Source organism: Hemitrygon akajei, chromosome 14, assembly GCF_048418815.1.
Source record: "Hemitrygon akajei chromosome 14, sHemAka1.3, whole genome shotgun sequence".
NCBI lineage: Eukaryota > Metazoa > Chordata > Chondrichthyes > Myliobatiformes > Dasyatidae > Hemitrygon > Hemitrygon akajei.
In genome coordinates, this window is record NC_133137.1 from 55,780,365 (window position 1) to 55,852,453 (window position 72,089).

At 44.6% G+C, this 72,089-nt stretch overlaps 1 protein-coding gene across 1 annotated transcript; it reads left to right on the forward strand.

Moving 5' to 3' along the window:
* The first annotated feature begins 22,815 nt into the window (after positions 1–22,815).
* LOC140738599 (L-lactate dehydrogenase B chain) lies at positions 22,816–42,288 on the forward strand. Its single transcript, XM_073066121.1, has 8 exons — positions 22,816–22,964; positions 26,605–26,745; positions 27,568–27,685; positions 31,529–31,702; positions 32,667–32,840; positions 33,647–33,764; positions 35,893–36,016; positions 41,564–42,288. The coding sequence occupies exons 2-8, from the start codon at positions 26,617–26,619 to the stop codon at positions 41,735–41,737; spliced, it is 1,011 nt and encodes a 336-aa protein (XP_072922222.1). The 5' UTR covers positions 22,816–22,964; positions 26,605–26,616; the 3' UTR covers positions 41,738–42,288.
* Positions 42,289–72,089: the final 29,801 nt, after the last annotated feature.

Genomic DNA, 72,089 nt, shown 5'->3' on the forward strand with positions numbered 1-72,089 from the left:
GTGTGTTCTTTAACAAAGCCAAACTCCCGTGAGTAAAAACTACTGACTTACAGATTTACATAAAGACTTCAGCTCAACCACATTTTACTCTAGACACTCCAGCCTGCCAAGACCATGTGTGCTCCATTCAAGAAGCATCACTTCCATTTCCATATGAACCGCAGGCATTGCACACTGTGAACTGAAGTCCTTCATTACATACACACATAACAACACATCTTCCCCTTTTAAAGAAAACAAACACAATAGTATGTCCTCATAACACTGAAAGACACAATAATACTTTCCAACAAATATAATTACATCAATTGTAATAAGCAAATATGGCCCCATATTCACTCTATGACTCTCAATCAGTCTCGGTGGTGGCTTAATTATTCCTTTTGGACTGCTATTTATTTCCACAGAGATGTTGCTTTCACTTGCTGTGTTAATACCAGTGGCCTTTTGATAACTCTAATCTATGTGTTCATTTCTTTCACATTCTTCTGCCAAGATCCTATCTGTCCCTCTTTGTTCGTGTTCTTGCTGTGTGACCATAAAATAGCTCCATGTGACTCATAATGGAGCCCTGGACTACATCCATGTGAGCAGTGAGTCTTTGCACAAGTTCTGGCTGAGACTTTCTCAATTCACAGAGCTCCTTTTGTAGGCTGTATTTCATACATAGCAAATCCCCCTGTTGGTTTGTGTTGAACTGTCGCTGTTGTTCTAACCTTGGGCCATTGTGGTCTCCCTATCTTCCTTTTTATTTTCCTCTTCAACCTCAGAGAGAATTGTGGAGAAATTTTTGATTTCCAGTCTTTAACTGAAAGTCAGTGAGAGACAGATTTTGAACCCAAGCTGCATAACGTGGAAGCAACATTGGTGACTTCCTCATGATCACTCTGTTCAGCACTAGCGTCTAACTGTCGTGCGGGTACAGCTGATATGGATGCCTATGGAAGATGGAGTTCCTGTGCTTCTCTTGCATAACATCTCTGGATCTTACAAGAATGCTGTTATGAGTTTCTCGAGTTACATCAGGTAAGCATCTGAGCCCCTCATAGACATCCGTGTACTCTTTACTGAGCAGTGCCTGGCCACCTTTGGTCTCTGAAGCCACTATGTACACTCATTCCACCAGCTTGTGCCTGTCACATGCAGTCAGACCTAATATTGGCTGTATTTACTTTCAGCTATTAGTAGCTGTGCCTTTAGGTACTATCCCTTGTGCTTGAAGGTCACAATACAGCCTCCTTTTACTGGTATGTTCTCCTCAGTATAGCCTGTCACTTTTAATTTCACTGGGTAAAAGGTTCCTTCCTTTAAGAGTTTTGTAATCATCCATAGACAACAGATTCATCTGGGCTCCGGTGTCAAGCTTAAATGGAGTTGGTCATTTCAGTGGCCTAATCAGCAGCAGGGGCAGTGCACAGCGAGGAGGTTACCTGCAGGTGAGTGGCACTTTATAAAAGGAGTGCTTCACAGGCGTTTGGTTTCAAACCGGCGGCCCAATCGGCAGTGGGGGGCAATGCAGACAGGAGTAAATAAATGTACAGAAGGGACAAGCAGAGCGGCCATTTTTGGGAGAGGGCCAGTGGTGAGAGTGGCTTTTGCTCAAAGGAGGCTTCATCTCATAAGAAGTGTTGGCTCTGGGTTAAGTTGACCGTTAAATTTCTGTTAAGTTTCCCTTTTTCCTAACTGTGTCACGGGTACTTAGTGTAGTTTAAATGGCTGTTGTGTGTTCTTCATGCCGGATGTTTGAGTGAAGTACATCTGCGTGAAGTGCATCCAGTTGCAGCTCCTGCGTTAGGGTTATGGAGCAGCAGCTGGATGACCTTCAGCTTGTACGGGAGAGTGAGGAGATCATCAATTCGTTACAGGGAAATAGTTACCCCTAAGGTGCAGGAGGTGGGTAACTGGGTGACTATCAGAAGGAATGGAAATGTGAAAAGGCAGTTAGCGCAGAACAGCCCTGTGGCCATTCCCCTCAATTGTAAGAATACCATTTTATATAATGTTGTGGGGAATGACCTCCCAGGGGAAAGCCACAGAGACCAGGTTACTGGCACTGAGCATGGATCTGTGGTGCAGAAGGGAAAGAGGGAGAAGAGGGGAGCAGTGGTGATAGGGGACTCAGTAGTCAAAGAAACAGACAGGAGATCCTATAACATGAATGGGACACTCAGATGGAACGTTGCCTCCCAGGTGCCAGGGTCAGGGATGTCTCGGATCACGTCCACAGAATTTTGGAGGGGGAGGGAGAACAGGCAGATGTCTTGGTACATATGGGTATCAATGACATAGGAAGGAAAAGCAATGTGGTCCTGAAAAGAGAATTTAGAGAGCTAGGTAGAAAGCTGAGAAAGAAGCAGGACCTCCCAGTTAGTAATTTCTGGATTGCTGCCTGTGTCACACGCCAGTGAGGAAGAAACAGGATGATTTGGCAGGTAAATGTGTGGCTGAGAAGCTGTTGGAGGGGGAAGGGCTTCCGGTTCTTGGATCATTGGCACCTCTTCCAGGGGAGGTGTGACCTATACAAAAGGGCCAAATTGCACCTGAACCCAAGGAGGACCAACATTCGAGCGGGAAGGTTTGTTAGAGATGTTGGGGAGGGTTTAAACTAATTTGGTGGGGGGATGGGAACCAGAATGAAGGGACTCAAGATAGGATGGATGGTAAAAAAGCAAAGATAGCAAGCAGACTGTCAAGAAGGGCAGGGAGATGATACGAGAAAATTACAGCCAGCAGGGTGAGTATCGGTGCATTAGGGATGCAGAGTCAAAAAGGGTAGCAAATACAGCACTCAAAGTGTTATATCTCAAAGCATGGAGTATAAGATACAAGGAGGCTGATGTTGTTGCACTTTTACAGATTGCCGGGTATGATGTTGTGCCCATCACTGAATTGTGGCTGAAGGATGATTGTAGTTGGGAGCCGAATGTCCAAGGTTACACGTTGTATCAGAGGGACGGGAAGGTAGGCAGAGGGGGTGGTGTGGCTCTGCTGGTAAAGAATGGCATCAAATCATTAGAAAGATGTGACATAGAATCAGAAGATAACGAATCTTTGTGGGTTGAGTTAAGAAACTGCAAGGGTGAAAGGACCCTGATGGCAGTCATATACAGGCCTCCAAACAGTGGCTGGCATGTGGACCACAGATTACAATGGGAAATAGAAAAGGTGACTCAAAAGGGCAGTGTTATGATAGTCATTGGAGATTTTAACATGCAAAGCAATTCAGAAAATAGGATTGGTAATAGATCTCAAGGGAGTTAATTTGTAGTAGAATGCCTATGAGATGACTTTTTAAGAGCAGTTTGTCATTGACACTACTGGGGGATCAGCTATACTGGATTGGGTGTTATAAAATGAACCAGAGGCAATTAGGGTGCTTGAGGTAAAAGAACCCTTCGGAGACAGTGATCTCAATATTATTTGAGTTCAACTTGAAATGTTATAGGGAGAAAATAAAATCTGACATAGCAGTATTTCAGTGGAGTAAAGGAAATTACAGGGGTATGAGAGAGGAGTTTGCTAAAGTAAACTGGAAGGAGATGCTGACAGGGATGACAGCAGAGCAGAAGTGGCTCTCTGGGAAAAATGAAGGTGGTGCAGGATAGATGTATTCCAAAAACAAAGAAATACTCAAATAGCAAAGTAGTACAACAATGAAGTCAAAGCTAATGTAAAAGCAAAAGAGAGGGCATACAACAATGCAAAAATTAGTGGGAAGATAGATGATTGGGAAGTTTTTAAAAACCTACAGAAAGCAACTAAAAGAATCATGAGGGAAAAGATGAAAACTGAAAGCAAGCTAGCAAACAATATCAAAGTGGACAGAAAAAGCTTTCTCAGGTATATAACAATAAAAGAGATGAGAGTGGATATAGGACCACTAAAAAATGAGTCCTTTGAATTTCTAGCAGGGAACAAGGAGATGGCAGATGAACTCAATGAGTATTTTGCATCAGTCTTCACTGTGCAAGACACTGGCAATGTGCCGGATGTGAGGGAAAAGAAATGAGTGCAGTTACTATTACAAGGGAGAAGGTGCTCAAAAAGCTAGAAGATCTAAAGGTACATGAGTCACCAGATCAGATAAACTGCACCTTAGGGTTCTGAAAAAGGTAGCGGTAGAGACTGTGGAGGCATTAGTGATGATCTTTCAAGAATCATTGGACTCTGGCATGTTTCTGGAGAACTGGAAAATTGCAAATGTTACTCCACTCTTTAAGAAAGGAGACAGCAGAAAGGAAATTATAGACCAGTTAGCCTGACCTCAGTGGTTGAGAAGATGTTGGAGTCAATTGATAAGGATGAGGTTATGGAGTACTTGGTGACACAGGACAAGATAGGACAAAGTCAGCATGGTTTCGTTCAGGGAAAATCCTGCCTGATGAACCTGTTGGAATTCTTTGAGGGCATTACAAGTAGGATAGATAATGGGGATGCAGTGGATGTTATATATTCAGATCTTCAGAAGGCCTTTGACAAGGTGCCACATAAGAAGCTGCTTATCAAGTTATTACAGGAAAGTTACTGGTATGGTTAGAGCATTGGCTGATTGGTAGGAGGCAGTGAGTGGGAATAAAAGGATCCTTTTCTGGTTGGCTACCAGTGACTAGTGATGTTCCACAGGGGTCAGTGTGGGGACCACTTCTGTTTATGCTGTATATCAATGATTTAGATGATGGAATAGATGTCTTTGTTGCCAAGTCTGCAGATGATACAGAGATTGGCGAAAGGGCAAGTAGTGTAGAGGAAGCAGGAAGGCTGCAGAAGGACTTAGACAGATTAGGAAAATAGGAAGAAAGTGGCAAGTGAAATAATGTTGGAAAATGCATGGTCATTTATTTTGGTAGAAAAAATAAATGTGCAGACTATTTTCTAAATGGAGAGAAAATACAAAAAGGGGCAAAGGGGCTTTGGAGTCCTTGTGCAGAACACCCTCCTGGTTAACTTGCAGATTGAGCCAGTGGTGAGGAAGGCAAATGCCATGATAGCACTCATTTCAAGAGGTCTAGAATACAAGAGCAGGGATGTGATGCTGTGACTTTATAAGGCACTGATGAGGCCTCACCTTGAGTATTGTGAACAGTTTTGGGCTCTTCATATTAGAAAAGGTGTGTTAGCATTGGCGAGGGTCCAGAGGAGGTGCACAAGGATGATTCCAGGAATGAAAGGGTTATCATATAAGGAATGTTTGATGGCTCTGGGTTTGTACTCGCTGGAATTCAGGTTGAGTGGGGGGGGGGGGGATCTCATTGAAACCTTTCAAATACTGAAAGGCCTAGACAGAGTAGATGTGGAAAAGATGTTTCCCATGGTGGAAGAGTCTAGAACAAGAGGGCACAGCCTCAGGATAGAGGGGCATCCATCTAAAATAGATATGGAGAACAATCTTTAGCCAGAAAGTGGTGAATTTGTAGAATTTGTTACCACAGGCAGCTGTGGAGGCCAGATCACTGTGTGTATTTAAGGTGGAGATAGATACAGCATCAAAGATTACGGGGAGTGGGGCTGAGGGGAGAAAAGGATCAGGCATGAATGAATGGTGGAGTAGAATCAAAGGGCCTAATAGCTCCTATGTCTTATGGTCTTATAATCTCTTTCACAATCACTAGATGATCCACTGTTTTACCAGCACCAGCAGTCTGCAGAGAATCTACAAAGACTTCTTCCATTTTCTCATCAACTCTGTGCATGTTTCTCTTGGTAGCTCCTGCTTCGCAGCAGCTTGCTAAATGATTCTTCTTCCCATAATTATTATTGGACTTCTTATAAGCATGACACTTCTTTGGGATGTTTTGAGGCAATTTTTTGAGGAAATGACAAGCAGGGTAGACAGAGGGGATGCAGTAGATGTGGTGTACTTGGATTTTCAGAAGGCCTTTGACAAAGTGCTGCACATGTGGCTGCTTAGCAAAGTAAGACATAATAACACAATAAAGACAATTGAAAATTCAGTGCTACCCCAGGAAGTGTTCCAAGTTCAAGTACATTTGTTATCAAAGTACCTATTTGTCACCATTTACTACTCTGAGATTCAGTTTCTCACATGCACTCATGGTAGTTACAAAAAACAAATCAATGTACAAAAGACAAACTGTGCAAATACAAAAGTGCAAATAGTAAAAATAAATAAATAGATAGACAGATAATATTGAGAACAAGAGTTGTTGAGTGCTTGAAAGTCAGTCTATATCTTGTTGAAATAGTTAATTGCTGAGGTAAATGAAATTATCCACACAGGTTCAGGAGCCTGCTGGTTCCAGGGTAATAACTGATCCTGAACCTGCTGGTGTGGGACTTAAGGTTCCTGTATCTCCTTCCCAAAGGCAGTAGTCAGATTGTGCATTCAGGAAGATGGCATGTGTGAAGGAAAAATCATTTGATTATATGTTTTTTTTCTATTCACTCATTATCAGATGGTAGGTACAAAATATCTTAAAGTTTTAACCACAAAGTTTTTGATTTACTATCCTTTGTGCTAGTTTAAAACTCATTGAGTTAGAAACTGGCCTCATTTACAAAACTGAATAAGGGTTTAGAACAATTTAGTTACTGCTTTGAGTTTCCCAAAATAGCCTTCATAGAAGCTGCAACAAAACTGAACTGGGTCTTTCAGATTTAAAAACGTAGCAGCAACATTTTCAAAATAGATTATTTAAATTTGAAAGTAGACAGTCTTTATCCTGGGGAAAGGGAATCCAAAACCAGATAGCAGAATTTTAAAGTGAGAGGGGAAAGATTTAAAAGGGACCTTGGGAGCAACATCTTCACGCAGAGAGTGATGCGTACATTGAACAAGTTGCCAGAGAAAGTAGTTAAGGCAGGTATAATAATGGAACTTAAAAGACATTTAGAACATGGACAGGAATGGTTTTGAGCAGGGTTTCCCAACCATTTTTATGCCATAGACCAACACCATTAAGCAAGGGGTCTGTGGACCCCAGTTTTGGAACCTCTGCTTTACAGGAATATGGGCCTAATGCCGGCAAATATGACTAAATTAGGTGAGAATCTTGGCCAGCATTGATGAAGCATGTGTTTCCGTGCTATATTACTCTATGACTATTAATCTAAACATTCTAAGGAGGTGATAACAGTGGTCTAACATGACGTAGATTTTTCTTGCTTGTATACATTAAAGTCAACAGAGTCACAAGTGCTGTCTTGATAGTGTGATTTTAAATATCTGTTTGTTATCTATCTTCCACTGTATAGATCAAGCTGCACTAAATCATTAGCTTTAGTTATATCAAGGAATATCTTTGAAAACAATATTGTGTGGAATTGGGGCCGGAGGTGCAAATCAGAAATGCATTTGTAAATGGTTAAATATCTATGCATATAACAGATGATTGTTTCCAACCCTGTTAACCAATAGTCAGCTGTTTAATAGTCAATTGCATCATTGCCATTTGCATTGTATTAACTGGCTTGCCAACCTCATGCAGAAGCAACTGCTCTCAAGCTACAAACTCTCAGCTTACTAAGGTGCACCAAATGCAGACGTGAAGGGTAAATGTTAAGGTCAGAGTAAATTTATTATCGAAGTACATATGCATTGTTTTCTTTTGCACATTGGTTGCTTCTCAACCTTGGATTCTGTGTGGTTCATCTTTCATTGATTCTGTTGTATTTCTTTGTCCTACTGTGAATGCCTGCAAGAAAATGTATCTCAGTGTAGTATATTGTGACACATAAATACTTTGAGAAGAAAATACTTAAAAGAGTTTTGAACTATATACTACCTCAAGATTAATTTTCTTGCTGACATTTACAGGAAAATAAAGAAATAATATAAAATTTATATACATAAATAAAGATTGAGAACAACCAATGTGCTAAGGAAGACACATTGAGCATAAATAATTAAATAAATATTGAGAACACGAGTTGTAGGGTTCTTGGAAGTGTGTCTGTAGGTTGTGGAATCAGTTCAGAGTTGAGGTGAGTGAACCATGCCAGTTCAGAAGCCTGATGGTTGAAGGGTAATAACTGTTCCTGAACCTGGGATCACGTACCTCCTAACTGATGGTAGTAGTGAGAAGAGAGAGTGGTAAGGATGATGGGAGTTTTTGATGATGGATGCTGCATTCTTGTGGCAGCGCTCCTTGTGGATGTGCTCAATAGTGGGAGGCATTTGCCTGTGATAGACTAGGCTGTATCCACCACTTTCTGTAGGCTTTCCCATTTCTGGGCATTGGTGTCTTCATACTGGGCCATAATGCATTCAGTTAGGGTACTCTCTACTGTGCATCTACAGAAGTTAGTCCAACTTTTAGGTGACATGCCAAATCTATGCAAACTTCTAAGAAAGTAGTGGCACTATTGTGTCTTCTTTGTGGAGGCACTTCCTTGTTAGTCCCAGGACAGTTCCTCTGACCCAACAACACCAAGGAATTTAATGCTACACCTCAGATCCCCAAATGAGGACTCACTGATAGACCACTGGCTTCTTCAAAATAACCATCAAAAGCAGAACACTGAAATAAAATCAGAAGATGTTGGAAAAACTCAGGAGGTTAGGTCGCTTCCGCAGAGGGAGAAACAGAATAGTGTCAATGACTTCTCAATCAGACCTTAAAAAAATTAAAGTTAATATGACATTGGCATCACTGGTAAGATGGCTTTTATTTTGCATTCCTAGTTGTCTTTAGACTGAGTGATCTGTCAGGGATTTTGATGAAATGCTCTTGCATTCAGATAAGATAGGTAAGGAAGATTTTTTTCTTAAAGGGCATTTGCAAAACAAGATTGCAGTAGATTTAGAAAGAGTTCAAAACCTTCTCAAGGGCAGTTAGCGATGGACAATAAATGCTGGAACTACCATCAAAGGCTTCTAACCAAAGAATAAAATAAGAACTACGACAGCAGAAGAAGGAGGCAAAGGAATAGCAAACAATCTGCTAGAGGAACTCATCGGGTCAGGCAGCATCTGTGGGGATGTGGTAAAGGGTGTATACATTGATCCATAATGTTTCCCACATGGGATAATGCCCAGACACCGAGAGTCTGAATTGGATGGCCTATTTCTGAAGGGACGTGTGTGTTCTATAATGAAATGCAATGAAATGAAATGCAATAGACTTTAAGCCCATTCACATATTCAAAGTTCAAAGTAAATTTTAATTTCAAAGTACATATATGTCACCATATACAACAGCAAGATTCACTTTCTTGTGGGTGTACTCAATAAATCTATAGAATAATAACCAGAGCAGAATCAATAGCAGACCACCCAACTAGGGCCCTTAATCAGAGTGCAGAAGACAACATACAGATACAAAAATAAGCAGAAATAATAAAAATAAGTTAGCAATTAATATCGAGAACATGAGATGTAGAGTCCTTGAAAGTGAGTCCATAGATTGTAGGAACAGTTCAGCGATGGGACAAGTGAAGTCGAGTCCAGTTATCCCTACTGGTTCAAGAGTCTGATGGTTAAGGAGTAATAAATGTTCCTGAACCTGGTGGTGTGAGCCCTAAGGCTCTTGTACCTTCTTCCTGATGGCAGCAGCGAGAAGAGAGCAGGTCCTTAGTGGTGGGGATCCCCGATGATGGATGCTGCTTTCCTGCAAGAACGTTTCATGTAGATGTGTTCAATGGTTGGGAGGGCTTTACTTCTGATGGACTGGGCCATATTCACTACATTTTGTAGTACTGTCCGTTCAAGGGCATTGATGTTCCCGTACCATATTGTGATGCAGCCAGTCTATATACTCTCCACTGCATGTACGTTCATAATCGTGTTTTGCCACATAGTTTTTGTAATGACAATCTGGCAGTTAGATAGCCTTCATTACTGCTCTTAGCATTTTAACTCCAGGTTTATTCTGATACAAATTCATCAGCATCTGTGGTAAGGTTTAAACATACTTCACCAGGTCTAGGTTTCTGGATTGCCAACAGAGAAAATATTACCATAACCCTCTCATGTTCAGCATGGGGAAAAGGCAGTATTGTTTGTTACCAGGAAGGAATGAAAAGAAGGGCCTGTGATGTTGTGGGAGGCAAGACTGATGAAGGTAGAAAAGGCAGGTTGGCACAGGATGAAAGGACAGAATATTTGTAGAATTAATGATGAAGTGTAACCTGTTCTATCCTGCTGTTATAAGCCCATTTTACATTATTGTCTACCTGCACTGCACTTTTTTTTGTAACACTTTTATTCTGCATTCTACTACTGTTTCCTGCTGTACTACTCAATGCAATGATGTAATGAAGTGATTTCTATGGATGGTATGTAAAACAGATTTTTTCACCGTATCTGGGTACATGTGACAATAATAAACAAACTTACCAGTACAATGTTAAAATCTAGTTGTCTCTCATATACGTAAATGTTTAGAGCCCCTGTACATTTCCTGGGCTTACACCAGTAATTGCAAAATAAATGAAGCTAGCATGCAATCTCTAAACTATAACCTGCAACATTCTTGTTACACCATAGTTATGCTACATTTAATCATGTTCACCTTAAACAATGGTGACTGGAGTTAGAAATATTTGAAGTCTTTCCATTAGATTAAGAAGTGCCTTTCCTAATAAAATTAGGAAAAGCGGGGGCAGAGTAGGTAGAAAAGATCCAGTTTTTAGGTGGAGAAGTCTACAGACAGCATGTGACAGGAATTGTGGAAGAGCTGGTTTGAACAGAAGCAGCAACTGTTTTAGTTGGAGTTTAAACTATCAGAGATAGTGATCTAAAATGAATAATGTCAGCTTTTAAGAATGATGTTTAGGGAGAAGAAGATAAAAAGGGATTTGAGATACCTTGATTAGGAATATTGCTCATGGAGGATAGAGTCTAGTATTGATCACTTGGATTGGATGATTTATGTTATACATATGCAATGAAATATTTAGGAATGCTAATCACTTTAAGCACATGGGAATTGGTTTATTATAGTCAGATGTACTAAGAAAGAGTGATAATTTGTCTTGCACACTGTTCATAGGGATGAGATCATTATACAGTGCATTAAGGCAGAATGAGGCATAACAGTAACAAAGTGTAACAGCCTACTCCAATGCCTTTCACATGATTGCTGGGGGATTTCAATCAGGCTTGCTTGAAGAAATCTCTGCCCAGTTATCGTCATCATATCACCTGCAACAGCAGGGGTCCCAACGCAGTCAACTACTGTTACACTATGATCAGGAATGCCTACCGTTCCATCTCTAGATGGCAGTTCCGTAAATCTGGTCACCAGGCTGTCCTCCTATCAGCGTATAGGCATAGGCTAAAGAGTAAGGCGTCGGAGATAGGGACAGGAAACTAGTGAGGCAGAAGAGTGGCTATGAGATGAATTGGGTCTTGATCAAAGACTTATCAGAGGATTTGAATTAATACACCTCAGCTGTCATGGACTTTATAAAGATACTCATGGACGAGTGTGTTCCCACAAAATCATTTAAAGTCTACCCCAAACAGAAAACCTAGATGAGCCAAGAGTTCTGCTGTCTGCTGAGGGCTAGATTTGTGGCATTCAGGTCTGGCGACCAAACGAAGTACAAGAGGTCCAGGAGCAACCTTCAGAAACCATCTCACATGCAAAATGACAACTCTGGACCAAACTTAAACCACAAAGGATGCTCAATAGTTGTGGCAGGGTTTGAATGCCATCAGCTCCTTCAAAGTAAAACCAAACATTATATGTGACAAAAAGGTTTTGCTCCCAGATGAGCTCAACGCCTTTTATACTCTCACTGTCAGAATATAGTGACATCTTCAAGAATTCCCACAACCCCAATGACCCTGTAATTTCAGTCTCTCAAACATCTGGCCCAGACAGTTTACCTGGATGTAGCCCAGTCCATCACAGGCAAAGCCCTTCCCACCACTGAGCAAAACTATAAAGAGCACAGGAAAGCACCATCCATCATCAAGGATCCCCACCATCCAGGCAGTGCTCTCTTCTCACTGCTGCCATTGGGAAGGAGGTACAGGAGTCCCACACCATCAGGTTCAGAAACAGTTATTACTCCTCAGCCATTAAGTTCCTGAACTAGAGTGGATAACTTCACTCACCCCAACATTGAACTGATTCCACAGCTTATGGACTCACTTTCATGGATTCTACAACTCATGTTTTCAATATTATTTGTTATTTATTTATTATTATTTAGTTTTTCTTTGTGTATTTACACAATTTGCCGCCTTATGCACATTGGTTGTTTGTCTGTCCTTGCGTGTTTTTTTAAAAATTGTTCTATTGTGTTTCTTTGTGTCTACTGTGAATGTCTGCAAGAAGATGTATCTCAGGGTTGTATATGATGACATACATGTACTTTGAAAATACATTTACTTTGATGTTTTGATATTTTGTTAGTAGAAGTAAACAATAAGGTGCAAGGTCATAATGAGGTAGATTGTGAGGTGAAGAATCCTATGAGGGGCTTGATTATGAAAACCAGTCCATGTTCCCAGCCTTCCCTGGTAATGCTCCCACTCTTTCTGCACCACATTGGTGCTGCTTCATGCTGAGCTCATCAGTTTCATCAACTTTGCCTCTTACTTCCACTTTGCTCTTCTCTCCTCTTTCTCAATCTCTTTCTCCATCACTGGAGACAAACTGTCCACCAATATATTTTATAAACCCACCAGTTCCCATGCTCATCTTGACAGTACCCCTTCCCCACTCGGCCTCCTGTAAAAATGCCATTCACTTATCTCAGTTCCTTCATCTCTGCTGCATCTGTTCTCAGGATGAGACTTTCTTTTCCAGGACATTAGCGATCTCCACCTTCTTCAAAGAACTGGGATTCCCCTCCCTCCACCATTCATATTGCTCTCACCAGAATCTCCTCCATTTTCCAGACATCCACGCTCACCCCATCTTCCTGCCATCTTAACAGCGATAGAGTTCCTCTTGCCCTTCCCTACCACCCCATCAGCCTCCGCATCCAGCACAGCATTCTCTGTAACATCCACTGTCTTCAATGGGACCCTACCACGAATCAAATCTTTACCTTACCCCACTCTCCACTTACTGCAGGCATTGCTCCTTCCGTGATTCCCTTGTTCATTCATCCCTCTCCACTAACCTTTCGGTTGGCACTTATCCCCACAAGCAGCAAACGTGCTACACCTGCCCATTTACCTCCTCTCTCATTTGCATTCAGGGCCCCATTCCAGGTGAGGCACCACTTCAACTGTGAGTCTGTTGGGGTCGTCTACTGTATCCAGTGTTCCCAATACAGCCTCCTCTACATTGGTGAGACCCAGTGTATGATGGGGGAATGCTTTGTCAAGGGTCTCAGCTCCACTCACAAACAGCAGAATTTCCTTGTCACCAAACATTTTGATTCCTGTCCTCATTCTCGTTCTGACATGGTGGTCTATGGCCTCCTCTTCTTACCACAATGAGGCCACAATCAGGATAGAGAAATTGTACCTCATATTTTGTCTAAGTAGCCTCCAACCTGATGGTATGAACATTGATTTCTCCAACTTTTGGTAATTTTTTGTCTCCCCCTTCCCCCTTCTTCATTTCCCCAATCTGGACTCTTACCTCTTCTCCTCAATGGCCTATCACCTCCAGCTGGTGCCATTCCTCCTTCAAGTCCCCCAAGGTCCATTCTTCTCTCATTACAGATTCTTTCTTCTCCAGCCCTTTGGCTTTTCCACCTATTATTCCCAGCTTCTTACTTCATCCCCCGCCCATGCTCCTAGCTATCACTTTGGAGTCATAGTTGCAGAAAAGCACAACACAGAAACAGGCCCTCCAGCCCATCTAGTCCGTGCCAAAATATTTAAACTGCCCGCACTGTGACAATAACCCTCCATACACCTACCATCCATGTACCTATCTCTTAAATGTTGAAATCGAGCTCAATATGGACTAATTGCACTGGCAGCTCATTCCACACTCTCACAACCCTGAGTGAAGAAGTTTCCACTCATGTTCTCTTTAAACTTTTCACTTTTTACCCTTACCACATGACAACTAGTTGTAGTCCCATCCAACCTCAGTGGAAAAAGTCTGCTTGCATTTACCCTATCTATACCCCTCATAATTTTGAATACCTCATCAAATCTCCTCTCAATCTTTTATGTTCCAAGGAATAAAGTTCTAACCTATTCAATCTTTCCTTATAACTCAGGTCTTGCAGACCCAGCATCATCCTTGTAAATTCTCCCTTCAACCTTATTTATGTCTTTCCTGTAGGTAGGTGACCAAAACTACACACAGTACTCCAAATTAGGCCTCCGCAACGTAACATCCCATCTTCAGTACTCTACACTTTGATTTGTGAAGGCATATATGTCAAACGCTTTCTTTATGACCCTATCTACCTGTGATGCCACTTTCAATTAATCATGGACCTGTAGACTTAGATCCCTTTGCTCAGTGCTTCAGTGCCCTACTATTCACTATGTAAGACCTAACCTTTTTGGTCCTGCCAAAGTGCAACACCTTGCACTTGTCGTTCATTAAATTCCATCTGCCATTTTTCAGCCCATTTTCCCAGATGATCCAGATCCTACTGCAAGTCATGATACTCTTCCTCACTGTCCACTACACCCACAATCTTAAGTAGCACTCACAAAATGCTGCAGGAACTCAGCAAGCCAGGCAGCATCCATGGAAAAGAGTAAACTGTTGATATTTCAGGCCAAGACCCTTCATTTGGGCAGTCATAAGGCTCAAATTTTTTAGCCTCCTGAGAAAGTGCATTACAGGCCAAAACTGCAATACATGGTCCCTGCACAGCTTGCTTGTGTCTGCTTTGACAATGAGCCTGCTGCATGGAAATCCGGCAGAGAGGTTTCTGTGTCAACCTGACTAGAGAGTAAGAGAAAAGCACCCGTGCAGAGCACGCAGAAATGAATAGTGTCCAGGAATGTAGCTGGTTTCAGCGAGTTGTGGGGGAGTGGAGGGAGAAAGAGGGAGAAGTCTTGGTGTTCTATGGGGACTCAGGCTTCAGCCTCCTCCACTGAGAGTTTGCGTGACCCATGATTGCCAGCTGAGAGTGCTGGAGGCTATAAGCTGAATTGGAAGAACTGAGGAACTTGAAGGACAGTCAGTAAATAGGTAACTTAAACCCTGGAAGTGGTATCTAGGTGTGGCGTTGGACATCAGTGTGGTTCCTCGCTGAGTATTAGTGTCTCATATACTTGCAGCTCCCAGGGCCTTATTGTTGCCTCTGTGACAATGTGCGCTGATGACTGAACCTAGGTGCAGAGGAATGATGGACTTCCAGACAGAGACAGAAAGAAAGAGTTAAATTATAGGAATTTCATGCATTGTTAGTTAGAAGTATCTCCTCCTCGGTAGTGAGGGGAACACACCACTCAAATAATGGAGGTACTGCTGCACCTACATGACTATCTATGTGGTGATGTCATTTCCGAGGAAGTAGAAGCTTTCAACCCTCTTGGCCTCAGCAGAACAGGAGTGTGTGCAGCAACCGTCACTCTCCCCTCCCCTCCCACACACCCTCATGCAGTTAGTGACCAGCTCCTTTGTTTTGCTGACTCTGACGGAAAGATTGGTGCCATAAAACCGGGCCCACTAGGCTCTCCTTCTCTATCATGTTCTCCGACTCAACCTTATTCGAGGTATGGCCCTCTACAGTGATGTCATCTGCAAACCATACATGAAATTAGAGCAGATTCTGGCCAGTGAGTTGTGAGTGGTTTGGGAGTAGGGTAGGAGGCCGTGTGACACCATTATTGAGCATAATCATGGTGGAGGTGTACGAAGCAGAATGCTGAAAGGGGAAGTGAGGAAATGACAGATTGTTGCCTTCTATGTCTGAGCGTGTGATGCTGCGATGTTCCAGCTTCGTTCGTCTCGGCGTTCCCCAACTTTGAATACCTAACAATCAAATGGCATCCATTCTACTTACCTAGCAAGTTGTCCGTAATCCTGACTGCAGTTTACATCCCACCAATGGCTGACTATAATCATGCCCCTGAGATACTGCATGATTACATCTCCAAATAAGAAAAAGTTCATCCCGATGCATTTTAAATCATAGTTAGGGAGTTCAACCAGGCTTGTTTGAAGAAAACCCTGCCCAATTACCATCAGCACATAACCTGTAGCACCAGAGGCCTCCCACACACCAGAGCACCAGTATACTTTGATATGGCATGGTCAGACTGCATTTTGGTAAATCTGATCACTTAGCTATCCTTCTCCTACCTGCATACAGACAGAGGCTAAAAGGCAAAGTTCCAGAGATTAGGACAACAAAGAGGTGATCGCGAGTGAGGCAGAGGAGTGCCTATGGGTTTGCTGTGAAACATGACATGTGAAAGGGGCTTCCCTTCCTCTACTGCCTTCAACTGCATCTCTTCCATTTCTCGCACATCTGCCCTCACCCCATTCTCTACCACCTCACCAGGGATAAATTTCCTCTTGTCCTCACCCACTACCCCACCAGTCTCTGCATTGAGCACATAATTTCCACCCTGTAATTTCCACCATCTCCAACAGGATCCCACCACCAAGCACACCTTTCCCTCCTCCCCACTTTCTGCTTTCCATAGGGATCACTCCCGACACAACTCCCTTGCCCATTCATCCCTTCCTCCCTACTGATCTCCCTCCTGGCACTTATCCTTGCAAGGGGAACAAGTACTACATCTGTCCCTACACCTCCTCTCTCATTACCATTCAGGGTCCCAAACAGTTCCTTCCAGGTGAGGCAACTCTTCACCTGTGAGTCTGTTGGGGTCATATACTGTGTCCAGTGTGGCCTCCTGTATATCAGTAAGACCCAATGTAGATTGGGAGACTGCCTCACCGAGCACCTACACCCCATCTACCAGAAAAAGCGGGATCTCCCAGTGGCCACCCATTTTAATTCCACTTCCTATTCCCATTCTGAAATGTCAGTCCATGGCCACCTCTACTGTTACGATGAGGCCATACTCTGGTTGGAGGAGTAAAACCTCATATTCCATCTGAGTAGCTTCCAGCCTGATGGAATGAACATCAATTTCTCAAACTTCCAGAACTGCCCCCTTCTTCAACCTTCCCCATTCCCTTGTCCATCTCACACTTCATTCCCTTACCTGTCTATCACTTCCCTCTGGTGCTCTTCTCCCTTTTCTTTCTTCCATGGCCTTCTGTCCTCTCCTATCAGACTCCCCCTTCTCCAGCCCTGTACCAATCAACTTCCCAGTTCTTTACTTCACCCCTCTCCACCTGGTTTCACTTATCACCTTTGCTTCTTTCTCCCCTCTCCCCATCTTCTAACCCTGACTTCTCATCTGTTTTTCTCCAGTCTTGTTCGGGTCTTGGCCCGAAACATCAACTAAACTCTTTTCCATAGCTGATAACTGGCCTGCAGAGTCCCTCCAGTATTTTGTGTGTGTTGCTCTTCATCTCATGTTCTCAGTATTTTATTATTGTTATTATTACTATTATCATTATTATTATTATTATTTCATTTTTTATTTGCATAGTTTTGCGCGCAGGTTGAACACCCAAGTTGGTGTGGCCTTTCATTGATTCCATTAGGTTTATTATTCCATATGGATTTATTGAGTATGCCTGCATGAAAATAAACCTCAGGGCTGTTTATGGCGATATGTATTTACTTTGTAATGAATTCTCCTTGAACTTTGAATTTTGTCTCTGCCAGTAGAAATAATGACAAATCATGGTAAATGACAATCCATGAAAAATATTGAAAGTACAATTCAAACTTTGGCACAAGTTTACATTCCTTTAAGACTATAAACCAGGTAACTGTAAATAACTATAGCTAACAAGAAAAATTCAAATAGTTTCAGATTAAAATATGTGGATTAAAAGTTACTCTGAGAAACTGAAGCTTATTGAGAGGAATTTTTTATTGGAAAAATCCCAGATTGTATGTTTTTTAAATTATTGTGATGTGTACCTGGAGAATTTAGGCTTACAAGTTATTATTACGATGTTATAATTTTCTTTAGTAAATACGCTCATCTCCACTCCATACAACAGACTCGGCAGACAAACTTAACCAAAATGTATTTGCTGTAATCCAGCAATGAAGTGTGCAACAGGCAGTATTTGGTAAGGAACTAACAGTATTTTCTATTGTTGGTTTCTTATAGAATTGTGACTTAAATGAGAATACTTTCTGTTGTTTGTTCAAATTCCCCACTCTCTCTTATCATCCCTCTCTCACTGGAGTGCTAATTAATGGTCTTGGTCAATACTGCACAGAACAGCACTTGAAAAGCTAATCGTTTACATAGGCTGAGGTGGCATCTTCAGCAAACAGAAATGATAAGAGGGGGTTAAGAAGTGACCAAACAGAGATCTCCAATATTAGGAACAATCAAAACAGGGTAAATAAAAATAAGTGTTTAATTTTTTAAAAATTTATTTATAGCACAGACACAGCATGGAATGGGCGTGCCCAGCCCTTTCAGCCATGCTGCTCAGTGGTCCCCTGATTTAATCCTAACCTAATCATGAGAAAATTTACAATGACCAATTAACCTGCCAACTGGTATGTCTCTAGACAGTAGGAGGAAGTTGGAGCACCCAGAGCAAACTCCCACAGTCTCGGAGAGGACTCCTTACAGGCCTCGGTGGTAATTGAACCCAGGTTATCTACACTATAGAACCTGGTGCTAACCAATACCCTACCATCCCACTCTCATACAATTAGCAGAACAGGACAAGAAGGCACACATTTAAGTAACTCTAGAATGGAAAAACACATGAGAAACTTGGAAAACCATCTATACAGCATAGTCCAAGTTAATCACTTCCAGGAACTGGCATTGCCTGACAAGAAGAGGATATATTGTTTATTCCCAATTGCCTCTGTCATTGAATTTGGATTCTGTATTGGCCTTGAACCATTGTGGCCCTTCCTATGAAGGCACTAAATTGCTTTAAGGATGAGTGTATCAGAATTTAGACTCAGTGAAGATCAAGGACTGACAATATCTGATTTCACCACTTCCCCTTGTAGCTATTAGTCATTCTGTGTGTAAAAAGATTTCCATTAAAACACCCTCTCCTTCCTTAACTTATGCCCTCTTGTTTTTGATTCTTTAAGAAAAATTTTGACTATTTACCCTATCTATGCCTGATATAATTGTATCTTTCGATCCAGTCGCTATTCAGCCTCTTTTATTCCAGACAAAATAAGATGAGCCTACCCAACCTCTCCTACAACTAAAGTAATCCAACATCCCAGGGAATCTCCTCTGCACTCTCTCTAGCACCTTCATATTCTTCTGATAGAGTGGCACACAATACACCAAGCATCACAATGAACAGGCTGCCATTATCAAGCCTAGTGGTAGAGGTTTTGGGTCTAGTAATGCTCTCAAAGCTGAATAACCAGAATGTGCTTTGTAGTTTGTGCCACCTCAGTGCACCAGTGGTGTAGGGGTGAATGCTTAAAGGAGTGTATAGTTGTTCTTGGATAGTGTCAGATTTCTTGAGTGTCTTTGGTTTAAAACACAATCAGTCCAAGTGCAAAGCTTTCTATTACACTAACCTATAGCTTGTAGATGGTGGAAAGGCTTCAGGTAGTGAAGAGGTGAATCACTTTCTTAAGGATACAGAGTGCCTGACCAACTTTTGTAGTTACAGCATTTATTTCCCAAGTCCAGATAATTTATAGTCAATAACAATACTGGGGAGGGTGAGGATGAGTTCTAGGGGTTGAAAGAGGGTGGTGAAGTGAAATGCCATTAATTGTAAAGGGTTAATTTTCTCTTTTCCAGCATTCCTGTGGCACATGTAAAGGCCATAAGACTGTAAGAGCAGAATTAGGCCATTTGGCCTGTCAAGTCTGCTCCACCATTCCATCATTGATGATCTATTATCCCTCTCAACCCTATTCTCCTGCCTTCTCCCCATAACTTTTTACTCCATTACTAATCAAGAACCTATCAACCTCTGCTTTAAATATACCCAATGACTTGCCACCCATGGCCATGAATTCCACAGATTCACCACAGTCTTGCTAAAGAAATGTCACCTCATCTCTATTCTAAAGTGATGTTCCCCTATTTTGAAGCTTTTTGATCCTAGAATCCCCCAGTATAGGAAACATCTTTTCCACATCAATTCTATCTAGGCCTTTCAATATTTGATAGGTTTTCTTTAGATCGCCCCTCATTTTTCTAAACTCCAGTGAGTACAGGCCCAGAGCCATCAAACCAACCATTTATCATCCCATTCCTGAAGACTGGCAGGCCTTGCCACAGGAAGCCACGGGCTACCTGAGTTTGTAAGGTGCTATGAACCGAATTGGCATCACCAGTGAACATCTCCTCTAGAGAACAAACCCAGGTACAGCAGTGAAATTCTCTACAGATCAAACCCAGCAACAGCAGTGAAATTCTCTACAGATCAAACCCAGGTACAGCAGTGAAATTCTCTACAGATCAAACCCAGCAACAGCAGTGAAATTCTCTACAGATCAAACCCAGGTACAACAGTGACATCTCCTCTAGAGAACAAACCCAGGTACAGCAGTGAAATTCTCTACAGATCAAACCCAGGTACAACAGTGACATCTCCTCTAGAGAACAAACCCAGGTACAGCAGTGAAATTCTCTACAGATCAAACCCAGGTACAACAGTGACATCTCCTCTAGAGAACAAACCCAGGTACAGCAGTGAAATTCTCTACAGATCAAACCCAGGTACAACAGTGACATCTCCTCTAGAGAACAAACCCAGGTACAGCAGTGAAATTCTCTACAGATCAAACCCAGGTACAACAGTGACATCTCCTCTACAGATCAAACCCAGGTACAGCAGTGAAATTCTCTACAGATCAAACCCAGGTACAGCAGTGAAATTCTCTGCAGATCAAACCCAGGTACAACAGTGACATCTCCTCTAGAGAACAAACCCAGGTACAGCAGTGAAATTCTCTACAGATTAAATCCAGGTACAACAGTGACATCTCCTCTAGAGAACAAACCCAGGTACAGCAGTGAAATTCTCTACAGATCAAACCGAGGTACAGCAGTGAATATCTTCTCTACAAAACTAGTTTGGGTCTGGATCTTATTTGGCTCCGAATGTGAAATCCTAAATGCAGAAGATTTTCCCATTAAGAGAAGTTGGGGTAGGGTGATACAGAATACTTTCATTATGTATTGATTGCAAAATCCCCCAGCACTAAAGTTTGCAATCTAAATCCAGATAAAGTTGGACTGAATGTACATATAGAAAATATATATGTGGGCAGCACATCCTGGTATTCTACATTGAATAACAGCTCACAAACACGTGTCAAAATGAGGACAGTGAAGGAGATAATGTCATACAGTAATTTCAAGATCAATATCTCAATTCTCTCTCAAGAATTATGCTCTGGTTAAAGAAAATAGTCAAGTTCAATCCATGTTTATATTTATAAAACTGTAGACTATAAGACATAGGAGCAGAATTGGGCCATTTGGCCCATTGAGACTGATCTGCCAATCCATCATAGCTGTTTGTTATCCCTCTCAATCCCATTCTTGTCATAACGGGGGCATTGGGAGCAGACCCAAATGCAAGACACCGATACTGAACTACCAGGAACAGGACAAGATGTGAGAAGGAAGCAAGGGAAGTGGGGAAGAAAGGACACTGGACATGACACAGGCCCTGGACGAGACAAGGATTCCGGGCCTGGGCTAGGACTTGACGATGATAGTGGAACCAGGACATGGAACTGGGAACTAGGAGCCTGGGCTTGGACTCCGAGCCAGAAACTGGACAAGGACCCAGAACCTGGGTCTTGCCTCGGGCTCAGACTCCAGAACTAGGCGAAGACAAGATGTGGCTACAGGACAAGGAGAGGCAACAGGACTGGACGTGAAACTCCTGGCAGGACAAGGGAACCCCAGCACCAGCTGGGCAAGGTACTCCTGGGCTGGGCGAGGCACATGGACAAGACGAGAACACAAAGCCGTGGCTTGGACAGGACAAGGTTCTTGGACATGGCTAAGACTGGACGAGACCATGACAATTCTCTTGCCTTCTCCCCATAACCTTTGACACCTCTACTAATCAAAAATCTATCAACAACCTTCACTTTAAATATACCCATTGACTTGGCCTCCACAGCCATCTGTGGCAATGAATTCCACAAATATATTACCCTCTGTTATAGAGAAAAATGAAGAATTATATATAATTCTGTATACCTTCCTTTATAATTGTTGAATGCTGTTTTTTGTTGCGTCCGCACCCTGACCAACACGCCACAGCAAATTCCTACTACATGTAAATGCATAAAACAGCTAAAGTTATGCACACAAAATGCTGGAGGAACAGAGCTGACCAAGTAACGTCTATGGAAAAGAGTGAACAGCCGACAATGCGATTTCCAGCATCTGCAGATTTTCTCTTGTTTGTGATTGGACTATTACACTGCGAAGTCTCTTCCAGGGATGCCTACCCTGAAGAAATGTAAGTCTTCCCTTGAAGGGCCTCAGCCGAAAGCGTGGACTGTTCACTCTTTTCCATAGATGCTGCCTGGCCTGCTGAGTTCCTCCAGCATTTTCTGCGTGTCGCTGGCTTCCAGCATCTGCAGATTTTCACTTGTTTGCAGTAAATAAAAGTTGATCGTCAAGTTCAACCTTGATATCTTTTACTGATTATCAAGCACTATACAAGCAGAACCAGCTTTAGAGAGGAGGGACAAGTTATCTCGCTGCATAGTGGAAAGAGGATTGCTCTTAAAATAATAGTTTTCAATCCTTATTGTGAAAAGAAAGGAGAGGAAAGAACCTGTAGTAATCAGATGCCACAAGTTTTAAGTGAAGTTAAATTTTATCGGGGTATTAGTTACGAAGAACACCAAACCGTCCCCTAAGGCCACAGTCGGGCAGCAGCACAGACCAGGCGAGGAAGTGCAGCTCGGTTTCCTTCCACTCAGTGTGACGTGCTGGCCAATCACATCGAAACAAGGAGCAACAAGCGTTCATCTCAACAATAAAGAAACACACAGCGGGCGCAGGGAGCGGTAGAGAAGCGAGGAGTCCAGGGGCAGTTTTGGTACGTGTCTTAATGCACATATTGCAACTAATTCACTAGTTTCGTGTTTTAAGACACTTGTGTTTTCACTGCCTATGTCGATGTTCTTGTTATTTTTAATTGTATTGTTGATTTTTTTTAAAAAAAGCAATCCGATCCCTGGTAACGTGGCAGTAAATGCAGTGTTCCGCTATGTGCTTTCATTTTTTTGTGTTTCAAAGCCAGGATTTTAATTGAAAGTTTTCCCCTGAGTGCTCTTTGAAAGTTGGGGATCTTGCGAAACTCTCAGGCTGCCCCGAGAAGGGTGAACACGGTGAAACTTGCCAGGCGGGAACATCGTATCCGTACCGCGGCTTCCTCGGTCTATTCTCCAGCGCTTACTCTGTAACTCGGGCACATCAATCAATTCTGACCTTGAGAAAGAAGCGTGGCAAATACAGAGGCAATAAAATGATAAATGGTGCATACAAGTCAAGGGAGAGATAACTTGATACCTTTAAAGCACGTTCCACATCAAGTTTCACTTTTCGAGACACAGGATGTATTGAGTTGTTTTCAATTAGTCAAATTGCAGTCTTTATTTTCTTTAACTGTGAACATTGCAAAATGGGGGGCACTTTATTTTCTAAATAGCATCCTCCTGTAGACGTTAATATAAAACGTTGGAACTGGTGCTCGTGGATAAAACAGTATTATTAAAGGCAAGGTTACAAAGTAACTGAATGTCACCTTGTTGGGACGCAGAACTTTTGACTGGCCTTTCCTGTGCTCCTTTGCACGAGTTCTGGGATGCCGATCCCCATCCCTGACAGCCGAGTTTAAAAAAAAATAGCCTAACTTTTGCGAATAATCTTGGCTAGTTCACACTTCTGTGACAGTGTGCCATTTGGCATCCCACCAAAGAATGCGGTTTGAGGGGGAGTTTCGGAAAATCCAATTTAGCTATACACAACGCTTCGAAACTTTTACTCCAAAATAAATAACTTTAAAAATGAAGAAAAGCCCAGAGTACAAAGGGGCTTTAAAATATTGGATTTGAATCTCAATGGGAGGTTAAGGAAAAGAAGTCTAGAGCTTTTAGTCTGGATAAATGAAAACGTGAGTACTGGTGGAGAGGAGCGGGAAGTGACGTGTGAGAGGCCAGAATGGGAGGTAGAGACGGGGTTTTTGAAGCGAAATACTGAATGAATATTTTAAACTTATTTTGGTGTTAATACCTGGATACAGAGAACTGAACTCAGGATAAGGTTTAGTTAATAAAGACTTTGAAACTTGCCTCAATCTAGTCTGGCATTGAAGTCGGCTGTAGCTATTCTCTGGTTGACTTTTCTGCAAGGTCATTTATATATAGCCAAGTTTTCAAAGCCAAAATAAAAGATGAACAAGTGGCTGTTGCTCTCGAGTGCGTTGTCTGGTGAATTATCAGCTTGATGGCTACACGTTTTCCACTTCTTCCAGAATGATTGAAGAATAAGTGTAGTGGGAGAGCTTGGTAGTTTCAGATCTGATTGTTCAGATAAGACCATAAGACATAGAAACGGAATGAAGCCATTCAGCCCATCGAATCTGCTCAGTCATTCCATCATGGCTGATTTATTACCCTCTGAACCCCATTCTTTCGCCTTCTCCCCATAACCTTACTAATCATGAACCTGTCAACCTCCGCTTAAATACACCGAAAGACTTGGCCTGCACATCCATCTGTTGCAATGAATTACATATATTCACCACCCTCTGGCTGAAGGACTTCCTCCTCATCTCTTTTAAAGAGACATCCTTGTATTCCGAGGCTGTGCCCTGTGGTCACAGACTCCCCATATATAGGAAAAATCTTTTCCATGTCCACTTCGTTTAGGCCTTTCAAAAATTGATAGCTTTCAATGAGCTCCCCCCACCCCATTCTTCTAAACTCCATTAAGTACCATCCCAGTGACATCAAATGCTTCTCACATGTTAACACTTTCATTCCCAGGATCATTCTCATGGACCTCCTCCAGACCCTCACCAATGTCTCCCCCATCCAGCCTGTGAAAGGTGTAGGGAGATGCTCAGTCCGGTTCCTTGGGAGGCTGGACTTGCAGGGCAGAGCTGTTCCCAGACTGAGTGGTGCATGAGGTGTCAATCTGTTTGTGCTTTCAAAACCAAAGAAAGGTAGATGGAGTTTGTGGGCTGATCTTGAGTCAGCCAGTTCTGGCAAGGTATTTTCTTAGTACTAGTGATAGCAATACAGAATAGAAATGGACATGTCATCCCACTATGCTGACTGACCTAAATATTATTAACTAACACCTATACCTTTGTAATTGGATGCTTCAGCTAGATACTTAAATGTTGTGGGACTCTGAGACCCAGCTCTTCAGTACATTTCAGATTCTAAATCAATATATGTCAAAGTAAATTTATTATCAAAATACACAAATGTCACTGTATATTACCTTGAGATTCATTTTCTTGCAGGCATTTACAGGAAAATAAATGTAATAGAATTGATGAAGAACTATATATAAATAAAGACTAACAAACAATCAATCTGAACATCTCCTGGGGAAAGACAAAAAATCTTCCTTTGATTCCTCTAAATTTCCTATTCCCTGCCCCACTAACCCAGGCCCTCTAGTTAATGACTCCTCTTCTATAGTAGCAAGGTTGTGAAAAACTGGCATGTGCTTTCCACTTGCAGGAGTGTGCTATAACTGAAGTTTCATTTTATGCTTATCAAGATGAGCAGCAGTGGATGGACTGTTATCATTTTTCTAATTTTTCAGTTCTTCATTGACGAGAGAAAGCCTGTATCAGTTGGTAGCACCTCTCACAATCTCAGGGTGGCCCAGTCCTTTTCAGTGTCATTGAGATGTAACCACTGTTTGATATGGGCGTATAGCTGTGTGAGACAGGACTCTTACTTGGAAAATGCATGGTGCTGACAACGTGCCTGTAATGGAAAGAATTCCATTCCCTGGCCCCCAACATAAATCAGATCTGTACAATGGCATTTAGCCTGTTGATAGTAGTTTAAACTAGAGTACAAGCCCTGTTTAGCATTATATAGAGGTTTCTTTGTAGCTGTAAAACATATGGTTATCTAACAAATAAATTATTTATTTACCTACTTAGAGTTACAGTGTCCATCAAGCTGCATGGCCCAGCTACTTAATAATAGCCTAATCTCAGGACAATTGACAGTGATCAAGCAACCTACTAACTGGCACAGCTTTGGACTGTGGGAGGATATTGGAGCACCCAAAGGAAACCCACAGGTTCATGGGCAGGATGTACAAACTCCTTACAGACTGTGTGGGAAATGAACTCTGAACTCTGACACCCTGAACACCAATGACATCACGGTAACCACTATGCTACTGTGGTGCCCTAATGCAATATGTCTAAGTTTAGGTGACAACATTTAATTTCAGTAGGTCATCGCGCTTATACTTGACAGCATTTACTAAAAAGATATGATCATCTAGATCCACAAACACGAGACAATCTGCAGATGCGTAAATCCAAGCAACGAGAACTAAATGATGGAGGAAGTCAGCAGGCTGGAGATGCAGCCTGGCCTGCTGAGTTCTTGCAGTGTTTTGTGTGATCATTTAGATATTTTTGGAAGTAAGACAAAATGTATTATTATTTAAAATCCTTTTAAAAATTATTTTATTAGTAGTCAGAAAACATGGCAAGCGTGGAGCAGAAGCTTATCACCCCTGTCTCTCAAGCTCAGTCCGATGCTTCGAGAAATAAGGTCACCATTGTGGGTGTGGGCCAAGTTGGGATGGCCTGTGCTATCAGCATTCTCTTGAAGGTAAGTTTGGACTCGTGGGATGTTGTTTTGAACAAATGTAGTTTCCATCTTAAATACTAAATACTTGGCACATAGTGCAACATCTGAATTGATGATAGATTTATTTTCACAAATTGTTAACTGTGATTCAACAGAAAGTTCAGCACTGTGATGGTTATCTGATTAAAACACAAGATAATTATATTTGTATACCAAGCAAAAGAGAACAGTTTTACCTTATGAAAGGTGTATCCATATAACCCCTGCAACACCTTTAAGCAGACTGAGTACACAAATTCTCAGCCTGGAAGAAACACTGTTTGCACTATATTGTATTATTGAATGAAAGAGGTCTTTTCCTATCCCCTCATTCTTTAGCATCTGTCTTGAATCATCTTCTGGCATTGGGAATGGTTTGTGCTTGTGTTTCTCAGAATTTTGAACAACTCTGTTAAATCTCCCTTTTACCCTCTTTGCTTCTAACTGAACAGCCTCAGCATCTTCATTTCTTGCACATGATGTAAATTCCTCCGCAGCTCAGTATCCCACTGTTGCTAGGTAACATGTGAGAATGTGGATTCTCAGTGGGGGGGGGGGCATCTCTTCCTCATAGAACTTGGTAGCATGTTAGGCTCTCATTGTAATTTTTTTTGGAGATTTGCCTAAATAGGTTTAAACAAAGGAATAAAACATAACTATTGGATACTTAATGGTGGTGGATAAGGTTGAGGGGTGAGATACCTACTTTTGCTGGTTCAATTGTTCCTGTTGCCTTATATGTTCATACTGGGGTGGAGTATACGGAGAAATCACCATGTGACAGTACACTGCTTTCTTTCTCAGGAGCTTACTGATGAGATGGCTTTGGTTGATGTTCTGGAAGACAAACTGAAAGGAGAGATGATGGATCTTCTTCATGGTAGTCTGTTCCTTAAAACTCCAAAGATTGTGGCTAACAAAGGTAATGAAGATCATTGTGTCACAGAGTTATGCAACAGAGAATCAAGCTCACCGAGTTAAAGGTGCCCATCAAACACTTATTGAGGGATATTTGGGTCTGGGTCCATAGATCCCTTAAAGCTGCTGGGCAAGTTAAGATGGTGTGTGGTGTGTTGGCCTTCATTAGTTGGGAAATTGAGTTCAAGAGCCAAGAGGTAACGTTACAGCTCTAGACTACACTCGGAATATTGTGTTCAGTCTTGTTATCTCATTATAGGAAGGATGTGGAAGCTTTGGAGAGGGTGCAAGGAGATTTACCAGAATACTCTGGACTAGAGGGCGTGTCTTATGAAGACAGGTTGTGTGAACTAGGGCTTTTCTCTTTGGAACAAAGGAAGATGAGATGTGACTTGGTGAATGTGTACAAGATGTTAAAAGGCACAAATTGAGAGGAGAGCTAGAGACATTTTCCCAGGGCAGAAATAGCTAATATACAGGGATGTAATTTTAAAATAATTGAAGGAAAATATTGGGCAAATGTCAGAGGGAAGCGTTTTACCCAAAGGGTGTTTGGTGCATGTTGGTGGAGGCAGGTATATTAGGGGCATTTAAGGAACTCTTAGATAGGCCAATGGATGATAGAAAATTGGAGGGCTATGTAGGAGAAAAGGATTAGATTGATCTTAATGTAGGTTAAAAGGTTGGTACAACACTGGACTGAAGACTGTAAGATATAGGAACAGAAATAGGCCATTCAGCCCATTGAGTCTTTTCTGTCATTCCCTATGGTTAATTCATTATTCCTGTCAACCCCATCCACCTGCCTTCTCCCCTTTCCCCTGTAACCTTTGATGATGCCCTGATTAATCAATAAATTATCAAACTCTGCGTTAAAAATACTGTACCCAATGACTTGGCTTGCCCAGCCATCTGTGGCAGTGAATTCCACAGATTCACCACCCTCTGGCTAAAGAAATATTTCCTCATCTCTGCTTTGAATGGATGTCCCTGTACTCTGAGGCTGTGAGGCACTCTCACAATAGGAAACATCCTGTCCACATCCATGTATATGTATATAATTAAATGACAATAAGCTTGATTCGTCTTTCAATGAGATCCCCCTAATCCTTATAAACTCCAGCAAACACAGGCCCAGAGCAATCAAATGCTCCTCATATGTTAGTCCTTTCACACCTGAGATCATTCTCGTGAACCTTCTCTGGACCCTCTCCAAAGCCAACACATCTTTACTTAGATAAGTGGCCAAGAAGTGCTCGCAATACTCCCAAGTGTTGTGGCCTGGCCAATACTTATACTGTAAAGCCTCAGCACTATATACTTGCTTTCGTATTTTACTCCTCTAGAAATTTAAATTTCCTTTCTTTACCGACTCAACCTGCAAGTTAACCTTTAGGAAAATGCAGACAAAGTGCAGGAGGAACTCAGCGGGTCAGGCAGCATCCATGGAAATGAACAAACAGTCAATATTTTGGGCCGAGACCTTTCTTCAAGATTGCTTTAGGGAGTCATGCACAAGGACTCCCAAGTCCCTTTGCATGTATGATTTAAAAAAAAAAAAAAAAATTTTCTCCACATTTCAAATCTCGAACTCACCTTTATTCCTTCTACCAAAGCACATGACCATGCAATTCCATACACTATATTCTATCTGCTTCCTCCGTTCCCATTCTCATTATCTGTATTACGTTCTTCTGCAGCCTGTCTGCTTCCTCAATACTACCTGGCCCTCCATCTATCTTCGTATCATCAGCAAACATGGACTTGTCTACAAAGTTGTCAATTCCTTCATCCAAATCATTGACATATAACGTGAAAGGAAACAGTCCAACATCAACCCTTGCAGAACAGGACTAGTCACTGGCACCTAACCAGAAAGGACCATCTTTATTCCCACTCGGCCTACTGCCAGTCAGCCAATCTTCTATACATGCTGGTACCTTTCCTGTAATACCATGAGCTCTTCCCTTGTTAAGCAGCCTCAAGTGCAGCATCTTGTCAAGTGCCTTCTGAAAATCCAAGTTAACCACATCCACTGACTCTCCTTTGTCTATCCTACCAGTTATTTCCTCAAATAATCCAACAAGTTTGTCTGGCAAGATTTCCCTTTAAGCAAATTATGCTGATGTTGACCTATTTTGTCATGTGTCTCCAAGTACACCGAAATCTCATCTTTAATAATAGACTCCAAAATCTCTCCAACCACTGAAGAAAGGCTAGCTAGCCTATAATTATCTTTCTTCTGACTCCCTCCCTTCTTAAAGAGGAGAATGATATTTGCAATTTTCCATTCCAGAATCTAGTGATTTTTGAACGATCATTACTAATACCTCCAAAATCTCTTCAGTTACCTCTTTTGGAACCTTGGGGTGTAGTCCATCTTGTCCTGGTAACTTATCTACCTTCAGACTTTCAAGCTTCCCAAATACCTTCTCCTTAGTAATAGCAGTGATGTTCACTTCTTCCCCCTGGCACCAAGGCATCTCTGGCATTCTGCAAAATCTTGTATCAGCTTTTATGTTATTGGCCAACTTACCTTCATATTTCATCTTTTCCTTTATGGCTTTTTTTAGTTACATTTTGTTGTAATTTGTAGCCCACATCCTGGCTACTGTTTGGAGCTCTGTATCTAACTCCCATCGTGGTCTTTTTACCCTTGTAGTTTCTTAACTCTACCCACAACTATTCTACATCCACCAATTCTGTCATCTCTTTCTAAGGATTTGGTTTTGCCACCAGAACCACCCCACCCCCTCTGCCTAACTGCATGTCCTTTTGAAACAATGTGTATCCTTGGACGTTAAGCTGACAACTATAATCTTCTTTCAGCCACAACTCAACAATACTCATCACACCTGCTGATCTCTAACTGCGAGAACAAGGTCACCTAACTTACTCTGTATACTCTGTGCATTCACATACAGTTAGAGACGACTGCCTCCCAGTACCTCCTGTCTATCACCTCCTCACTTTCCCGTGAGAGCCAACAGTCATCCAGCTGCAGCTCCAGTTCCTTAACACGATCTCGATGGAGCTGCAGCTCGATGCACTTGGTGCAGATGTAGATATCAAGGAGACTGGATAAGAAACATATCACTAACTCTGGATCACTTCTCAGTGCACTAGATATATACTAACAGGAAAAAAAACCCTACTAGAAATTTACATAGAATCTCAGCTTGTGCTTGCCTAAGCCTGTTGAGCCCAATGCCTGAACACTCAAACACTATCCATTCCTACATTATCTGACCCACAAATAGCCACTCTGATTGCACATCATTTTCTTTATTAGCCCCTGCTGAGTGCCTAATACATCATTATGACTGTTGCTGGCTGAAAAGACTATAGCTCTCTTTTTAAACCTGGCGCTGCTTACCAATGAATAGCCTTTCACACTGATTGCAGCCTGCTGAAAGCACCCAAGCTCTTTTTAAACCTCGTACTGCATCACCAGCAAACATCCTGTCGCAATGATTGCGAAGGGCCGGTACTGTGCTGCAATGTTCTGCGTTCTGCACACAGCAACTCCTCTCCGACTCTAGCACTCTCTGACACACTCAAGATAATTTGTGGCAGTCAATTATGCTACCAATCTGCATGTCTTTATGAAGTGAAAGGAAACCTGGAGGGACTCCACCCACTTATAGTGATTGTCCACACTCCACTCATGCCTGGAGCTGCAGGGGAACTGCTGTACTAACTGTGTCGCCACGAATGCACGAATTACTCACAATCTTTTTGTTCTTCCATAACGTATAGCAAGGATAGGTTTCAGTACCTCCAGTTCATAGTTCACCTGTTAGTTTTTGTGCTTGTGACTGAGCTTTCTAGTTTCTCCCTTGCACAGATTATGCCATCACTGCAAATTCCCGGGTGGTAGTTGTGACTGCGGGGGCACGTCAGCAGGAGGGCGAGAGCCGACTCAACCTGGTCCAGAGGAACGTCAACATCTTCAAGTTCATCATCCCCCAGATTGTAAAATACAGCCCCAACTGCACGATCATTGTGGTTTCCAATCCAGGTAGTTACAGAACTTTTTAAAGGTTGCGTTTCTTTCAAATTTGGTAGCTATAATGCTTGCCACACAGCAGCTGCTCGTACAGAGTGTCTGACTTCCTGCTGTTACAATGTAGTCATTGCCCTAATGAAAGGAGGCGCAGCAGATAATGAGCAGCCTGCAAGGTACCATGAAGAGACATACTGTAGGGAATCTTTTGTCCAACCAAGTGCACATTGACCATCGTGCATCAATTCATACTAGTTCCATTTTATTCTGCCTGCATTTTCCGCCACTCTTCCACAAGTAGCATAAATTGTTGGTAAGTCTGTTTAGAGTAATGTTGGTGGAGAAGGTGAGGCTTTGAAGAAAAGGTCCAGTGTGCTTCAAAATCGCATCTTTCACATCCACTCTGTGTGCCAGATAGGGCACAAAGATGATCATCACAATCGCTGAAGCCCTCATTCAGTGGAACTGCAAACAGAATTCTATGCTCCAGTATTGGGGGACGTACATCCACAAACTCTAAAGGCAGAAGTAACAGTTCTCTAAGTCATACCTTAGATCTTGTAAATCATATAAACTTTTAACAAATTGAAGCCAAATTCAGCAGACAGGAGGACAAATTGGGAATTTCCATATCTATCATTTCTATTCAGTCAAATTTCTACTACTAAAAGTTATCAAAACAGTGAAACATGGTTAATTAATCCTGAATCAGATTTCCATCACTGAAATACATTGTTGCAAAACAGCAAATTCACAGTACACTGCAATACATAAAATATATTGTACATTACAATAAAAATATATTAAAATAAATAGTTCAAAAGGGAGCATAATAGTGAGGTAGGGTTCATGGTCTGTTCAGAAATCTGATGGTAAATCATGAAGTATAGCTGCTGGCTATATTATAATTGAACTGAGTCATTGTTCTATAGCTGATCACACTACAAACCATTTGCTTTGTTGTTGTTTCTGTTTCTAGTGGACATTTTGACCTACGTAACTTGGAAAATTAGTGGCTTCCCGAAGAATCGCGTGATTGGCAGTGGCTGCAATCTGGATTCTGCCAGATTCCGCTACCTGATGGCTGAGAAACTTGGTCTCCACCCATCCAGCTGCCATGGGTGGGTGCTCGGTGAACATGGAGATTCCAGCGGTAAGGCTTGGTGATTGGAGTGTAGGTCACCAGGTGATGCACACTTCAGCTGTATCAAATTGAACTGTTTCTAACCCTGTCAATCTCAAGGAAGCCAGGCTGTTGGAACAGTTAAACCCATCCTTGTTATCCACTTGGAACTGACATTTGTTCCAGGAGGCTCCAAACCTCCAGCCCTCCATTTACACGTGTTTTAGTTGGGGAGTTTATGTGGGGTACGCAGGTGAAGCTATGTCCTAAAAGGTAAAGCCATTGAGTGCTGTGTGCATTCAACTCGGTCAATCCAGTAACCGTGCTCAAAGAGTTAAAACAGAATGTGGTTTAAATGTTACTTTAATCCTATTATTACATGGACTTGATTATTTAGGAACCAATGGAGTGCATTTTGCAATGCTGTCAAAACATCTGCAATCCAGCTGTTTCACTTTGTTAGCATAAGATTTGCTAAGCTGATTAGTTGCTCGCTGTCAAATCAAATATTTCAGTTGTTTGAGTTAAATATAGCCATTTTCTCCACATACAAAGATTACTTTACTTTATTACTTTATTGTCGCCAAACAATTGATACTAGAGCGTACAATCATCACAGCAATATTTGATTCTGCGCTTCACACTCCCTGAAGTACAAATCAATAGTGAATATAATACAAATTTAAATTGGCACAAAGCTGTTAAAGTTGAATGTGATATGTTGTATGTATCATTGCACATGTAACACTAGCTATTGTACACAGCTAGTGTTTTGGTGTTTTGCCCATCATTATCTGGAACCGGATGGTCTACATTCCAAGTCTTTGCTTTTATAGTTCCGGTTTGGAGCGGCGTCAATGTGGCAGGAGTTGGGTTGCAGCAACTGAATCCTGAAATTGGAACTGCCCAGGACAAGGAGAACTGGAAGGAAGTGCATAAAATGGTTGTGGACAGGTACACATTAATGTTTAAGTGTAAAGATTAGCATTAGGCGTTGTTGGAAATGAACTGGCTACAAGCCATTTTCATTGGGATTAAGAAATGCTTTAACCAAGCATCATAAAAATGCATTGACACAATAAAAATTTAGAAAGGTTTTTTAAAACAGTTTCTTGTCAACAGCAACACTTTATTAAAAGATAGCTATCTAGAGAGCCAGCTGCATTTTTTCAGCATTATACAACTCCAGATATTTGATAATGCACGAGTCTCCCTTGTGCCCTACCCAATTTCAGATGCACTGGAGGACAACACACCCCTTGCAGTGCTGCTTTGGAGCATTGCAGGGAACTGGACCATGTTGTCCTGGTCGACACTCAGCACATGTGTATGGTTTACTCTAACCCTTTATTACTTTACTGATCACCTCCAATTTTCTATCACACTGACCTGTTGCCCACTCTACCCTGCAATTGTTTTCCCAGCTGACCACAATTAAAATGTCTGCCCCCCCCAGATTCCACTCCTGCCCCAAATGCCTAACAGGCAGTCACCAACTTGTCCTCCTCTCTGTTTCTGTCATACGTTCACTGATACCCCACCAACTCCACCCACAACACCAACCTCTGAAATGAGTACTGGGTGTACACTTACACTTCTGAAAATGTGTGCTGCTTTGGACCTTGTTTTCAACTGGAGTTTGAACAATCAAAATAATATGTTGGCAGCATACTGCTGCTCTTGTCTAGTTCATCACTTAAATTACACAATAATTTCCAGATTGGAAAATAGCATTATAGGTAACTTCGTTAATGTATATTGTTGCTCCCATGCACAAAATTAGAATTGGAAAACAATAACTAAATTCGCCTGTATATAAAAAAAAATGAAAGGGTCAGTAATTTACCCAATATCTTTCATCACTCCAGATGATTCAATGCAGTGAATTGCACTTGTTATTGTAAAGTATAGACCAGGAGTAGGTTGGTCAGCCAGTCAAATCTGGTCTACTGTTTTAATGTCCTACTGGTGATTTGAAAACCTCAATTTTGACTATCATTCCTTAATTTCGCTAGATGTCCTTGCCCTCGCAAAACAAACCAGTCAGTTACAGACCTGAAAGCTCTAATTGTTTCAGCATCAAAAGCTGTGGCATAAAGAATTCCACTTTTCAGCCATGTTGCTGAAGGAAAACGTTCTTCCGGTGGCCTGATGGTAAATTATAGGTCTGTGGTTCTTCCAAATGTGGGAGCCAGCAAAGTCTCACAAAGGATAGGAGGTTTGTGCTCACGTGAAACCCGGACTGCTTGCAGAATCTTTCAGATTCACAACATGAACATGGTGTTGGTGGTGAAGAAGGTGTGGAATACTGAATCTTAATGGATGTCACAAATTTTGTATTGAATGCTACTGAGATGGGCATTAAACTGTCAACACCTATTATCATTGTAATCAATTCAGTAAAATAAAACACTACGATAGATTCCAGTACAGAAGACTGGTGTTTGTATGACCTGATGATGCTTCACAAGTAGCAGTGAACTTCCAAAGTCAAAATAAACTTATCAAAATATGTATATACCTCAAAGTCAATGTGTTACCAAGATGTGCTTATGTCACCATCATGACAAATTGTGCAAGTAAATAGATAGGTAAATCTGGAAACATGAGGTGTGGAGTCCTTGAAAGTGGGTTTGTTGGTTGTGGAATCTGCTCAGAGTTGATGTGAGTGCAGTTATCCACACTGGTTCAGGAGCCTGTTGATTGAAGGGTAATAACTGGTGGTGTGGGATCTAAGGTTCCTACCCAGTGGTAGTAGTGAGAAGACAGCATGGCCTGGATGACAGGGGCCCTTGATCTGGATGTTGGCAGCTACAATTGGTACATTTATGAATTTCTTCCTATAACTTCACTGTAGACAGGACAATATAATGTAGCGATTGTGACAACCAAAATCAGTGTGACACAGATTTTGCATCCCAGCTAGTTATTCTGCAAGAAGTTTTGTACTCCAAATTGTACAGAAAAGCATAATTAATTCTAGTTTGTCATTAATAAAATTGTTGTCATGCAATTCTCTCATTTTTAGTTGAGTCTGTTATTGGATAGATAAATGCCTGATATAATTTCTGATCTTTTCTAGTGCCTATGAGGTGATTAAACTGAAGGGTTACACCAACTGGGCTATTGGCTTCAGTGTTGCCGAACTAACTGAATCCATTGTGAAAAATCTGAGAAGAATTCACCCAGTGTCCACTATGGTGAAGGTATGAAACCTTACTGGATAACAAAGTAATTTATTTAATTGTGTGATTTGATTGAGTGATTATCCGTCAGTGTTGGGATCTCCAACCATTAATTGCTGAAATGTGAAGTAACACATGGTTAGTCTAACAGGTGATCTTCCTGGAACATTTTCCTTGCCAGTATGGTTTCTTAATAAGTCTTGCTACAATCGTAACTCTCAATGAGGATTTTCTTCCTGTCTCCACTTGGTATTGCCACTTGTCTGTCCCTCTTGCTACAAGGAGATGCTGACTGTATTATTTACTTTCTCCATGATTGAGTGGGAGTCTCCATCAGTCACAGTTGACCATAGATATTGTGTCCTACCTGTGTAGATATGCAAGCCTGGCCAGTACGATATGGAGGGCAAGCTGGTGGCCATGTAGCAAGTTCCCTCTTTCCATGTATCTGATGAACCCAAAAGGAATAACAGAGCCTGATGCAGTTTGGTACCAGCAGCATCGCAGGAGTTGCCAGTCAGCATTGAACTCATTGTAGGATGGCCTTAGTGACTCCAGCTCTGGATTTTTCCCTCGGGGTTTACTCCTGAAGCCTTTCCTATGAGCGGATCTAGCCACAAGGCAGTGGAGGTTTGAGATTCGAGTTTTCTTCTCCTAGATGAGCTGCCAACCATGGCTGATGAGCCCCATCTGCCGGAAGCGACTAGTTTTAAGGCCCCTTTGTCCCTTCTCCCGTCAGTAGAAACTGTTCTGCTGGGCTTAGTAGCTAATCCACGTGAAGGCCAGGAGGTGAACTTGGTTGTCAGAGGCTACTTGAGCCGCACACCATTGGGAGCACTTAATGGGTAGTGGGAGCTTGTCCCCCATTACCACCCCTGCTATAACAACCTTAAGGATTGTCACATCTTTATATGTTTGACATAAAGCTAAATGAGACCAAACACTTTAGCACGTCCCTGATATTCTGAGTATTTTTCAAAATTCTAATGACTTAAAAAAGTAATTTTAAATGATACTTAAATAATGGAAAAGATTAAAGGGAATACAATGAATACAAAAATCTGTAAATAACCTGTAGTTCTTTTTGTCCATTTCACTGAGCAACTCCACACTACTAATGTGGTTCTCTGCAGAATGCCAGAACTTTCAAGCAGCTGTAAGCCATAGAAAGTAAATGAGGATGTCTTGCCTTAATACTTGCAGAGCTGTGTTAAACCAAGAATCTGAGTAATATTAATACTGAAGAAATATTCATCAAGTGCTCCCCATCATCACCCGATTTCCTGGAAATACATGTCACACAATACTTTCCATCTTAACCAAAGGATTTGGCTTTTGCACTCAACTTTTTCTATAATAATATATCTGATATTGATCATTAGACTAATTCATCTTTTATCCCAATACAAGTTAGGATTTTGACACTCAATGAATTAGAAGCTTTCAGCTGGCCAAATAGAAATGTTATGAAGATTTTTAACATTAGCTGAAATACGGTGGGAGTTTTTTCAAAATCTATATTACTATCCCTTTTCATAAATAGTGACAAATCTTCATTCACCCTGTTTATTCTGCTAGACTTTCCAAGTCATGTAAAATACCGAATGCTTCAGAATTAAGTAAAACAACCTTAACGTGTCATTAGAGGGATGGGGGAAACACGTGAGAAATTGAATTGCCCTTTGAGCTAGCATGTACACAATAGACTGAATGTCCTTTCACATCATTCTTTATTTTATGCATATATGATAAAGAAGGGCATAATCATATAGGTAATTGGTCACAAGGGGGTAATTGGGTGGCATGGGCACATTGGTCTGGAAGGGCCTGTGACTCCTGTGTCTCCAAATCTAAAATTTTAAGAAAAACATAAAAAAAAAATGAAGCCTTGCAATTCACTGCTTTTGTGTAGGTGCAAAGACAAACTTGAGATGCTGGAAGTGTGAAGATAGAGTGCTAGAAATATAGTGGAGTGTGCTACAGAGTTAATGAAACCCAAGTTATTGACACTGTTTGTGTGTCTCATCGGTACTCATTGCTCGCAATAGCAGACACTTTTTTCAACGAGTGACACTCTGCTGCAGAGTAAAGGAATGGGGGAAGTAATTGCTGGAAACCTAACACCACAGCGGGCAGCTTAATTCTTCGTTTACCCACAACCAGTGATTATGGTAGTGTTGATGTAACTCGATATTGTAATTAATTTTATTGAATCACAAGCTGGAGAGAAAGAAGCACACGGGGCACATCACTTGAGCTGCAAGTTTCAAAAAGGATTTATTTGATAGTTATGGTCCAATTCAATTGTTACTTTCTTTAAGACCTGTAACAGCTTTCATTTCGGTGGCCCAAGTTCAACCCTGACCTCTGGCGTTTTCTCTGTGGAGTTCACATATTTTCCCTGTGATGATAAGGGTTTACCCTAAGTGCTTCGGATTCCTCTGACATCCCCAAACTGTGGGTTGGGAGCTTAACTGGCCACTGCAAGTAGCCTTAGTACACAGGTGAGTGGTGGGGGAGGGGAGTTGACAAAAATATGGGGAAAAGAAAATGAGATTAGTGCAAATGATAGCCAGAAAGGAGCTGGTCAGCTTAATGGCTTGTGTCCGTGCTCAGTGATTCCCTGTAGTAATAGGAGAATTGATGGGGGTTGAGGAGAATAGGTGACAGAATGTTGGTAGGGATTGGGATTGCTGTGTGACCAGGCTAAACTCAAGGATGAGAATGAGAAGTAGCCTCCACCTGTATCAAAAAGGAATATGGAAATAAAGTGCATCCTTTTGATAATTTTGACATACTTACCAGAAAGAGGTGGAGAGTAACGTATAGTTGAAGACTAATCCCTGGGAAACCGGCAGAAGATGGCAAAAGCACATCTCTTCACTAGGGAGGACCTGTCGGTCACTCTCCACCTCCAGAAACACAGAGTGAGTTCTACTCTGGCAGCAAGGAATGGTCATGTGTGTTCAAGTTAACGTATTAGGCTGAGGATAGTTTCTACCACTGTCATGCTTTTTAAAACAAAACTGATGCATTGGCAATTGCGAATGAGCTATGTACCACTAGGGATAACCTACATGTTCAGATCTACATCACCTGGCTCTAGTCTGATGTGATTCAGAATTATTAATTGTGGATCATTCAGGTGTTGGGTAGTCTCGAACTTCATTGTTCCAAAATTCAGTGTTCCCGTGAATGCAGGATAACAACTGTGATTTCATTATTTTCTCTTTTCATACATTCATCCCTTTGAGTTGATGTTAACTGTAGGAGTAATTCCATTTCCTCTGGTCTATATTTGCCATTTTCTCAACAAAACCCTCCAGATTCTACTCTTATCCATGCACGAGCCAACTAACCTTCCAACTTGCATCCCCGTGGGATATAGGAGGAAACCCCTGATGTCACAGAGAAAGCAAGCAAACTCCACATAAACAGACCTAGAGATTGAGCCCAGGAACTATGAGGCAGCTGCTCTACCAGCTGTGCCAACTGATGATATCAAATCTTAAAGTGTGATAACAAGAATGGGCTCCGAAGTAACTTATCATGTGCACTGAATTAAGGCTAAGCTGTGGCGTATTACCATCCACAGTCAACACATCCTTGTTGCCTCCTCTGCACTGCACAACATAACAGAACAGTGTGCACAGGCTTTTCTTTAAAGAAAGCTTCTTTAAGTTCTTTGGCACTCAAGTAAGTTTGGGGTTTGTAAAATGAGCTCAAATATCACCAGATATCTGGGCTCAAGATTGAGTGTTAACAGCTAAGTTGTCTACTTGTATTGGAAAGTTATCCCCAATTGATACATTGGATTTTGAATAAATACTAAAATCAGGCATGGGCCAAATTGGAATTGGTTTAAAAACACCTCTGCCACCCAGCCATCAACTTTAATTCCTTAACTTTTAATAACCTACCCCAACAAAGTGTAGTAACTGTAGTTTTGAAGTTTTCAGTTCTGTTCCCACTATAATAGTTCTGTGGAAGAAATTGTCCTGGGTTCTGTATACCATTTGAATGAGCACATGACTACTTCTACCATCCCTTAGTGCCCGAATGCTCGTTTTTAGAGTTGTGTCCTCTTTGTTGTGGACTTGCATGCTGGTAAAATAAAGTTTCTCTCCTCATCATATATAATCCTTTAATCTGTTTGAAATGTGAGGGACCATTATGTAACCATCTACATTTATGAGAACAAAAGCCCATTCTATGCATCTTCTTATCATTGTTTTGCTGCCTTAGTATTAGTGCATCTGCACGGCCTTTCTTCCATAAACTCCTTCCCTAGCTGAGATGCCAGCAAAGAATGCAGTATCTAAATTGGAATTAATCCAGTTCATAGTGATGAAGCTTCCATTTCTTTGTTTATTTGTATCCTAACTCCTTTAAGGGCAATTTGCCATTGTTATTTTTAAAAAATATATTTTTCCTCCTTACTCATGATGTGGCACTTTTCTTAGATTCTTAATTTGACAAGTTGACAGTCTACACTATTGCTTGTTTGCCTCACTCTGACATTGAGCAATCAGGAAAATCAGCGAGGTGTGAAAAAGGTGGCTGACTTATTGCTGTTCCCTTTATTCCATCCATTAAGGTTAAACTACTCCTGTCACTTTACACCTTTCAAGTAAGAACTAATTCCAGCAACCCACTGTTACTGTGCAGACTTTCCATTGAGCAGAGCTCTGCTGTGGAATTTGACCACACTTACTGCTTTTCAGATGTTCCTGCTTTTTTTTGGATACATCCTCCTTTCGGATGTGTTTCCTTGCAGACTCACAGACATAAAATCAAAAGTGAGGCTTTGTTTATACCGATGTGCACCGGGGCTCCTTTGAACTGCTCCATGGTTTTGCTCCCTTTTTGTCTTTTTATCTGCCTCCTGGTTAAATGGGACCGCTTTGTCACGCTCCTCTGCTCCATCCACCCAAAAGCGGAACTTTCTAGTGACTGAACATATTAATTCTGATTCCCATTCCCACTCCAACGTGTCAGTCCATAGCTTCCTCTATAGCCACAATGAGGCCACTCTTGGCATGGAGGAGCAACATCTTGTACCTTTTGGGTAGCCTCCAACCTGATGGCATGAATATCGATTTCTCCTTCCAGTAAAAAATAATTCACTCCCCATCCCCTCTTCTTCTATTCCCCACTCGGGCCTCTTGCCCCTTCTCACCTGCCTATCATCCCCTCCTTCCCTTTCTCCTATTGTCCACTCTCCTCTTAGCAGATTCCTTCCTCTCCAGCTCTTTACCATTTCTACCCACCTGGCTTCACCTATCAACTTCCAGCTACACTCCTTCCCCTCCCACCACCTTTTCATTTTGGCATGCTCCCCCTTTCTTTCCAGCCCTGAAGAAGGGTCTCACCCCGAAAAGTCAACTGTTTATTCTTTTCAGTAGATGCTGCTTGATCTGCCGAGTTCTTCCAGTGTGTGTTGTGGTATATTTTTAGTTGGAAAGAACAATGTGTGCCTAATTGGTCATGTGTAAATGCAACACTAGCTTTATTGTCTGGAAATAATGCAGAGTTCTCCTGTAACAATGTAACATTACCTTTCCCCAGGGCATGTATGGTATAGCAAACGAGGTCTTCCTGAGCTTGCCCTGTGTCCTGAGTGCTGAGGGTCTGACTGCTGTCATCAACCAAACCCTGAAAGAAGATGAGGTGGCCCAGCTGAGGAAGAGTGCCGACACCCTCTGGGACATCCAGAAGGAACTAAAGGAACTGGGAAGTTAAGTCAACTATAAAACAACTGGATATAGAAGAGCATATCCTGTGGTGGGAGTGACAATATCACCATATATACACTCCACATTTGACACCAATCATATGGCTGACATCTGCACACAATCAAATGTATTCCACTTATTGCTTCTAATATCTCCATTGCTTCAAAAATGTTGGTACGCTTGCTGTGATGAAGATAACTTTCATTCATCTATAGCTTAAGATCCATGTTACCTTTTTCACAAAGGTGGGCACAAAAGGGGACAGTCTAGTTCATCTTCTGATAAAACATGCAATATGCTCCTTTCAAGGGTAAACAAATTTTTGAGTACCTCCACTCCCCAACCTAGTTGCCTTGTGCAAGTTCAGATTGGTAGGACACTTACTGATTTTTCAGATTTTAAGAAAATTTAATTTACCTCCTTTCTTTCTTATTGAGTCATAATACAGAAGGTGGCCATTCAGCCCCTTTGTGCCCATACTAGCTTTCTGAAAGAGCTGCTGTCTGTATTCTCTTTCCAATAGTTCAAAGTTCAAAATAAATGTATTATTGAAGTAAATATGTATATGTCACTGTTTACTATACTGAGTTTACTTTTCTTGAAACAACGAACAACAGATAAGGACAAACAACCAATGTGCAAACTATGCAAATGTTTAAAAAAGGGAAAAAAAGAAATAATAAAAATAAATATCAAGAATATAACTTGCAGAGACATTAAAAGTGAGTCCACAGGTTGTCCATAGCTTGTGGAATCAGTTCATTGTTGGAGTGTGTAGTTATCCCCTTCAGTTCAAGAAGTTGAAGGGTTCCTAACCTGGTGATGTGGGACCTGAGGTTCCTGTACCTCCATGATGGGAAAGAGCATAGCCTGGATGGTGGAAGACCTTGTTAATGGATGCTGCTTTCCTGTGACACACTCCTTCTAAACGTGCTCAATGGTGAAGGATAGATTGGGCTGTATCCAATACTGTTTGTCGGCTTTTCCATCCAAGGCCATTGGTGTTCCTATTCATGATGCTGTCAATCAATATACTCTCCATTGTGCATCTATCAGGGTATTAGATGACATGCTGAATCTGCACAAACTTCTAAGAAAGTCGATATGCTACCATGCTTTCTGTGCCATGACGCTGGACCCAGGAAAGATACACTGAAATGATAACACTGGCCAAGTTATAATTGATAACCCTCTCCACCTCTGTTCCCTTGGTGAGGACTGGCTCATGAACTTCTGGTTTCCACATCCTGGTGTAGTCAATAATCAGTTTAGTTTTGCTGACATTGAGTGAGATTTTGGTGTTGTGGTACCACTCAGCCAGATGTTCAATCTCATTCCTATATGCTGATTCGTCACTACCTTTGATTCAGGCAACAACAGTGGTGTCGTCAGCAAAATTCCATACGACATTGGAGCTGTACTTGCCTCCTAAGTGTAAAGTAAGTAGTGTGAGGGCTAAGCACGCAGCCTTGTGGTGCAACTGTGTTCATGGTGAATGTAGAGAAGCTGATGCCAATCCGACTGACCTGAGGTTTGCAAATGAGGATACGAAGGATCCAGTTGCACAAAGAGATATTGAGGCCTAGGTCTTGGAGTCTACTGATTAGTTTTGAGGGGATGATAGTGTTGAATGCAGGGCTGTATTCAATGAAAAGTACCCCAATGGATGCATCTTTACTGTCTATACATTGCAGGGTTGTGTGAAGAGCCAATGAAATGGCATCTGCTGTTGACTTGCTGTGATGGTAGACAAATTGGAGCAGATCCAAATAGCTCCTTATGCATCACCAAACTCTCAAAACATGGATGTAAATGCTACTAGACGATAGTCATTGAGACAGATTACCATGTTCTTGGGCACCGTAATAATTGAAGTCTGCTTGAAGCAGGTGGGTTCCTCAGACTGCTGAAGCAAGAGGTTAAAGATTTCAGTGAATACTCCAGCTAGTTGAATAGCACAGGTGTTGTACTCAGCCTGGTACACCATCTGGGCCAGACGCTTTCCTTGGGTTCACCCTCCTGACGAATCTCCGCATGTCTGCCTCACAGACTAAAATCACGTGGTTGCCAGGGGCTGTGAATTGTGTGAGTATACCTCCATGTTTTGCCAGTCAAAGCGAGCACAAAAGCATTGAGTTCCTCTGGGAGTGAAACCTTGCTGTCATATATGCCACTTGGTTTTACTTTGTAAGAGGTAATAGTATTCAAGCCCTGACTCAGCCATCGAGCATCCTCCTGTGGTTCCAGTTTCACTAGAATTGCCACTTTGCATGTGAAGTGACTCTCCAGAGGTCATACTTCAACCTTCTGTATCGTACTTAGTCACCACTCCTCAACACCACTCAGTAGATTGCAGATCTCTTAATCCATTAAGGGCTTCTGGTTGGGGTAGACTGAATGATTTTTTTGGGGACACACTCATCCACAACTGTCTTTATAAATCCATGATAATCATGGTGTTATCATTCAGAGTCCTTAAACACAGCCCAGTCCACCGATTCAATGCAATCCCATAACCGCTCTTCTGCCTCCTGCGACCATTTCTTTGTTGTGTTTACTTCTGAAGTCTTGCTCTTTAGCCTCTGTCTATATGGAGGTTGGAGGAGGAGGATCAGATTTCCTGAAATGCAGTTTAAGGATGGAATGAAAGTCATAGTTTTTACTGTGGTCGAGTGTATTGGGACCCCTGGTGCTGCAGGTGATATATTCAAGTAAGCCTGATTAAGACCCAGCAATGATTTGAAAGGTGTTGGGGGTAGGCTGTTGCTTGTTTGCTAATCATGGCAATCAGAACTTTCAGTGCTTGCTTAACCCTGGCCTTTGGTGGTATGTAAGCCTCTGTAGTTAGACAGGTGTTTACTTTCAGTCCTATATCCAAATACCTTTTAAATTTAACTATTTGATCTTTTAAGCAATTGCATTCTATTTTCTAACCAAGCAAAAGTCAGACAAGAAAACCTCACACTTTTACCAATTTACACAATTTTGCTTCCTCTTGTCAGATCAAGTAACATTTTATTTTGCATGGTTATGATACTTCAAGAGAAAGAACATTCTAATCATTAGTGGAATGCTGACTTCAAGCACTTCACTGGAGTACACACTGATCAAATATTAAATTAAACAAGCATCTGGGGAACCAGAAATAAAAGCAGAAAATGTTGGATTTGTAGTAGCTGATTAGTGGGCGTAGATAATGACTCCGGCTGTTAAACTGAAAGTGTGCTATTGTTCAAAACTTCAGATCGTATCAAATAAAATCAAATCAAGTTTAATTATCATTCAGACCATACATGGATACAATCAAATGAGACGGTGTTCCTCTGAGCCAAGGTGCATAACATACATTCAAAATGGCAAGAGAGAAAAAACACACACATCGTAATGCAAGAAAACACGTGTATAGTCCAAGTCCCTGAGCGACATGCAAATTGATGGGACAGCCCCTGGTAATGCAGCCTGTCAATCTTCCGGTCAAACACTGGAGGGCAGCACTGACAGGTGGGGCCAGCTCCCAACCAAACACATACTCCATTCTACACCACCTCCCAACCAGCACAGACTCCACTCTCCACCACGTCCCAACCAGCACAGACTCCACTCTACACCACTTCCCAACCAGCACAGACTCCACTCTACACCACCTCCCAACCAGCACAGACTCCACTCTCCACCACGTCCCAACCAGCACAGACTCCACTCTACACCACCTCCCAACCAGCACAGACTCCACTCTACACCACGTCCCCACCAAGCACAGACTCCACTCTACATCACCTCCCAACCAGCACAGACTCCACACTACATCACCTCCCAACCAGCACAGACTCTGCTCTACACCACCTCCCAACACCACAGACTCCACTGTACAACACCTCCGAACTAGCAGAGACTCCACTCTACACCACCTCCCAACCAGCACAGACTCCACTCTACAACACCTCCGAACCAGCACAGACTCCACTCTACACCACCTCCCAACCAGCACAGACTCCACTCTACACCACGTCCCCACCAGCACAGACTCCACTCTACACCACCTCCCAACCAGCACAGACGCTACACCACGTCCCAACCAGCACAGACTCCACTCTACACCACGTCCCAACCAGCACAGACTCCACTTTACACCACGTCCCAACCAGCACAGACTCCACTCTACACCACCTCCCCACCAGCACAGACTCCACTCTACACCATGTCCCAACCAGCACAGACTCCACTCTACACCACATCCCAACCAGCACAGACTCCACTCTACACCACCTCCCAACCAGCACAGACTCTACTCTACACCACCTCCCAACCAGCACAGACTCTACTCTACACCACCTCCCAACAAGCACAGACTCCACTCTACAACACCTCCGAACTAGCACAGATTCCACTCTACACCACCTCCCAAACAGCACAGACTCCACTCTACACCACGTCCCAACCAGCACAGACTCCACTCTACACCACCTCCCCACCAGCACAGACTCCACTCTACACCACATCCCAACCAGCACAGACTCTACTCTACACCACCTCCCAACCAGCACAGACTCTACTCTACACCACCTCCCCACCAGCACAGACTCCACTCTACACCACCTCCCAACCAGCACAGACTCTACTCTACACCACCTCCCAACCAGCACTGACTCTACTCTACACCACCTCCCAACAAGCACAGACTCCACTCTACAACACCTCCGAACTAGCACAGATTCCACTCTACACCACCTCCCAAACAGCACAGACTCCACTCTACACCACCTCCCAACCAGCACAGACTCTACTCTACACCACCTCCCAACCAGCACAGACTCTACACCACGTCCCAACCAGCACAGACTCCACTCTACACCACGTCCCAACCAGCACAGACTCCACTCTACACCACCTCCCCACCAGCACAGACTCCACTCTACACCACATCCCAAACAGCACAGACTCCACTCTACACCACGTCCCCACCAAGCACAGATTCCACTCTACACCACCTCCCAACCAAGCACAGACTCCACTCTACACCACGTCCCCACCAAGCACAGATTCCACTCTACACCACCTCCCAAACAAGCACAGACTCCACTCTACACCACGTCCCAACCAGCACAGACTCCACTCTACACCACCTCCCAACCAGTACAGACTCCACTCTACACCACATCCCCAACAAGCACAGACTTTACTCTGCACCACCTCCCAACCAGCACAGACTCCACTCTGCACCACATCCGAACCAGCACAGACTCCACTCTACACCACCTCCCAACCAGCACAGACTCCACTCTACACCACCTCCCAACAAAGCACAGACTCCACTCTACACCACCTCCCAACCAGCACAGACTCCACTCTACACCACCTCCCAACCAGCACAGACTCTACACCACGTCCCAACCAGCACAGACTCCACTCTACACCACCTCCCCACCAGCACAGACTCCACTCTACACCACATCCCAAACAGCACAGACTCCACTCTACACCACCTCCCAACCAAGCACAGACTCCACTCTACACCACCTCCCAACAAGCACAGACTTTACTCTACACCACCTCCCAACCAGCACAGACTCCACTCTACACCACGTCCCCACCAAGCACAGATTCCACTCTACACCACCTCCCAACCAAGCACAGACTCCACTCTACACCACGTCCCAACCAGCACAGACTCCACTCTACACCACGTCCCCACCAAGCACAGATTCCACTCTACACCACCTCCCAACCAAGCACAGACTCCACTCTACACCACCTCCCAACCAGCACAGACTCCACTCTACACCACCTCCCCACCAGCACAGACTCCACTCTACACCACGTCCCAACCAGCACAGACTCCACTCTGCACCACCTCCCAACCAGCACAGACTCCACTCTACACCACGTCCCAACCAGCACAGATTCCACTCTACACCACCTCCCAACCAGCACAGACTCTACTCTACACCACCTCCCAACAAGCACAGACTCCACTCTACAACACCTCCGAACCAGCACAGACTCCACTCTACACCACCTCCCAACCAGCACAGACTCCACTCTACACCACCTCCCAACCAGCACAGACTCTACACCACGTCCCAACCAGCACAGACTACACTCTACAACACGTCCCAACCAGCACAGACTCCACTCTACACCACCTCCCAACCAGCACAGACTCCACTCTACACCACATCCCAAACAGCACAGACTCCACTTTACACCACGTCCCCACCAAGCACAGATTCCACTCTACACCACCTCCCAACCAAGCACAGACTCCACTCTACACCACGTCCCCACCAAGCACAGATTCCACTCTACACCACCTCCCAAACAAGCACAGACTCCACTCTACACCACGTCCCAACCAGCACAGACTCCACTCTACACCACCTCCCAACCAGTACAGACTCCACTCTACACCACATCCCCAACAAGCACAGACTTTACTCTGCACCACCTCCCAACCAGCACAGACTCCACTCTGCACCACATCCGAACCAGCACAGACTCCACTCTACACCACCTCCCAACCAGCACAGACTCCACTCTACACCACCTCCCAACCAAGCACAGACTCCACTCTACACCACCTCCCAACCAGCACAGACTCCACTCTACACCACCTACCAACCAGCAAAGACTCTACACCACGTCCCAACCAGCACAGACTCCACTCTACACCACCTCCCCACCAGCACAGACTCCACTCTACACCACATCCCAAACAGCACAGACTCCACTCTACACCACCTCCCAACCAAGCACAGACTCCACTCTACACCACCTCCCAACAAGCACAGACTTTACTCTACACCACCTCCCAACCAGCACAGACTCCACTCTACACCACGTCCCCACCAAGCACAGATTCCACTCTACACCACCTCCCAACCAAGCACAGACTCCACTCTACACCACCTCCCAACCAGCACAGACTCCACTCTACACCACGTCCCAAACAGCACAGACTCCACTCTACACCACGTCCCCACCAAGCACAGATTCCACTCTACACCACCTCCCAACCAAGCACAGACTCCACTCTACACCACCTCCCAACCAGCACAGACTCCACTCTACACCACCTCCCCACCAGCACAGACTCCACTCTACACCACGTCCCAACCAGCACAGACTCCACTCTACACCACCTCCCAACCAGCACAGACTCCACTCTACACCACCTCCCAACCAGCACAGACTCTACTCTACACCACCTCCCAACCAGCACAGACTCTACTCTACACCACATCCCAACAAGCACAGACTCCACTCTACAACACCTCCGAACTAGCACAGACTCCACTCTACACCACCTCCCAACCAGCACAGACTCCACTCTACACCACGTCCCAACCAGCACAGACTCCACTCTACACCACCTCCCAACCAGCACAGACTCCACTCTGCACCACCTCCCAACCAGCACAGACTCCACTCTACACCACGTCCCAACCAGCACAGATTCCACTCTACACCACCTCCCAACCAGCACAGACTCTACTCTACACCACCTCCCAACAAGCGCAGACTCCACTCTACAACACCTCCGAACCAGCACAGACTCCACTCTACACCACCTCCCAACCAGCACAGACTCCACTCTACACCACGTCCCAACCAGCACAGATTCCACTCTACACCACCTCCCAACCAGCACAGACTCTACTCTACACCACCTCCCAACAAGCACAGACTCCACTCTACAACACCTCCGAACCAGCACAGACTCCACTCTACACCACCTCCCAACCAGCACAGACTCCACTCTACACCACGTCCCAACCAGCACAGACTCCACTCTACACCACGTCCCAACCAGCACAGACTCCACTCTACACCATGTCCCAACCAGCACAGACTCCACTCTGCACCACCTCCCAACCAGCACAGACTCCACTCTACACCACGTCCCAACCAGCACAGATTCCACTCTACACCACCTCCCAACCAGCACAGACTCTACTCTACACCACCTCCCAACAAGCACAGACTCCACTCTACAACACCTCCGAACCAGCACAGACTCCACTCTACACCACCTCCCAACCAGCACAGACTCCACTCTACACCACCTCCCAACCAGCACAGACTCTACACCACGTCCCAACCAGCACAGACTCCACTCTACACCACGTCCCAACCAGCACAGACTCCACTCTACACCACATCCCAAACAGCACAGACTCCACTCTACACCACGTCCCCACCAAGCACAGATTCCACTCTACACCACCTCCCAACCAAGCACAGACTCCACTCTACACCACGTCCCCACCAAGCACAGATTCCACTCTACACCACCTCCCAACCAGCACAGACTCCACTCTACACCACCTCCCCACCAGCACAGACTCCACTCTACACCACATCCCAACCAGTACAGACTCCACTCTACACCACATCCCCAACAAGCACAGACTTTACTCTACACCACCTCCCAACCAGCACAGACTCCACTCTGCACCACATCCCAACCAGCACAGACTCCACTCTACACCACCTCCCAACCAGCACAGACTCCACTCTACACCACCTCCCAACCAAGCACAGACTCCACTCTACACCACCTCCCAACCAAGCACAGACTCCACTCTACACCACCTCCCAACCAGCACAGACTCCACTCTACACCACCTCCCAACCAGCACAGACTCCACTTTACACCACGTCCCAACCAGCACAGACTCCACTCTACACCACCTCCCCACCAGCACAGACTCCACTCTACACCACATCCCAAACAGCACAGACTCCACTCTACACCACATCCCCAACAAGCACAGACTTTACTCTACACCACCTCCCAACCAGCACAGACTCTACTCTACACCACGTCCCCACCAAGCACAGATTCCACTCTACACCACCTCCCAACCAAGCACAGACTCCACTCTACACCACCTCCCAACCAGCACAGACTCCACTCTACACCACGTCCCCACCAAGCACAGATTCCACTCTACACCACCTCCCAACCAAGCACAGACTCCACTCTACACCACCTCCCAACCAGCACAGTCTCCACTCTACACCACCTCCCAACCAGCACAGACTCCACTCTACACCACCTCCCAACCAGCACAGACTCCACTCTACACCACGTCTCAACCAGCACAGACTCCATTCTACACCACCTCCCAACCAGCACAGACTCCACTCTCCACCACGTCCCAACCAGCACAGACTCCACTCTACACCACCTCCCAACCAGCACAGACTCTACACCACGTCCCAACCAGCACAGACTCCACTCTACACCACGTCCCAACCAGCACAGACTCCACTCTACACCACCTCCCCACCAGCACAGACTCCACTCTACACCACATCCCAAACAGCACAGACTCCACTCTACACCACGTCCCCACCAAGCACAGATTCCACTCTACACCACCTCCCAACCAAGCACAGACTCCACTCTACACCACGTCCCCACCAAGCACAGATTCCACTCTACACCACCTCCCAAACAAGCACAGACTCCACTCTACACCACGTCCCAACCAGCACAGACTCCACTCTACACCACCTCCCAACCAGTACAGACTCCACTCTACACCACATCCCCAACAAGCACAGACTTTACTCTGCACCACCTCCCAACCAGCACAGACTCCACTCTGCACCACATCCGAACCAGCACAGACTCCACTCTACACCACCTCCCAACCAGCACAGACTCCACTCTACACCACGTCCCAACCAGCACAGATTCCACTCTACACCACCTCCCAACCAGCACAGACTCTACTCTACACCACCTCCCAACAAGCACAGACTCCACTCTACAACACCTCCGAACCAGCACAGACTCCACTCTACACCACCTCCCAACCAGCACAGACTCCACTCTACACCACGTCCCAACCAGCACAGATTCCACTCTACACCACCTCCCAACCAGCACAGACTCTACTCTACACCACCTCCCAACAAGCACAGACTCCACTCTACAACACCTCCGAACCAGCACAGACTCCACTCTACACCACCTCCCAACCAGCACAGACTCCACTCTACACCACGTCCCAACCAGCACAGACTCCACTCTACACCACGTCCCAACCAGCACAGACTCCACTCTACACCATGTCCCAACCAGCACAGACTCCACTCTGCACCACCTCCCAACCAGCACAGACTCCACTCTACACCACGTCCCAACCAGCACAGATTCCACTCTACACCACCTCCCAACCAGCACAGACTCTACTCTACACCACCTCCCAACAAGCACAGACTCCACTCTACAACACCTCCGAACCAGCACAGACTCCACTCTACACCACCTCCCAACCAGCACAGACTCCACTCTACACCACCTCCCAACCAGCACAGACTCTACACCACGTCCCAACCAGCACAGACTCCACTCTACACCACGTCCCAACCAGCACAGACTCCACTCTACACCACCTCACCACCTCCCCACCAGCATAGACTCCACTCTACACCACATCCCAAACAGCACAGACTCCACTCTACACCACGTCCCCACCAAGCACAGATTCCACTCTACACCACCTCCCAACCAAGCACAGACTCCACTCTACACCACGTCCCCACCAAGCACAGATTCCACTCTACACCACCTCCCAACCAGCACAGACTCCACTCTACACCACCTCCCCACCAGCACAGACTCCACTCTACACCACATCCCAACCAGTACAGACTCCACTCTACACCACATCCCCAACAAGCACAGACTTTACTCTACACCACCTCCCAACCAGCACAGACTCCACTCTGCACCACATCCCAACCAGCACAGACTCCACTCTACACCACCTCCCAACCAGCACAGACTCCACTCTACACCACCTCCCAACCAAGCACAGACTCCACTCTACACCACCTCCCAACCAAGCACAGACTCCACTCTACACCACCTCCCAACCAGCACAGACTCCACTCTACACCACCTCCCAACCAGCACAGACTCCACTTTACACCACGTCCCAACCAGCACAGACTCCACTCTACACCACCTCCCCACCAGCACAGACTCCACTCTACACCACATCCCAAACAGCACAGACTCCACTCTTCACCACATCCCCAACAAGCACAGACTTTACTCTACACCACCTCCCAACCAGCACAGACTCCACTCTACACCACGTCCCCACCAAGCACAGATTCCACTCTACACCACCTCCCAACCAAGCACAGACTCCACTCTACACCACCTCCCAACCAGCACAGACTCCACTCTACACCACGTCCCCACCAAGCACAGATTCCACTCTACACCACCTCCCAACCAAGCACAGACTCCACTCTACACCACCTCCCAACCAGCACAGTCTCCACTCTACACCACCTCCCAACCAGCACAGACTCCACTCTACACCACCTCCCAACCAGCACAGACTCCACTCTACACCACGTCTCAACCAGCACAGACTCCATTCTACACCACCTCCCAACCAGCACAGACTCCACTCTCCACCACGTCCCAACCAGCACAGACTCCACTCTACACCACCTCCCAACCAGCACAGACTCTACACCACGTCCCAACCAGCACAGACTCCACTCTACACCACGTCCCAACCAGCACAGACTCCACTCTACACCACCTCCCCACCAGCACAGACTCCACTCTACACCACATCCCAAACAGCACATACTCCACTCTACACCACGTCCCCACCAAGCACAGATTCCACTCTACACCACCTCCCAACCAAGCACAGACTCCACTCTACACCACGTCCCCACCAAGCACAGATTCCACTCTACACCACCTCCCAAACAAGCACAGACTGCACTCTACACCACGTCCCAACCAGCACAGACTCCACTCTACAGCACCTCCCAACCAGTACAGACTCCACTCTACACCACATCCCCAACAAGCACAGACTTTACTCTGCACCACCTCCCAACCAGCACAGACTCCACTCTGCACCACATCCGAACCAGCACAGACTCCACTCTACACCACCTCCCAACCAGCACAGACTCCACTCTACACCACCTCCCAACCAAGCACAGACTCCACTCTACACCACCTCCCAACCAGCACAGACTCCACTCTACACCACCTCCCAACCAGCACAGACTCTACACCACGTCCCAACCAGCACAGACTCCACTCTACACCACCTCCCCACCAGCACAGACTCCACTCTACACCACATCCCAAACAGCACGGACTCCACTCTACACCACCTCCCAACCAAGCACAGACTCCACTCTACACCACCTCCCAACAAGCACAGACTTTACTCTACACCACCTCCCAACCAGCACAGACTCCACTCTACACCACGTCTCAACCAGCACAGACTCCATTCTACACCACCTCCCAACCAGCACAGACTCCACTCTCCACCACGTCCCAACCAGCACAGACTCCACTCTACACCACCTCCCAACCAGCACAGACTCTACACCACGTCCCAACCAGCACAGACTCCACTCTACACCACGTCCCAACCAGCACAGACTCCACTCTACACCACCTCCCCACCAGCACAGACTCCACTCTACACCACATCCCAAACAGCACAGACTCCACTCTACACCACGTCCCCACCAAGCACAGATTCCACTCTACACCACCTCCCAACCAAGCACAGACTCCACTCTACACCACGTCCCCACCAAGCACAGATTCCACTCTACACCACCTCCCAAACAAGCACAGACTCCACTCTACACCACGTCCCAACCAGCACAGACTCCACTCTACACCACCTCCCAACCAGTACAGACTCCACTCTACACCACATCCCCAACAAGCACAGACTTTACTCTGCACCACCTCCCAACCAGCACAGACTCCACTCTGCACCACATCCGAACCAGCACAGACTCCACTCTACACCACCTCCCAACCAGCACAGACTCCACTCTACACCACCTCCCAACCAAGCACAGACTCCACTCTACACCACCTCCCAACCAGCACAGACTCCACTCTACACCACCTCCCAACCAGCACAGACTCTACACCACGTCCCAACCAGCACAGACTCCACTCTACACCACATCCCAAACAGCACGGACTCCACTCTACACCACCTCCCAACCAAGCACAGACTCCACTCTACACCACCTCCCAACAAGCACAGACTTTACTCTACACCACCTCCCAACCAGCACAGACTCCACTCTACACCACGTCCCCACCAAGCACAGATTCCACTCTACACCACCTCCCAACCAAGCACAGACTCCACTCTACACCACCTCCCAACCAGCACAGACTCCACTCTACACCACGTCCCCACCAAGCACAGATTCCAGTCTACACCACCTCCCAACCAAGCACAGACTCCACTCTACACCACCTCCCAACCAGCACAGACTCCACTCTACACCACCTCCCCACCAGCACAGACTCCACTCTACACCACGTCCCAACCAGCACAGACTCCACTCTGCACCACCTCCCAACCAGCACAGACTCCACTCTACACCACGTCCCAACCAGCACAGATTCCACTCTACACCACCTCCCAACCAGCACAGACTCTACTCTACACCACCTCCCAACAAGCACAGACTCCACTCTACAACACCTCCGAACCAGCACAGACTCCACTCTACACCACCTCCCAACCAAGCACAGACTCCACTCTACACCACCTCCCAACCAGCACAGACTCCACTCTACACCACCTCCCTACCAGCACAGACTCCACTCTACACAACGTCCCAACCAGCACAGACTCCACTCTACACCACGTCCCAACCAGCACAGATTCCACTCTACACCACCTCCCAACCAGCACAGACTCTACTCTACACCACCTCCCAACAAGCACAGACTCCACTCTACAACACCTCCGAACCAGCACAGACTCCACTCTACACCACCTCCCAACCAAGCACAGACTCCACTCTACACCACCTCCCAACCAGCACAGACTCCACTCTACACCACCTCCCCACCAGCACAGACTCCACTCTACACAACGTCCCAACCAGCACAGACTCCACTCTACACCACCTCCCAACCAGCACAGACTCCACTCTACACCACCTCCCAACCAGCACAGACTCTACTCTACACCACCTCCCAACCAGCACAGACTCTACTCTACACCACCTCCCAACAAGCACAGACTCCACTCTACAACACCTCCGAACTAGCACAGACTCCACTCTACACCACCTCCCAACCAGCACAGACTCCACTCTACACCACGTCCCAACCAGCACAGACTCCACTCTACACCACCTCCCAACCAGCACAGACTCCACTCTGCACCACCTCCCAACCAGCACAGACTCCACTCTACACCACGTCCCAACCAGCACAGATTCCACTCTACACCACCTCCCAACCAGCACAGACTCTACTCTACACCACCTCCCAACAAGCACAGACTCCACTCTACAACACCTCCGAACCAGCACAGACTCCACTCTACACCACCTCCCAACCAGCACAGACTCCACTCTACACCACGTCCCAACCAGCACAGATTCCACTCTACACCACCTCCCAACCAGCACAGACTCTACTCTACACCACCTCCCAACAAGCACAGACTCCACTCTACAACACCTCCGAACCAGCACAGACTCCACTCTACACCACCTCCCAACCAGCACAGACTCCACTCTACACCACGTCCCAAGCAGCACAGACTCCACTCTACACCATGTCCCAACCAGCACAGACTCCACTCTGCACCACCTCCCAACCAGCACAGACTCCACTCTACACCACGTCCCAACCAGCACAGATTCCACTCTACACCACCTCCCAACCAGCACAGACTCTACTCTACACCACCTCCCAACAAGCACAGACTCCACTCTACAACACCTCCGAACCAGCACAGACTCCACTCTACACCACCTCCCAACCAGCACAGACTCCACTCTACACCACCTCCCAACCAGCACAGACTCTACACCACGTCCCAACCAGCACAGACTCCACTCTACACCACGTCCCAACCAGCACAGACTCCACTCTACACCACCTCCCCACCAGTACAGACTCCACTCTACACCACATCCCAAACAGCACAGACTCCACTCTACACCACGTCCCCACCAAGCACAGATTCCACTCTACACCACCTCCCAACCAAGCACAGACTCCACTCTACACCACGTCCCCACCAAGCACAGATTCCACTCTACACCACCTCCCAACCAGCACAGACTCCACTCTACACCACCTCCCCACCAGCACAGACTCCACTCTACACCACATCCCAACCAGTACAGACTCCACTCTACACCACATCCCCAACAAGCACAGACTTTACTCTACACCACCTCCCAACCAGCACAGACTCCACTCTGCACCACATCCCAACCAGCACAGACTCCACTCTACACCACCTCCCAACCAGCACAGACTCCACTCTACACCACCTCCCAACCAAGCACAGACTCCACTCTACACCACCTCCCAACCAAGCACAGACTCCACTCTACACCACCTCCCAACCAGCACAGACTCCACTCTACACCACCTCCCAACCAGCACAGACTCCACTTTACACCACGTCCCAACCAGCACAGACTCCACTCTACACCACCTCCCCACCAGCACAGACTCCACTCTACACCACATCCCAAACAGCACAGACTCCACTCTACACCACATCCCCAACAAGCACAGACTTTACTCTACACCACCTCCCAACCAGCACAGACTCCACTCTACACCACGTCCCCACCAAGCACAGATTCCACTCTACACCACCTCCCAACCAAGCACAGACTCCACTCTACACCACCTCCCAACCAGCACAGACTCTACTCTACACCACGTCCCCACCAAGCACAGATTCCACTCTACACCACCTCCCAACCAAGCACAGACTCCACTCTACACCACCTCCCAACCAGCACAGTCTCCACTCTACATCACCTCCCAACCAGCACATACTCCACTCTACACCACCTCCCAACCAGCACAGACTCCACTCTACACCACGTCTCAACCAGCACAGACTCCATTCTACACCACCTCCCAACCAGCACAGACTCCACTCTCCACCACGTCCCAACCAGCACAGACTCCACTCTACACCACCTCCCAACCAGCACAGACTCCACTCTACACCACCTCCCAACCAGCACAGACTCCACTCTACACCACGTCCGAAACAGCAGTCTCCACTCTACACCACGTCCCCACCAAGCACAGACTCCACTCTACACCACCTCCAGTGTCGTCTCAGCTGGACTGTAGCAGCAGGCAAGCACAGTTGAGGCTTAGTGTTCACTACAATTGAGGCCACGCTGCTTTCTCTTCACCTGTCTCACCACCAAACAAGAGAAACAGGCCTGTGGCACCTCATATTATCAACATCCAACAGGATCTTGCAATAGCAAGAGAAACATCCAAAGCAGTCACTCATGGTTATACTGCATGTTGCTTTCACGCATCAACTCCGATGTCTTCATATAACAGGCATCAACACACTCTGCACCCAGGTCTGCTCCTCTGAACCTTCTCCGGACCTTCCTCTGGCTTCGCCTTTTGCAGCCCGTCTGCCAACTTCTCCAAGCCAAGCCGAGCATTGCTTCTCCTTCTCCAACCCATCTTCACCTTCCTCGGCACGTCTGCCAGCATCACCCTCTACAGCCTGTCCACTGGCTTCTTCTCTTAGCTGGCTTCTCCTTCTGTGACTCATCTGCCGCCTCCTTTGACACTGCGGTGGTGGCTCCAACAATGAACAGATCATTGATGCAGTAGACCTGCTGTACCCATTGTTCTTGGAGTCCAGTATAGTCTTACAGTCATAAAAAGCACATTTTAAAATGAAAAGTGCACCTTTGGATGGCCCCTGAGAGCTGCTACATTCAGATGCACTGCCATTTTACCAGAAGGTGGTTTGGCATTTAGCTCACTGTGACCATACTTTCTTTAATTCACTGTGGCTCTTGTTCTGACACTCTGAGGGAACCACTTCCAACACACCTTTTAAACTCAGTGGGTCCCTGTCACCACACTCCCTTTAAGTTTACCAGGGCTTTGTTTACACTCCCTTTAAACTTACCAGGGCCCTGTCTCCACACTCCCTTTAGAATCACCAGGGCCCTGTCTCCACACTCCCTTTAGAATCACCAGGGCCCTGTCTCCACACTCCCTTTAAATTCATCAGGGCCCTGTATCCACACTCCCTTTAGAATCACCAGGGCCCTGTCTCCACACTCCCTTTAGAATCACCAGGGCCCTGTCTCCACACTCCCTTTAGAATCACCAGGGCCCTGGCTCCACACTCCCTTTAGAATCACCAAGGCCCTGTCTCCACACTCCCTTTAGAATCACCAGGGCCCTGTCTCCACACTCCCTTTAGAATCACCAGGGCCCTGTCTCCACACTCCCTTTAGAATCACCAAGGCCCTGTCTCCACACTCCCTTTAGAATCACCAGGGCCCTGTCTCCACACTCCCTTTAGAATCACCAACGCCCTGTCTCCACACTCCCTTTAGAATCACCAGGGCCCTGTCTCCACACTCCCTTTAAATTCATCAGGGCCCTGTATCCACACTCCCTTTAAATTCATCAGGGCCCTGGCTCAACACTCCCTTTAAATTCATCAGGGCCCTGTATCCACACTCCCTTTAAATTCATCAGGGCCCTGGCTCCACACTCCCTTTAGAATCACCAGGGCCCTGTCTCCACACTCACTTTAAATTCATCAGGGCCCTGTCTCCACACTCCCTTTAGAATCACCAGGGCCCTGTCTCCACACTCACTTTAAATTCATCAGGGCCCTGTATCCACACTCCCTTTAGAATCACCAGGGCCCTGTCTCCACACTCCCTTTAGAATCACCAGGGCCCTGTCTCCACACTCCCTTTAAATTCATCAGGGCCCTGTATCCACACTCCCTTTAGAATCACCAGGGCCCTGTCTCCACACTCCCTTTAGAATCACCAGGGCCCTGTCTCCACACTCCCTTTAGAATCACCAGGGCCCTGTCTCCACACTCCCTTTAGAATCACCAGGGCCCTGTCTCCACACTCCCTTTAGAATCACCAGGGCCCTGGCTCCACACTCCCTTTAGAATCACCAAGGCCCTGTCTCCACACTCCCTTTAGAATCACCAGGGCCCTGTCTCCACACTCCCTTTAGAATCACCAGGACCCTGTCTCCACACTCCCTTTAGAATCACCAGGGCCCTGTCTCCACACTCCCTTTAGAATCACCAAGGCCCTGTCTCCACACTCCCTTTAGAATCACCAGGGCCCTGTCTCCACACTCCCTTTAGAATCACCAACGCCCTGTCTCCACACTCCCTTTAGAATCACCAGGGCCCTGTCTCCACACTCCCTTTAAATTCATCAGGGCCCTGGCTCAACACTCCCTTTAAATTCATCAGGGCCCTGTATCCACACTCCCTTTAAATTCATCAGGGCCCTGGCTCCACACTCCCTTTAGAATCACCAGGGCCCTGTCTCCACACTCCCTTTAGAATCACCAGGGCCCTGTCTCCACACTCACTTTAGAATCACCAGGGCCCTGTCTCCACACTCCCTTTACAATCACCAGGGCCCTGGCTCCACACTCCCTTTAGAATCACCAGGGCCCTGTCTCCACACTCCCTTTAGAATCACCAAGGCCCTGTCTACACACCAACCACTCTCTGAGTGAAAAACCTTCCTCTAATATCCCCCTTGAACTTCCCTCCCCTTACCTTAAAGCCATGTCCTCTTGTATTGAGCAGTGGTACCCTGGGGAAGAGGCGCTGGCTGTCCACTCTATCTATTCCTCTCAATATCTTGTACACCTCTATCATGTCTCCTCTCATCCTCCTTCTCTCCAAAGAGTAAAGCCCTAGCTCCCTTAATCTCTGATCATAATCCATACTCTCTAAACCAGGCAGCATCCTGGTAAATCTCCTCTGTACCCTTTCCAATGCTTCCACATCCTTCCTATAGTGAAGCGACCAGAACTGGACACAGTATTCCAAGTGTGGCCTAACCAGAGTTTTATAGAGCTGCATCATTACCCCGCGACTCTTAAACTCTATCTCTCGACTTATGAAAGCTAACACTCCATAAGGTTTCTTAACTACCCTATCTACCTGTGAGACAACTTTCAGGGATCTGTGAACATGTACCTCCAGATCCCTCTGCTCCTCCACACTCCCAAGTATCCTGCCATTTACTTTGTACTCTGCCTTGGAGTTTGTCCTTCCAAAGTGCCTCACACTTCTCCGGGTTGAACTCCATCTGCCACTTCTCAGCCCACTTCTGCAGCCTATCAATGTCTCTCTGCAATCTTCAACAATCCTCAACACTATCCACAACACCACCAACCTTTGTATCATCTGCAAACTTGCCAACCCACCTTTCTACCCCCACATCCAGGTCGTTAATAAAAATCACGAAAAGTAGAGGTCCCAGAACAGATCCTTGTGGGACCCCACTAGTCACAACCTTCCAATCTGAATGTACTCACTCCACCACAACCCTCTGCCTTCTGCAGGCAAGCCAATTCTGAATCCACCTGGCCAAACTTCCCTGGATCCCATGCCTTCTGACTTTCTGAATAAGCCTACTGTGTGGAACCTTGTCAAATGCCTTACTAAAATCCATGTAGATCACATCCACTGCACTACCCTCATCTATATGCTTGGTCACCTTCTCAAAGAACTCTATCAGACTTGTTAGGCACAATCTGCCCTTCACAAAGCCATGCTGACTGTCCCTGATCAGACCATGATTCTCTAAATGCCCATAGATCCTATCTCTAAGAATCTTTTCCAACAGCTTTCCCACCACAGACGTAAGGCTCACTGGTCTATAATTACCCGGATTATCCCTGCTACCTTTTTTGAACAAAGGGACGATATTCGCCTCCCATCAATCCTCCGGTATCATTCCCATGTACAACGAGGACATAAAGATCCTAGCCAGAGGCTCAGCAATCTCTTCCCTCGCCTTGTGGAGCAGCCTGGGGAATATTCTGTCAGGCCCCGGGGATTTAACCATCCTAATGTATTTTAGCAACTCCAACGCCTCCTCTCCCTTAATATCAACATGCTCCAGAACATCAACCTCACTCATATTGTCCTCACCGTCATCAAGTTCCCTCTCATTGGTGAATACCGAAGAGGAATATTCATTGAGGACCTCGCTTACTATCACAGCCTCCAGGCACATCTTCCCACTTTTATCTCTAATCGGTCCTATCTTTACTCCTGTCAACTTTTTGTTCTTCACATAATTGAAGAATGCCTTGGGGTTTTCCTTTACCCTACCGGCCAAGGGCTTCTCATGCCCCCTTCTTGCTCTCCTCAGCCCCTTCTTAAGCTCCTTTCTTGCTACCCTATATTCCTCAATAGACTCATCTGATCCTTGCTTCCTAAACCCCACGTTTGCTGCCTTCTCCATCTGACTAGATTCTCACTTGTCACCCATGGTTCCTTCACCCTACCATTCTTTATCTTCCTCACCAGGTCAAATTTATCCCTAACATCCTGCAAGAGATCCCTAAACATCAACCCCATGTCCATAGTACATTTCCCTGCAAAAACATCATCCCAATTCACACTCGCAAGTTCTAGCCTAATAGCCTCATAATTTGCCCTTCCCCAATTAAAAATTTTCCTGTCCTCTCTGATTCTATCCTTTTCCATGATCATGTTAAAGTCCAGGGAGCGGTGGTCACTGTCCCCCAGATGCTCACCCACTGAGAGATCTGTGACCTGACCCGGTTCGTTATCTAATACTAGATCTAGTATGGCATTCCCCTGAGTCAGCCTGTCAATATACTGTGACAGGAAGCCGTCCTGGACACACTTAACAAACTCTACCCCATCTAAACCATTGGAACTAATCAGGTGTCAATCAATATTAGGGAAGTTAAAGTCACCCATGATAACAACCCTGTTATTTTTGCACCTTTCCAAAATCTGCCTCCCAATCTGCTCCTCGGTATCTCTGCTACTACCAGGGGGCCTATAGAATACCACCAGTAGAGTAACTGCTCCCTTCCTGTTCCTGACTTCCACCCATACTGACTCAAAAGAGGATCCTGCTACATTACCCACCCTTTCTGTAGCTGTAATAATATCCCTGACCAGTAATGCCACCCCTCCTCCCCTTCCCCCCCCCCCCAATCCCTTTTAAAGCACTGAAATCCAGGAATACTGAGAATCCATTCCTGCCCTGGTGCCAGCCAAGTCTCTGTAATGGCCACTACATCATAATTCCATGTATGTATCCAAGCTCTCAGTTCATCACCTTTGTTCCTGATGCTTCTTGCATTGAAGTACACACACTTTAGCCCTTCTACCTTCCTACCTTTACACCCTTTATTCTGTTTCTCTTTCCTCAAAGCCTCTTTATATGCTAGATCTGGCTTTACTCCATGCACTATACTTGCAGCTCTCGTATGACCTTCATCCTCCTCCACCTCACTATCTGCTCTAACACTCTGGTTCCCCTCCCCCTGCAAATCTAGTTTCAACCCCCCAGAGCAACACTAGCAAACCTTCCCGCAAGGATGTTAGTCCCCCTCCAGTTCAGGTGCAACCCATCCTGTCAGAACAGGTCCCACTTTCCCTGGAACAAGGCCCAATTGTCGAGAAACATGAAGCCCTCCTTCCTGCACCAACTCCTTAGCCACGTATTTAGCTGCATTATCTTCCTATTTCTGGCCTCACTAGCACGTGGCATGGGTAGCAATCCTGAGATTGCAACCCTGGAGGTCCTGTCCTTCAACTTTGCACCTAACTCCCTAAATTCTCTTTGCAGGACCTCCTCCTTCTTCCTATCCACGTCATTGGTCCCTACATGGACCACGACATCTGGCTGCTCACCCTCCCTCTTGAGAATACTGAGAACTCAATCCGAGATATCGCAGACCCTGGCACCAGGGAGGCAACAGACCATCCAGGATTCTCGATCTCTTCCACAGAACCTCTTATCTGTCTCCCTAACTATCGAATCCCCTATCACTGCTGCTCTCCTCTTTTCCCTCCTTCCCTTCTGAGCTGAGGGTCCAGTCTCAGTGCCAGAGAAGCAACCACTGCAACTTGTCCCTGGTAGGTCACCCCACCAACAGTATCCAAAATGGTATACTTATTATTTCTGGGAACGGCCGCAGGGCTTACAGGGTTAAATTGTGAGCATAGGATCAAAGTCTTACTCCCATAAAAGTAAAATAAATTCAATATTTTTAAAGTTTAAAGGGAGAAGGTGAAGCTCCTAAGATGAACTTGCAGCAAAAGAGAGAGTAATATTAAAGTTAGATACATGGGGTGAAAATGTGAGACATCTTTAGTAAAGAGAGTGCAGGAAATCTGGAAAACATTTTATTCCCCAAGAGGATAGATGCAGGAATATTCAAACATTGTCAAGAGTGAAGCCAGTGGGTTTTTAAGCCAATTTTTTTTGAGAGATTGATTTACATCGGCAACATGGTTGAAATATACACTGGGTGGTAATTTTGTTAGGTGCAGCTGTACACCTGCTGGTTAATGCAAATATCTAATCAGCCAACCATGTGGCATCACCTCAATGCATTAAAACGTGCAGACATGATCAAGAGGTTCAGTTGTTGTTCAGACCAAATGTCCGAATGAGGAAGAAAAGTGATTTTAGTGTCTTCAATCATAGAATTATTGTTGGCGCCAGTCAGGGTGGTTTCAGTATCTCAGATACTGCTGATCTCCTGGGATTTTCACACACAACAGTCTCTAGAGTTTACAGAAAATGGTGTGACAAACAAAAAAAACATCCAGTGAGTTTTGTGGATGAACAGGCAGTTCTGTGGGTGAAAATTCCTTGTTAATGAGAGAGGCCGGAGGAGAATAGCCAGACTGGTTCAACCAGGCAGGTAGGGACAGTAATTCAAATTACCACATGTTACAACAGTGATGTGCAGAAGAGCATCTCTGAATGGATACTAGAACCTTGAAGCAGATGGGCTACAGCAGTAGAAGACCATGAACATACACTCAGTGGCCACTTCATTAGACACACGAGGGACTGAATAAAATGGACACTAAGTGGATGTCATGAAATGTGTTGATTGTGGCAGAAGTACAGTACAATACATTAAAAAATCACCACAGATTGCAATTAAAAAGATATTAAAAACAAATGAATAAATAAATAAATAAATAAATAGTGCAAAAAGATAGCCAAAAGTAAAGTACTGTTCATGGGTTCATTGTCCATTCAGAAATCTGATGGCAGAGGGAAAGAAGCTGTTCCCAAAACATTGAGTGTGTATCTTCAGGCTCCTGTGCCTCCTCTCTGATGGTAGTAATGGGAAGAGGACATGTCCCAGATGGCAAGCGTCATTAATGACAGATGCCGACTTCAAGAGGCATCTCCCATTGAAGATGAGATCACAGCGGTTCCACTGCTGTGTCTAATAAATTGGCTACTGAGTGGCAAACAATCATAAGGTCACTGGTAGAAACGGCACCAGGCACTCACTCATTTGCTGCATACAATCAAATCTAAACATAGACACAATGAAGTAGAGAATGGAACCATTGTGAGACATTAATATGTGTTTGAATACAGCTTTGTGACGTGCAGTTTAAATGATGCAAACATTTGCTTTGCAAATTTAAAGTATTGAATTAATTTCCTCTCTAAATGGTGTAGTTTGACCAAACTTTGTGTTCTGTTTTTTATTCAACCCTATGAATTGAGCAATTGCGTTAAGATATTGAACAAATGCAAGTGAAATTAGACACTGGAATATTTTTAAGCTCTCATCTTATAAGCATGTCATTTAAAACTTGGGCATACTTCTGTAGATATGTAGTGGAGAGTACATTCACTGGTTGCAGCACAGCCTGGGACGGAAACAGAACAGTAAAGTCTGCAATACTAGCAGATACAAACTAGTCCATTACAGATAAAACCCTCCCCTGAGCACATCCACTTTGTTGCAGGAAAGCAGCAAATATCATCAAGGACCCCCACCATCCGGGCTATTCTTCTTGCTGCTGCCATCAGGAAGAAAGTACAGGAACCTCAGGATCCACACCACCAGGTTCAGGAGCAATTATTACTGCTCAACCAAAAGGCTTTTGAACCAGAGGGGATAACTTCACTCACCCCAACACTGAATTGTTTCCACAACCCATGGTGTCACTTCAAGGACTCTTCATTTCATGTTCTTGATATTTATTGTTTATTTATTTATTATAATAATTTTCTTTTTTATGTGAATGCCCACAAGAAAATGAATCTCAGGGTTGTATATGGTGACAGATATGTAGTTTGATAATAAATTTCCTTTGAAGTTAGAAAAGAAAGTGCAGTTTCTGGTTAAGGCTGAATGGTGAAAGTTCTGAGCTGTATGTAAAGCATTATAGTGGGAAATGAAAACAAACAGAACCATAGCAGCATTAATGGCACACAGCCAGGGACTGTGGAGCAGTCAGATCTTGACAAGCAACCACTGTTTACCAGTAAATAATGTAGAAAATGTAAAAGGGAGAGGCGCTGAAGGTCCTACAATAAATGCCATCGAAAGGAAGCAACAGCAGGAATGTTAAGAATTGACCAGTTTAAATGATTGGTGAACTAATTTAGGCAGTGCTGGGCAAGGCCAGTTTATTTGTATAGCACTTTTCAAACACAAGGCAGATCAAAGTGCTTTACATAAAACAAGATATAAAAATCAAACAACAAATTTCAGACAATATAAAAAGAATAAAATCACACATAAAAATAAAGAAATGAAAGTTACAGTGCAGGAGATTCTAATTAAAAGCTACAGTGAAAAGTAAAGTTTTAAGCCTCGATTTAAAAGAGCTTAATGTTGGGGCAGACTTCAGAGCATTTAGAAGGTTACTAAAGAAAGGTAAGGCTTCTGTTCAGTAATGTAGGGCTAAAACTCATTGGGGATGAGAACACAAGCTTGTTTTTAAAGAACACGCAAAATTTTATAGTGGGCTACGTAAACTCCAAAATCTATTAACTGACCTATAGAAGACATCGAAGTAACATAATACACAAACTGGCCTTTCGACTCACTAGACTAATTCTCCTTCAAAGACTAATTCTAAACTAATACCATTTTATTCTTGCATCCCCAATAACAAACTCCGACCCTGATTCGATTACTAACCTGTACACAGGGGGCAATTTAGAGTAGTCAGTGAAGTTACCATTCTGCATATCTTTGTGACGTGGGAGGAAAGCCACACAGTCACAGGGAGAATAAGCAATCTCCACACAGTCTATAGCTCCATAACATTTTTTTTCTCCTTTTGTTGTGATTTTACATTCGATACCTCCCAGTTGGCAGGGCCTGGCCTAACAATGAAAATTTTGAAGATTGTCATGGCTAATTTAGCATTACCTCCTGTAGCCACCTCCTTTCGAATCCCTAAGGATCAGACTATTAGATCCAAGCAATCTGCTGAAGCAACTCAATCGTTTGAGGAGCGTCTGGAGGAGGAAAGAAATAGTTGATGTTTCAGGAGAAAACTCTGCATTTTGACCAGAAATGTTGACAATTCCTTTCCTCCCACAGACACTGCTTGGTAGGCTGAGTTCCTCCTGGAGATAATTTGTTGCTCTAGATTCTAACATCTGCAGTCCCTGGTGTCTCTATCAGATCCAAAGGGTTTTAATACTAATAATTTCTTCAGTTAACCCTTTCAGTGAGAGAACATGTAGTGAACAGGGATCACAGCTCCTTAAGTTTTAAGACAGGTATGGATAAAGAGAAGTGTGGACCTTGCAGGAAAGTATTGAAATGGAGCAGAGCAAGTTACATGAATTTTAGGCAGCAACCAGGTAGAGCTCATTGGGAATAGCTGATTTTGTGTAAGTCCATTCTGATATGGAAAATAGTTGGAGACCAGCTGTACAAAGTACAGGATTGAATGGATTGAAAGTACATTTATTATCAAAGTATGTATGCAGTTTACAACCCTGAGATGCATCAACGCGCAGACAGCCACAAAACAAAGAAAACTATGGAACCCATTCAAAGAAAAGCATCTCGCAGAAAAGCAAATCGCACAAATGTCAACAGGATCATGAACCCCCACCTGGCATGCAAAACAGGCAGGTAAGAAGGAAAGACAAGGATGGCAAGGTAAAGGAACATTAGATTCGTATTTTCTATTACAATAATGGGTCCCGCTATAAGTGAAGCTCTGAAACTGGGGTAACCTTACTGCTGTTTTCCACATCTCCACTTCTAGACTTTGTCTGCCATTCCTCGTTACCACATTAACACAATCCACATCGCTATTCACAAGTTATTTGCCCTCTCTATTCCTTCCCCTGGCAATGTTCAAAAGTCAGGAAGTCATATAGCAGCATTATAAAACCATAGTTAGGCCACATCTGCAGTATTGCGTTTGGTTCAGATCACACCATCATAGAAAGGACATCAAGGCTTTGGAGAAGGTGCACGAGAAGTTCAACAGCATGATGCTTGTGCTGTAGGAGAGGTTGGACAAACTTGGGGTGTTTTCCCCGGATTGGCAGAGACTGAGGGAGATCTGAGAGAGGTTTTCAAGATTATGAGAGGCATACTTAGACTGCCAGTATCTTTTCCCCAGAGTTGCAGTTTCCAATACCAGAGGGTATGCATTTAAGAATAGAGGAGGTAAGTTCAAAGGAGATGTGTGGGGCAAGTTCTTTTTACACAGAGAGTGGAGGGTGCCTGGGGTGGTGTGGTGGCAAATGCAACAGCAGTGCTCAAGAGGCTCATTAGATAGGCACAAAAACGTGCAGGAAATGAAAGGATATGGGCATTATGTCAGCAGGATGGATTGTTTAGTGTGCATTTGGTACTCATGTAATTTGTTCAGCACAACATTGTGGGACAAAAAGCCTGTTCCTATGACATGTTCCTTCCTAAACGTGATATAAAACAAGAAAATCTAAGAGCATTTTGCAACTCATATGTGATTAATTATACAGACTTGCCACTGAGTATTATGTATACAATGCCTCTTTTCTTTATTGCCATGCCTTATATACTGACTGCAGAGTGGTTAGAAATATTCATAATGCACAGTGAACTGAGATGTTGAAAGGTAGGTGGATCAAAACTGTGGACAATTCCCCAAGTCTGCACCCGCCTTTCTTTCAATCTCTCACCATTTTAAAAAAATACTCCATCTTTTCATTTTTTTCTCTCTAGCAAAATGGTTGACCTTACAGTTTTCCATTACGCTCCTTCTTCCATGTCCTTGCTCCTTCTCTTCAACTGACTATATCATCCTGAACGATCCTGCATCTTCTTCTCAGCCCACACTGCCACCTGCCTTTGTAGAGCCAACAATCTACTATTTTGTGACATGTGAAGCCACAATAAATCGCAAACACTTGGAGAAACGACTTCTGGAATAACACACTTTCATCGTGTGCAGGAGATCAAACAGCAAAGATGCAATCAGACTTTTTAGGATGATGCCATTCAAAGATGTAAAAATTACAAACTGGAAATACAAATGTAGTTGTCGATGTTCACAATGTGTTATCCCTGGGAAATAAGTCTGCCAACTTAACCCTTGGATAACCCTATCAGCTGAATCACATTTGACACTGAGGCTGTTTAATGCATTAAACTTATACTGATTTTGTGGTAAATCAAATGATCATTTCAAGGGGATTTATTTTAACTTAGTCACTCTTTGAGAATCTATGTGAGCCACATGTTATCAAGTCAAAGAGTTGCTATTGCTATTAGATACATAGAGTTATTACTGGTTATTAAATCATAGAGTTATTATTGGTAAATTAGCTTATTATTGTTACATTACTGAGGTTACAGTAAAAACTGCTTTGCGAACATCAGTATATCAAAATAGGGAAAAGCAATAACAGAATAAAGAAAAGTGTTATAATTACAGAGGAAGAACAGTACAGGTAAACGATAAGGTGCAAGGCCGGAACAAGCCAGATCGGGAGGTCAACAGTCCATCTTATCGTACTGGGGATTGCCCTCCCTCAGCCTTTTTATTCTGGCATCTTCTCCCTTCCTTTCCAGTCCTGAAGAAGGGTCTTGGCCTAAAACATCAACTGTTTATTCATTTCCATATACGCTGCCTGATCTGTGGAGTTCCTCCAGCATTTTGTGTGTGTTACTAGGGGATTGTTCATAAGCGTTATAACAGTGGGATAGAGGCTGCCTCTGAGCCTGGGGATGCATGCTTTCAGGCCTTTGTACCTTCTACCCAGGGAAAAGAGAGTGATTGAGGTGGGTGAGGTCTTTGATTATGCTGGCTACTTTTCCTGCAACACAGAACCAGATTCTTCAGCAGACTGAGACCAGGTTGACCATCGAGCGCCCACCTCTGCTTCTGTAACTGAATGGCCATCACATCACATATGTTCTATCTACTAGACTGGTATATGGAGGAATTTAAGGTGGGGGGTTATATGGGAGGCAGGGTTTGAGGGTCGGCCCAACATTGTGGGCCGAAGGGCCTGTAATGTGTTGTACTATTCTATGTTCTATGTTCTATACATATGATGTAGATACAGGGCAGCACAGTAGTGCCTAGGTTGCCATGGAAGACTAGTAGTTAGCATGATTTTTACAGTGCCAGCAATCGTGCTTAGAGCTCAATCCCCACCACTGCCTGTAAGGAGTTTGTACACTCTCCTCATGACTGCATGGGTTTTCTCTGGGTCCTCTGGTTCCCCTTCGCATTCCAAAGACATATCGTATGGGTTAGGATTCATCAGTTGTGGCCATACACTGCCAGTGCAGGAAGCATGGTGACACAAGGCTGTCCCCAGCACATCCTCAGACTGTGTTGGTCGTTGATGCAAATCACATGCTTCACCATATGCTTCGATGTTTCAATGCATCTTGTACATGACAAAAAAATCTAATCTTAGATCTCTTGCTTGAGGCCACTTTTGATTTTTGCTGATGGGCACTGCCTTCAAGTTCACATAAACAACAGTGGCCCAGTGATATCAGATGAGGGGGTGCACAATATGAAGAGCTGGAATGTATTCAAACTCAGAAGAATATCACAGTCAACTGCGATTATGTGAGATATGTGTATTGTAGACCCTCTAGAATTAGAAAGTTATCTGCATTGAAAGCATTCCCAAACTATCAAAGATGGAATATTATTGTAAAGGAATATCCTGATATTTCCTTGCAGAGTTGGGCTCGGATATACTTTCTTAGAAGTTTGCACAGATTCGGCATGTTATCTGAAACCTTAACCAACTTCTGTAGATGCACTGTAGAGAGTATCTTGACTGGTTACATCATGGCCTGGTATGAAAACACCAATGGCCAGGAACAGAAAAACCTCCAAAAAGCAGAGGGTATAGCTTCCATTCATCTCAGGAAAAGCCCGCTTTGAGTACATCTACTAGGAGCACTGCACAAGTCAGCAGCATCCTTTATCGAGGAATCTGCACCATCAAGGCCATTGGGAAGAAGGTGCCACATCATGTTCAGGAATGGTTATTACCCTACAGCCATCAGGCTCCTGAACCAGAGGGAATAACTTCACACTGAATTGATTCCTCAACCTATGGACTCACTTTCAAAGGTTCTGCAACTCATGTTTCAGTATTATTTATTTGTTTATTTGTTATCTTTATGTGTTTACTTTTGCACATTGATTGTCAGTTGTACTTTCTGTGTAATATTTCATTGATTCTGTTGTATTACATTCCTTGTACCTACTGTGAATGCCTGCAAGAAAATGAATCTCTGGGTAGTATATGTACTTCGATAATAAATTATTTCCCTGTAGCCCGGCAGCATTTTTTTTTCTCACTCACAACTGACAAATCAAATCTTCTTTCATTCTTTATGCCACTAAGGGCACTAAAGAATTACTTACAGTGGCCAATTAATCTACCAGCATACCTTTGGGATGTGGGAGGAAATGTCATGGGAAGAACGTGCACATTTTTCACAGACATCAGCCAAGGTCAGGTTCGACTGCGGGTCCCTGGTGCCGTGAGGGAGCAGCATTAGCCGATGAACAGAACACTGACGACAGCAGATACTGTTGAAAGTCTGTTCACTGTCACTTCTTATCGATGTTCCTGTATCAACAAGTTGCAAGAATTCAGTTGCAGCTGTGTCTGGGTGCTCTTAACAGACACAGGGAATTACAAATCCATTCACAGGGTCATTGAGACTGTTCTGGGTCTCTGCAATGGCTTCAATGCTTGCTGCAGGCTCTGCTGAGCTCTGATGTACTGAAGCTGCTGAATGACAAACATTTGCCAAGTGACTGAGGTTTCCACACAATTTTGCTCTGCTTTCCCAAAACAGGATGCCTCATTTTATCGGTGTCACAGCCATCAGTATGATAACACTGATTTAATTACAGCTTCTCAAGCTGATGTTGACAATTATTTCCTAGTGAGAATTTTGAGTGAAACATCACAACCTTAACATTTTGTCTTTCCGTTTGCTTCCACTCACAGTCAGGTTTAGGTATTTT

Coding starts and splice junctions, on each gene's coding strand:
- LOC140738599 (XM_073066121.1), top strand. CDS start 26,617: ATGGCAAGCGTGGAGCAGAAGCTTATCACCCCTGTCTCTCAAGCTCAG. Junction 27,686..31,528: donor AAAGATTGTGGCTAACAAAG/GTAATGAAGATC, acceptor TCCCTTGCACAG/ATTATGCCATCACTGCAAAT. Junction 32,841..33,646: donor TGAACATGGAGATTCCAGCG/GTAAGGCTTGGT, acceptor TTGCTTTTATAG/TTCCGGTTTGGAGCGGCGTC.